Below are 60,948 nucleotides of genomic sequence, written 5' to 3'. Positions count from 1 at the left end.
TACTTCCTTTATTAGTACCGAACTAACCACCTCGTCGCTCACCGAGAGGTAGAGTTCTAAAACATCGTCCTCATCGGGCCGGGTTAAGGTCGACACGCTAGTAAGGTATTCTTTGAGCTCGTCGAATGCGAGCTGGCAATCTTGGGTCCATTCAAACCCTTTGCTCTTTATTGCCTTAAAGAACGGCAGACAACGGTCCGTTGATTTAGACATGAAATGGCTTAGGGCGGCTATGCGGCCATTCAACCTCTAAACCTCCTTCAACTTTCGGGGTGGTTTCATGTCCAAGATGGCCTTAACCTTATCTGGGTTGGCTTCAATGTTGCGCCAGTTAACGATGTATCCAAGGAACTTACCCGAGGTTACACCGAACACACACTTGTTTGGATTCAACCTCATATTAAACTTACGCAAAATTTCAAAAACAGAATGCAAGTCTCGTATTAATTCATGTGAGAATTGAGTTATGACGACCATGTCGTCCACATAGCATTCTACATTTTTGCCGATTAACGGTGCAAACAATTTATTTACAAGCCTCTGAAAGGTTGCCCCTGCGTTTTTCAACCCGAAGGGCATAACCTTGTAACAGTATAGGCCGAATTCCGTGATGAAGGCAGTCTTTTCTTCGTCTACCGGTCCATCTTGATCTGGTTATAGCCCGAATAGGCGTCCAAGAAACTTAGCAACTCATGCCCTGAGGTCGCGTCCACCAGACGATCAATTTGGGGGAGCAGGAAGCAGTCTTTCGGGCAAGCCCGATTCAGGTTGGTGTAATCGATGCACATGCGCTACTTTCCGTTGGCCTTCTTTACCAAGATGGGGTTGGCTACCCAGATCGGGTATTGGACTTCTCTTATGAAGTTCGCTGCAAGGATCTTCTCGACTTCTTCATCGACCGCTTTCCATCGTTCTGGGGCTAGGTTGCGTTTCTTCTGTCTAACGGGCCTAACTACAGGATCAGCGTTCAGTTTGTGAGTTATGAGTCAGGGGTCTATATTGGGCATTTCTGCCGTGAACCATGCAAAAATATCTAAACTTTGAAGTAAAAAACTTACCAGTTTAGATCGTAGGGGTTCCTGGATGGAAGCGCCGATCTGAAGCGTTTGAGCTGGGTCTGCTGTTGAGGTCAGGACCACGTCTGTTTCTTCCATGGGCGCGGCTCGCTCTTCGCATTGCTCCGTGGGTCGTTCCAGTTCAAGGTCATCGGCCACCTTGGTTTTCCCCTTTAGGGCGGCAACGTAGCACTTGCGGGACTCGAGCTGGTCGCCCCACGCTACTCCCACACCGAAGTCTGTTGGGAACTGCATAGCCCAGTGGTAAGTGGAGACCACCGCCCGTAGGACATGGGTGATCGGTCGACCTACTATGGCATTGTAGGGAGAGGGGGTCGCTACCACCAGGAAGTTGTGTTCGAATCTGACCACACAAGGCCATGTGCCGATCTCTATAGGTATTGTTATTTTCCCATGGGGCTGGACTTCTTCTTCGCTGAAGCCTACCAAAGGAGTGTTGGCGGGCTTCAGGTCGCTTCTCTGCAACTAGAGCTGGTCAAACACAGCTTTGAAGAGTATGTCGGCCCAGCTGCCTGAGTCGACGAGTATGCGCCTGACCTCGAAGTCATTGATTCTCAGCTTTATTATGAGCGCGTCGTCGTGGGGGTAATGGACCCCTCGCGCATCGTCTTCTGTGAAGAAAATTGGCTCTTCTATTCTCGGCCGCTTTGGGGGGTTCTGTTCCTCCTGGGTGACCTTACGAACCGATGTCCGGGCTGCTGCTGAGGTGCAACCCGCAACGATTGAACCTCCCACTATCATGTGGATGGTCCCCCGAACTGGCCTCTCCTCTGGAGGCTGCCTCTGTGGTTGTTTGGCCGGCCTGCTGCTAGACTCGGGAGCGTCTTTATTGTGCTTCCCTTGCCGACCTGCTCTATTACTATTATTATTGTTATTATTATTTTGTACAAAGTTTCTCAAATATCCGCTATGGATGAGCTCTTCTATCTCGTCGCGGAGGTTTTTACAATTCTCGGTACTGTGACCGTGGTCTTTGTGAAAGTTGCAATACAGACTTATTTCTTTCATTGGGATTGCCCCTCAGACGGGGTGGCCACTTCACGTACGGGGCGTCCTTGATCGCTATCAGAATTTTGGCCCGCTTCGCGTTCAGTCGAGTGTAATCAGCTCAATTCGGAGCAGGAGCTCGGAATAACTGACCCAACTTTGCACCCCGAGCTGTTTCCTTTTTTCTTCGGGTGTCCTCTTGACTGGAAGACTCTCCTTCTCTCTTTCTTTTTTCGGGTGTGCCCTCACCCTTCTAGTTGATCTCCTCTTCGGTGGCTATGAACTTTTCCGCAAGTTTCAAAAACTCGATTATGGTCGTGGGTTGGTTGACGACCATGTGCCACTTGAACTCTTTGTGCTTCACGCCCTTCTTGGCTGCTACAAGGCGTACGGCGGGTCCAGGCGTGGTATCTGCATACAAGCATCGTTGAATCGCTTGATATAGCTCCTGATGGACTCTCCCTCTCTTTGCACTACGTTGAAGATTCTTTCTTCAGTTCGCGGGCACCGCTTGCTGGTGACAAAGTGGGACGTGAAGGCTTGCACGAACTACGCCCAACTTCTTATCGACCCCAGTGCCAAATTCCGGTACCATGTGCGGGCTGCTCCCCTGAACGTAGTGGAGAAGGCCATGCACATGCATGACTCACTGGCTCGCGCCAGGTGCGTTTGTGACTGAAAGGCATCTACATGATCATTCGGGTCGAACGACCCATCATACTTGTCAAGAGGAGGGAGCTTGAAATCCTTGGGCATCGGGACTGCCAGGAGTTCGGAAAACAGGGGGGACGGAACTAAGAGGAGGGGGCTTTGGCTTCGGCCGAGCCTACCTCTTCTTTGTCCATGAGCTCGGGCAAATCACAGGTGACAGATCGGCAAGCTCGGTGGCGGCGTCTCTGCTTCTTGATGGGCTCGGCGCTCGTGCTGCTCACCTCCGCGCTATCTAGAATGGTTTGCGCCGGGGGTAGCCCGGTCTGCTGGTGATAGCTAAGGACAGAAGGGGCCTGCTTGGAATTTGTTGCCAGGATCTCGAATCGGTTTTCAAGGATCGGGGTTCCAAACTTCAACTGTCGAGGTGACGTTGACCTACCGAGCCAGGGTCCTCTCGACCTGTCCGCCCGCGGCGAGATCGGGGTAGCCGATCTCTCTTGTCTGCCGTGGGGGGAGGCTTGGTTTTTGGGAGATTTTGGGGGGCCTCTCCTCGGCCGGAGTGTTCACTCTGGCGGCGAAACTTGGCTTGTTGCAAGGCCATGTGTTGAGGCTGGAGCTGAGGCTGTTGAAGCTGAGGTTGGGGCAGCTGGGGGAACTGCTACTAATACTGGTACCAGGGGACCTGGTGCAACATGTGTTGTTGATAGAGCTGAAGTTGTTGGAACTGTTGCATTTGGGCCTACATGGCCTTCATGCACTGCATCAGGTCCTCCAGTTGGTTTGGACTGGCCGCTAGGGGCACGATCGAAGGTTCGGTCAACGTTGTTCCGACTGTAGTAGGGAGTGGGGTGATGACAGGTGTCATTGTGAGAGGCACATTCAAGCTGGGGATTCTGTCCGTTGAGAGGGGGATGGTGAACTGTCCGATGTAGACAGTTGGAAGTTGGGGTTGTTCCCTGGAGTTATTCATTTCCATGCTTCGTTCGACGTCACTAGAGGAAGCCATGAACGTTGGATTGTTTCAAGGAAGAAGAGGGAACTGAAAGAGTTTAGAGAGAAAGGATTTTTGAAGCGTTTCCCACAGATGGCGCCAATTTATGTAGCGCGATCTGGACACTCCTAGCTGACTGCTGACTGTCTCCTTGTTGGCAACAAGTGGCACCTGAGAAGATGAAAGGAAGGATTCCTGGGGGTTTACCCGGTGGGAATACTCCGATGCTTAAGTTAGTATCGTGTCTGGGAAGTAAAGAGAAAGCGGAGGCTAAGAGTGGAGGTCACGCTTATCACTATATTCGAGCGAGTAGAGGTTTTTTCAGAAGAAGTTTCTCCTCTGCCCCGAGGGCTTTTATAGAGGCGCTTTTGTGAGATCGGGCATAACCGCCATTGGGCCCCTGCCACATCCGTTGCTTGTTAGGGCTGCGCAGGTGGCCGTTGTGACGTGCTCCTTGCCCGGGTAAGTGACACGTCCCCTAAGTGACAGGCACGCCTCCGCCTACTGAGAGACGTGGGTGCAGACTGCCAAAAGGACAGGGACTGCGCTGTTAGTAAGGGACTTGGCGTAGTCTGATTGGTACGACCTGTTGGATAGAAGCTGAGGAATGCTCGTGCGGCTCAATCGCGAGCTACTCTTCAGCGAGCTCGGAGTACTTCAGGAGTGCCTTAGTAGAATTGGTCCTCGGGATGACTTGTCTACTTGGGAGCTCGGGTGAGCTGGTTTTCTTAGCTTGTGAGCTAAGGTTGCCTCGGAATATTCCTTTGGAGGTAGTTTGGGGAACCTGGAGCTCGCATCGTGGCGAGCTCCTCCTTTTGCGCGCTATGATGTAGCGAGCTGCTTTATGGGCCCGTTACTTAGCCGTACTGGACCGCAATGCTGAGCTGTCGCCTACGTCGAGTCAGTGTCCACGTGTCGCCGTTTCATAGATCGAGTCAAATCATCCTTCATCACATGTAAACCTATTTTTGGCTTGAAATTTAACTAGCATCAGTTCTTTGATAAAATAATGGTAGAGGTGTAAATCGGTCTAGGCCGCTCGTGGCCTGGCATGATTTTGAGCTGGCCTGGCTCGATGGTTCATGGGTTGTGCTGAGCTTGGGGTTACAGGTTGGTGGGCAGGACTGGCATGGCCTACACTATCGTGTCATGCCGCTTGTGGCCCGTGGACTGGCCTAGCCTAGGCTGCGCTCGGCCTGTCCGAAGAACTAGCCATTGGAGACCCGCCCCACAGCTAGTTTCAACTTTTTTTTTTGGGGGGGGGGGGAGGGTTATAGAAATACCCCCCAAAGCTATAAAGAACTATATAAGAGGTGTTTATGTATTTTGGCTTTGGGGGAGATAAAATAACAATAATGCCCCCAACAACTATATAACAACTAGTTTAGAGGTATTTAGGTAAAGTGATAAATGACTATAATGACCAAATACCCATCTCAACAACTAATAAACAACTACTTTTTAGGGTATTTTGGGGAATTGAATTATTTTCAATTCCTATAAATAGCCTTATCATCCACCATTCTCATCATACCACTTCCCATACTCTCTTAGTCTCTTAGTCTCATACATCATACTCTCACATATACTCTCATACTCTCTCTATTCTCCAATTCTCAACTTTATTTAAGTTTCAACAAGAAGAAGGTTCGCTCGGGTACTTCAAGTTAGTAATTTGGGAGACTTGCATGCTTCAACCGTTGGGATCAAGTTGAAATTCTGAACCGACAATTCAGGTAAGTGCAATTAAATTAATTTTTACTTTTTTTATAATTAAAAAATAGTCAGATCCTCTTCTCGCTCTCAACACCAATTCCTCAACGTAGTCAATGTCGATGATGTTGATGTCCAATCGCAATATGATAGTGTTAGCGCCGATATGGATGTTACTTCTGATATTGCCAACGTTCCCACCCTTCATATTGCTACTAGAGGTAGGGGAGAGAAAAAGAACACTAGGTTGGGGAGAGAAAAATAACACTAGATTGATTAGTTCAGTTTGGACAATATTTAAAATAGAAGAGGTTGAGGAGAAGGGAAAGAGAGTTGTTTATCAAAAATGTAGGAGTGACTTTAGCTATAATAGTAGTGGTGGTACTGGCTATTTGGGTATACATTTGAAAAGCCATTTAATAAAAGAAGAAGAAGGGAAAGAAACATCACAAGCACAAATAGTAAGTGAGATTTTTGGTACTTTTAAATATTCCCAAGAAAAAATGAGGTAAGAATTAGCAAAATATATTGTGCCATCCATTTTTATTAGCTGAAGATACTAAACTTGAAATTTTTTTACGTAGATCTATAAATCCATAATTTAAAAAAGTTTTTAGAAATACTATTAGAATAGATGCTTTAATTTTTTTATTCATATATTAATTTTTATGTTATCAAATCTTAATTCTAAAATTTCAATTACTTCTGATATTTGGACATCTAGATTTAACATAAGTTATATTTGTGTTACCATTCATTTTATTGATGAAAAATGACTTTTACATAAAAAAAAAATTTAAGTTTTAAAAAGCTTGAATGGCCAGAGTCTAGCCCATTTTTTGTTGCAAGTATTTTAAATACTTTACATATTTATGGAATTTAAAATAACTTTTTTTTATTAATTTTCATAATGCTAGTAATAATGATTCAACAATAAATATTTTGAAATTTCAATTAAAACCATTTTTAGATGGTAAATTATTTCATATTACATGCGCATGTCATATTTTAAATTTATGTATTCAAGATTCTTTAAATATGATTTTTTGTCATATTTCTAAAATTAGAAATTGTATAATATATATTTAAAGTTTTGGGGTAAGAAAACAATAATTTAAATATTAAGTCAAAGTTATGGTTTAAAATATAAACATTTTGTATTAGATGTTCAACATAGATGAAATTCTACATATTCTATGTTAGAAAATTGCATTGCTTACAAACAAATTCTTAGTGATTTTTATAGTGCAAAAATGCCACATGATCCTATACTTGAGGAAGATTGGGAAATGTCAATTTGTATAAAAGATATTTTACAAATTTTTTATGATGCAACTAATGGATTTTCAGGTGTTTATTACTCAACTAGTTGTCTTTTAGTTAATCAATTATTTATAATTAGTGAATGTTTTGCAAAATATAAGAAAAATCCATAGTTTCAAAGTAGTATTGAAATAATAGAAAATAAATTTAAATAATATTGGGAGAAAATTCCTCCCCTTTATTGCTTAGGCTCAATTTGGAAGGAGTACAAATACAAATATATACAGTACAAATCCATACAAAACAATATAAAATACATAGTTTTGCACTCTACAAATTTGTATTTTTACTCCTAATCCGAGCCTTAGTTGTAATATTAGATCATAAGATTAGGAAAGATGGTTTAGAAATTTTACTTGAATCATATTGTAAAAATATGAATATTGAAGTTGGAAATAAAATAGAAGTTAATAATTTATTATTTGAAATGTATGGTTTATATGAATCTCATGTGAGTGGGCATAAGAAATCTTGTACAGGTGAAAGTTCCACCTTTGAAACAGCTAGTTCCATTTCCAGTAGTAGAGACAAAATTTGGTCTCTACTACATAAGAGGCAGAAATGTATTATCTGTTCATCAACAAATTCATTTACTGAACTTAATTTTTATTTACAAGCAAGTATTTCTACTTTAATTGATTCCTGTGACAACGAGGGATGCGATAATTTTGATATTTTAGCATAGTAGAAATGACATGAAAAAAACTATCAAGTCCTTGTTGTCATGGCACGTGATCTACTAACCCCCTCCGATATCTACAGTTCCATCAGAGTGTTGTTTTAGTGCAGATGCTAGGGTGCCAGATGACAAGAGAAACTGTATGAATGATGAAAGTTTGGAGATGTGCAAATTCCTTAAATATTGGTTGGATGCTGAAGATAAGATTACAAGATAAAGGAGGGCATGACATTACACATGATGTTTCATTTGAAGTAGATGATGACAACCAAGGAGATGATTAGATGAAGATGCAGGAAGAGGTGGAACTTGAAAAAAATGACGAAGTCAATATTTTTTATTCTTTTGTATACTCAATATTTCATTATTTAAATTATTGTATTTTTTTTCAATTTTTAAAATTATTATAAAATTTTCAATTTTATTTATATTACTTCTTATTTTTTCAACAATGTATTTTTTATTTTCAATTTATAATTGTATTATATTTTTTATATTTTATTCCATTTTCTATATTTCATTAATCCATTATCCATTGACCATTGTATTGTTCAAATTTAAGATATAAAATTCCCATTTTTTCCAATTTGTTGTTCATTTTGCATTTTGTTAAGTATTTAAGTATTTTTTTTTAATTTTCCAATTTATTCCCAAAGCTCAAAGGAATTATTGAATTAAGAAAAAGTGAAGTGTTGTAGCAAAAAAATCAAAATATATAAAAAAAAGAAACAGTTTGACCCAATTCAGCCTAGGCCGAAGGCCCGGCCTAACACAAGCCAGGCCCACTACATGGCTCACAACCAGCCCAACCTAGGCCCGTGGCATGGACTCACACGGGCTTGGGCCATGGATCATGGTGAGATGACCCCAAAATATCTTAGGGCAGAAAAACACGGATCTATCCAGCCCAAGAATCATACTTTTCCCCACCTGATTTACACCTCTACCAAATACCACCAAAATCATAATGAAGGAATACACAAGTTCTTACGTGCTTTATGTAAGAACTGGTATAACATTAACGTGTTTACTCGTGATAAATTGGCCAGTCTTTGGCTCTTACAAAGATCAAAGATGGGATAATTGTTGAAATGTATTCAATTTTCAGTATGTAAAATGTTGAAAATTGATAAAATATAGAGAATAAATTGATTTCCAAACAAATACTTGACCGGATAAGCGCATCCACCCAGACCGAAACGCCAACGAGGCCTAATTAGGTAGAGTTCACTTTTGCGCAGGGCTAAAGCAAAAAATCATGTCCTTGATCTATTGCAGTGGCCCACCAAAAAAATCACTTCATCTATTTTAAGGTGGGGCCAAGACAGCAAATCAAAGGCTTAGGGAATCGAACTCTATAGACTGTACTGTACTGTACTGGTTTACTTAAACGCATGCCATATATAACGACTAACAACTTTCACACTTCACAGTTCACACACGCTCGCTCCCTCACGCACCAATGGCGGAACCAAACCTGAATTCTTCCATCGACCCAAACAGCGGTTTTTGCTCAGAAACTAACACCTTCTTTAGCCTCCGGCCGCCTGTGCCCCTCCCTCCGGCAAATTTACCTCTCTCCGTTTTCCATTACGTCTTCTCTCTCCTCCGAACCTCTTCTTCCCTTGAAACCGTCGCATTAATCGATTCCACCACCGGACACCGTCTTCCCTACTCCGAGTTCATCCGCCAGACTCAAAACTTAGCTACTTCTCTGCAAACCCTAATCGGCCTCTCCAAGGGCGACACGGCTTTCGTACTTTCACCTGCCTGTCTTCAAATCCCAATCCTTTACTTCTCTCTCTTCTCCATTGGCGTAGTCATCTCTCCCGCAAATCCAACCGGCACAATCCCTGAAATCTCCCGCCAAATCGAGCTATGCAAACCGGTTATCGCATTCGCCACCTCCGAAGTGGCTGACAAGCTCCCATCTCTCCGCCACCAAACCATCCTCCTCGACTCTCCCGAATTCCAGGCAATGATGACGACGAAGCTTGGGTCCCGATTCGCCCCTGTCGAGGTGGCTCAGTCAGAGCCGGCGACGATCCTTTACTCGTCTGGGACTACTGGCTCAGTCAAGGGCGTGGTGTTGACTCACCGGAATTGGATATCCATGGTGGCCGGGATTTATGCATTCCTGCCAAAGAGGGCGTCTCCTGCGGTAGTGCTTTCAATGTCACCGTATTTTCATGTTTACGGGTTTCTTCACTGTGTGAAGTCGGTTGCAGTCGGAGAGAGCGTAGTGTTGATGAAACAGTTTAATGTGCGGAGGATGACGACGGTGGTGGGGGAGTTTAAGGTCACGCATATCGCGGTGGCCCCACCGGTGGTGGTTGCCATGGTGAAAGATGAGGTTGCGATGAGAAGCCGTGATTTGAGCTCTTTGGAGGTAGTGTTCTGCGGCGGCGCTCCGCTGGCGAAAGAAGTAGGGCTGAAACTAAAGGAACGGCTTTCCAAAGTGCTGCTTGCGCAGGTAAGTCTAAAGTGTTGAAGAGAAGTTTTCTTGATCAAATTGAACGGTCCTGATTGAGATAATGAGATGACTACATTTGATTTTTAGTGATGCCACCCTTATTGAGCAGTGCTAGCATCATCACCGTCCTTCAGTCCTTCCTTGGCCATCACCGAAACCTTAACCCGTATGGGATCCGTGAGCGTGACGGCCAAACCCGTGATGGTGGCATTCATTCGTTTTAGGACTTGGGTTGGGTTGGGCCTCTTGACTCTTGAGTCTTTGCAATGCTATTGCTACACGTGCGTTTTTGACACGTGTAATATAAGATTTCATGGCTAATAAAGTAGTTTAGAATGGCAACGGCCAATGGGGCAGGCTGACATGTTCTAAACCTGCTCTAGAGGGTTTAACCTAATACCATAATCTAATACATAAAATTTATATGCTTTCCAAATGGGTTGGGAGGATTGGATTAACCTAGTACCATACTCTATCCGTACACGTACCATATGAATGTTAGAATCCCAAAACCTGTCTCTGCCTCAAAACCCGAGCGGGTAGGAGTAAGTACCACCGGGTAGGATAGAAATTGCCAACCCTACAGCTATCCCACAGGAATTGATTCAACTAGTATTAGAGTCTTGGTGTCAAAGGTTGAGGAACAACGTTGGCTTGTCTTTAATACGACCCAGGGTCTGTAAACTGTAGGCTGTAGCCAAAACTGAAGGACCTGTTCCACTGCCATTTCATAGCTTCGCTACTAGGAATCGGTAGAGTGGCATGAGAAACTTCACAACCGGGATTACTGCCACTGCTGTCATGCAGAATTACATTTTGCCACATGGTGTATACAATACTGCCTAGTGGGCACAAAAGGATTGGTCACTGAAATGCTTATGAAATGATTGGTCACTGAAATGACTTTCAAAGATAGGCACAAAAGGGTGCAGCTCTTCTGCAATTTACAGAGTCATTTTGATGACAACTAATTTCATTAACATTGCTCTGCCATCGACTTTGAAGCGAAAAAGAATCCGTAGTGGTTTGTGATCTTGGTTGCAGACCTAGGGTCTATTCCATTGCCAGGGTTCTTCCATAAAGCCGAGTTGTTTCTTTGCCTTCCAGTTTGATGAGTCTGTCAGCAACACCATCCAACCACTCCCCCCCCCCCCCCCCCCTCCAAATAAAAAAATAAAAAATAAAAATAAAAATAAATAAACTTATTTATTGAAGAAAAGAAAGAAACTGCTAGCTCATGCCTCATGGTATGCTAGACAAATGCTAGTAAAGTTTGGGAGTTTGTCCAACACTTTGCTGATGTTCTTTCGTTGACACTAGAGATCAGGGATTGCTTAAATTAGCCCCTCAGACATAATGTCAGCGTGACCAGCTGATATTAAACCATATTAGTGCTTTTTTTCAGAACTTCTTTCTAAAGCTTCTGTTAATTTTCCCTCAGCATGAACACAGACACACAGTAATATAACACCATACACAGATAGTCTAACTGCTACACAATACATATATCTTAGATATGACTTATTCAGTGATGGTATTTATCTTGTTTCTAATAGTGACACTTATTAAAAAAACAGGGGGTTTGACATCTCTAATTTTGACCTTGAGACAACAATTCCATGGAGTAAATTCTACAAGTCCAGTGTGTGTGTGTTTTAAATTATCCTACCTTGATTGGAATCATTGGATGCACTAATATTTCCCATATCTTCACTTAAATTTGGTTGGTTTATTAATAGATAAAAGTCTAAAATTAAAAGACAAATGAAATGAGAAGAAATTGATTGCATCAACATATGCTGACATAAATGTCATTCTGGTTAAATGGTGATAATACTGATAGGCATATGGATTGACTGAATCGACTGGTGGAGTCTTCCGAACAGTGAATTTGGAAGAAAACTGTCCAATAGGCTCTGCAGGACGGCTAGCAACAAACTATGAAGCCAAGATCGTTGATCCTCAAACAGGCATTGCTTTGCCACCATATATGCAAGGGGAGCTTTGGATTAGGGGGCCAACAATCATGAAGGGTAACAGTTTTCATTTTTATTTGTTCTTGATTGAATGTTGTACATGATCTTTTTAATAGAGCCAAAGAAATCCCTATTACATAGAAGTGTCCACCAGAATTCGTGGGGTGTCAAACTCTGTTGCATATATGACATGGACACATTATTCATATGGGAGAGTTCATGCAACACTGGTTAAGATTGGTGAATAAGTTCTCTATATGTACAATATGATTATAGGGTTCTTATGATTAAAGGTTGTTTCTTTTTATTCTTTATCCTTTCATTTTGAATTGATCAAAGGCCAGATCCTTACTCTTTTTACTTCAATCGTGAGATGTTTTCAATAGTGTAGTTTACATTGGTGAGTGGTGACAACAAATTAGCTGCTGCAACCATTGCCCCAGATGAATGGTTGAAACCTGGTGACCTTTATTATATATACAAATACAATAATTGTTTCCTATGCACATATTGATTTAGTGGTTAAGTTTGGTGAATAGGTGGTCTACATGTACAGTGTGATTAGGCGATTCTTCTTCTCTTTGTTTACTGTTGAAGAACTTATTTGTGGCTGCATCCTTGCTCTGTTTACTTGAAACTGTTTGCGATTGTAGTGTAGGTTACATTGGTGACAATAAAGCGACCGCTGCAACTGTGGATCCAGATGGATGGTTGAGAACTGGTGACCTTTGTTATATAGACAACAATGGTTTCCTTTACATTGTAGATCGATTAAAGGAATTAATTAAATACAAGGCTTATCAGGTAATCATTGGCAACCTGTTAAATGGTGACTTTTTTGTTTTTTGATTTCTACTACTTGTTGATGATGTGGAGGTGGCAGTGGGGGATTGGGTTAGTTGTTTTTTTCCCTTCTTTTTGGTAACTTTGGGAGTAGTAGATGTGATGCCTATAGAACACTTTGCATAAGTCAAAGAACAAGCAGAAGACAAGATAGTTAAGGAAAGCTCCTCTAACTTATCATAAAAAATGTATTGAAGTTTTCCCGTTATCATAGAAAAGAAATAGGTTATTTTATTAGTAATCTAGGCTTTGAATTGGAATACTGGCTTTTAAGATGGTAAGGTGATTAACTTACTACCAAGGTGTAGGAAGAAAAACTACTCTTTCCACTTAGGCATTAAATTTTCTGCCTGTCCTACAAAGGAAAATGAGAAAAAAAATCAAGGGATGCTCTGTCTGTCTGTCTGTCTGTCTGTCTGTCTGTCTCTTTTGATATCCTCATTGGCAAGAAAAATCAAGGAATGCTGGCATGCAACATCAGGGTACTTTGCACTTACCTCTATGCCACCATAGACATAGTGGGACCACAAAATATAGGTGACACACCTTGGCATTGCTTGCTTGCATTATTCTAGAAAACCTATCCAACCAATACTTGGATTTTAATTCAGTGTTTGTATGATTGACATCATGTAGGTTCCCCCTGCAGAGTTGGAGCATTTGCTTCAGTCACACCCAGACATCCTTGATGCAGCTGTGGTTCCGTGAGTATTGTCAACTCAATTTTAATAACATTCTGTTTGGATCCACTTCATTTTGATTTTGGTTTTACATTAGGGCATAAGTTAACCATGTAAATGGGAGACTTCCCAGGTTGCTAATAAAATATTGATATGTGGTCATTTCAAGAGATATTATTTCCAATTTTTCTTTGGTAGCATTTCATTATCATGGTATGCCAGCTAGAGTAGAGTCTGTTATTTCCAGTTGTTATGCCAGAAAAAAAGAGTTGGAAGCTCATTCTTGGAATCCTGAAATGTCCTTGTATCTTTAATTGGTGGTCTGAGTTGCCTTAATTCTAAGTTTTGAACTTTGAATTTATGCTCTTAAATGTAATGGAAAACCACAATGAAATCATTTCATTCCACATTTATATGCACCATCAGTGATTAACTAGATATAAGGTATAATTGGTCAGAAAATTCATGTAAAAAGTACCACAAGATCTTGAGATGTTACTCAGTGCAACAAGTTAAGTTGAAATAGCCTTTTGGATGCAGATATGTATAAAATTCTGCATATAATGTAAAGTATGACAATCTAATGCAACACAAAATGAAATGGCAGGTTCCCTGATGAAGAAGCTGGCCAGGTGCCCATGGCCTATGTTGTGAGGCAACCATTAAGCATTATTGATGAAAGTCAAATCATTGATTTCGTTTCTAAACAGGTAGTCTCCCTCTTAACTCTTTTTAATAAAGTGGAGTATAAATTGGATAGACCTCAGACTTGGACTCAGAACAAGGTCAAGCCCAAGTTTGCCAATCCAAATCCCACCTAAGCTAAATCTAACACAACTTGGAATGAGCACAGGTGGGATTGGTCAGGTTTGAGTGGGTTGTTTAGGTTTGGAAGTCTCTTTTTTTCTGTAGAAGGTTTGGAGGTCTCATCACTCATAATTTTACTTTTTAGCTCTTATTTTGGTTTTTGCATAAAGTTGGATACCACTACAATTATAAAACTAAAATTAAGCAATCTATGAGAAATGGTGTTTTTTTCTTTTTCTCTGATTTTTGCTTAATTAGTTATATATCATCATTTATTTTGATTCTTATATCTCATAATTACTTAAACATTATAAATAATCATTAAATTAAAGTTTATAACTTTGTTCTTAAAATCTTCCATAGTTCTCAAACACTTCCTTTTGACATGGACATAAAATCTTTTTCCACAATCTCTTGCCAAATTTCTATTTAATCAATGCATGGGCTCATGTAGAATTAGGAAAGAAGAAATGAAACTATGAAAGGTAGGGTAGGAAATGTGAAAAATAAGGGCATAATTGGTATTAAAATGTTTGGAAATTGGATCAAATAGAAAGTGAAATCTCTTTGTAAACGGTATGTAATAGACTAGATAATAATAGATGTATTATGCCCAACTGTGGAAAGATCATCTTGACAGATTTGTATTGAAAAAAAAAATGAAAATCATGTTGACAGCTGAACTTTCTAAACTTCCATTAGGAATCCAGTTACCCAAGAGACAGAAGATTCAAGTTCGACAGTTGATAACATTCATGGACATGATTTCTTAAGTCTTAAAGTTTCTTCTATCCAGTTACCCAAGAGACAGAAGATTAGAGGGCACACATATTTATTCGTGTGTCATTCTACTGCATTTACTCACTACATCAACAAGTCCTTCAAAAGTTGAACTACTAATTGTTGTGATCTTTACAGTTGGTGCTAAGATACCTCTTATTGGTTGTAGGTTGCCCCATATAAGATGGTAAGGCGAGTGTCTTTTGTTACTTCTATACCCAAGAATGCTGCAGGTAAAGTATTGAGGAAGGAGTTGATGCAGTTGACACTCCCAAAGCCAACTTCTAAGTTATAAGTTGTTAACATTTGCATCTTCTACCAGAGATGTTTTACAGCCTGAAAGGGCTATTGATAAGAGATGAGTGTTCTTGTCCTTGTTCCCATCCTAGAGATCCGTTGACAGTGCATATCACCTCTTCACTTCATCAGTTGAGTTACTATCATAAAAGGTGATAAAGAACCAATATGTACGCAGACATGGTCTGCATGTCCTTTTATTCTTGATTGTCTCATTAAGCTTCAAAAAGAGAAAAAGAATAGCTTCATTGCTTTAGTTTCTTCTGATGTGAAAATCGTGAAACACTTTTCAAAGGTGGGGTCATGGTTGTGCCATTCTGGTCTTTACAAAGTCGTTATTAGTTTTGCTTATTTGTTTATATTTTTTACTTGTTCTGGTAGGGCCATGGCTTGGTATGATGGCAAAATCTCAAGCTGATAAGCATGAAAATGCAGCTTCAGTCTAGCATTGGGTAATGGGTAATGATTTATTTATTATTTTTTGTAGTTAAGTAACATTATTATACTAACAGTCATGGATTGGTTTAGTGAATAGTATGGCTACATTACATTATTTGTCCCAAGTAGAAAGCCAGCTGGACTAGCTCGGAAGCTGGTCTACACAAGGTTCAGAGTTATTGGTATCACATACAGAATTGGGAAGGCTGTTTTAAGAGACATACCAAGATATGTTTTTAGGGAAACTAAAATCTTAGAAATACACACACTATACCTAAGGTATGAATTCATAAGAAACACATACTTTATGTGTTAGTACTTGGTAATACATGCATTCAATATATAAGACATAGTATTACATAATGATTTCACTAATAATGCAACAACAAATGACTTGACTTTCAATTTATTAAAAAGTTCAATTAGACACCTTAAATATGCTGATAAATTATAATATAATTAAATGAGCACCCAAAACTATGAAACAATTACAAATTCATATGTACAAAGATAAATTTATTTGTTTATTAATTTTCTTTGCCTAATAAAATTTTTATTTACCTTAAAAAAAAATTCATTGGTCATTACAAGTAAACTTGAGTTATTAGTAAAGAATGCATTAAATTTCCAAGGGGGACCCAGAAAATTGTAAAAGGTTGATGGATCCATGTATACACACATACACTATGCAAAACACAAGAAAGATAAATTGCTTTTTTTGTAATTTTTTTTATCTTTTTTCTCAAAAATAAAAATTTTTGTACATATATACAAGAAAATGGTTAGGTAATTGTGTGGAAAACATAAAAAAGGGTTTGCAAGCATTAGAATATGCCTTGAAGTCTGGGAACCCTCCCAAGACCTCAGATAGCTAAGGCCTAATGTTAGGTAACAGCCTTTTATTGATAAATGCGAGCCATTTACTCAGGCAATAAAAAAACATCATAGATTAAGCTAAGCGTCCAAACATGTAAATCTACAACTTGAAGGATTAAATTAGAAAGTTGTAAAAAGTTTAAGTTTTCTTGTTTTGTCGTCAAATTCCTCATATTACTTCCCCATCCTTTTAGAATTTTATGTTTTTTTTTTTTTTTAACTTAAATAAAAGGGGCTATTTAAGCTCACCCACAACTGAATGTAACATGGGCATCCTTTTAACAACTGTCTTCTAGTTTGCACTAAACCTCTGATAACCCAAAAAAAGGCATATTGCACCGTGTTGGTATTAAGTTCTGGTGGTAAAAAGGGGACCTACGAAACCTGTGGCAAAGTGATTTTGGCATGTCTTTAACCTTTTTTGGGGGGGGGGGGGGGGTTAAGATGAAAGTAGTTGTGCGAGAATTGGGATTTGCTCCTCACACAGGACACCTCACATGCACATCTCACCATGCATTGGGAATATCTCCTGTGAATAATAACGTACAAGTACAAGAGATGTTCCTAATGCATGGTGGGATGTGCCTGTGAGGTGTCCTGTGTGAAGAGCAGATTCGGTCTCGTTGTGTGATACAATTGCACCGTGTCATAGCGTATTGGTGCATAAAAACGAATACGCACTGGTACTAAGGCTGAGTTTGAAAGGAGTATAAATACAAATATGTAGAGTACAAAACCTTATAATTTGTATTTTGTATGTATTTATGCTGTACATATTTGCATTTGTACTATTTCCAAACTGAGCCTAATTGACATGGGACTAAGGAAACAATGGTTCTGAAATTTGGCAATATCCCTACCGTGCCACATAGCAACAGCGAACAACGTAAAAAATCTTAGGTCCACGCTCGGTCAGGAGTTTCAATTCCAGAAATTCAGCATCAGATGGTACCCGTAAGCAGGTTATATTGTAGTCTGGGCATCAGCTCAGTTTCTCATAAAATGTTATCTTGATGCACCAAGTCCTGTGTGATTGCTCAAATACAATATCAATCGTGAAATTCCTTCACTCTACATGTCTCTGACTGAACTCAAAGTGTTTCCACCGTCGTCCAACTGTAAACAATTGATGTTGATTCGTGAAATACAGAATTCATAAGTCCCCAACCACGAGCAGTCTGAGGTCCTGATACCTGCCCAACAACCAGACACCTATAAATTAAGTCACAAAATAAATATTAGCTTTCTTAGGGTGCAAATTGATCCCTTAAAATGCCAAAACAATTGCACAAACAAATGCCTAGACGATGACTACACAGATCAAAGTTTCCAAGGAAGGGTTGTTTGATAACCCTGAAGGAAAAGTAAAAGAAACACCAATTATTTTTGAAGTGTACATAATACATCAATTATAAAATGACATGTTCCAAGACAGAAACAATGAACAGCCAAAAGAAATTCAAGATCAGTGCAGCTGCACTAACATTGATTTTCAAATATGTACACCCACATCAACAGAGGATAAAAATCTAAAATGCAAAAATTGACAATTTCAACAAGTGTACCTGTAATGTCCGACAATCTCCTTGTTGAATAAACAGATGAGATTATAATTTAGCTGATGCAAAGGAGAGCGAACGGTCAATCAACTCCCTTCTCAAGATCTTTCCCGCAGAGGATCTTGGAATGGTATTGATGAAAGCAACTCGGCGTATCTTCTTATATGGGGCTACCTGTGGAATAAAACTAATGAAACAACATCTACAAATATGCAAATTAAATTGAGACTGCAACTAATTACTAATGTGGGTAAACGAAACTAGGTCAGAGCCTACCTTGGCCAGAGAAATGAGAGATTAAATAATCAGGGAAGAGATACTCTAAGTATTAGCATGTGAAAGGTCAATGACTGAACTTCATTTTGATGCACACATTGTGAGCATCTGTCTGATAATGGGTAGAAAACCAACTGAAGATCCAGAATAACATCTATGTACTCCTTGACATGTCTTCAACACTAGTTTATATCATATTAATCTCTTTTCTGATACAATGTACATCATAGAGAAATACTACAAATCATGCCAATCCCACGATGTTGTAAATTAAATGAATATTTGTGCATACAAAATAACTATGCATATTTCAACGTTTTTTTAGGAAATCTTGGGCTGTCAAGCATGGGAATATGGAATCGAGTCTGAGAGCAGTCACTTTGTGCAAAAAAATGCCAAAGGTTAGGACTGTATCCAGTCTACCCCTCCCAAGACCCCAGATAGCTGGGACCAACATTAGGTAATGTCCTTGGGCATTTTTTTCAACATATTTTATGATTTTTTTTTTGGATTCTACTATTTTCACACATCACATTTGTGCATGTACTTCAAAATGTAAAGGTTAGGAAGTTTCAGGATACAATAATGTCTCAGTTGTGGAAGTTAACATGCCTGTTTAGCTACAAAATCCATTATTTCAGCTTCATTAAGATTGCTTCCAGCTTTTCGTACTATAAATGCCATGGGAATCTGCCCAGATTCTTCATTGGGGTAACTGTCAAGACATGATACAAGCAGAAGAAATGGCATGAATTTGTATTATGTAAACATTATTAAAAAAAAAAAACAGACAAAGAAGCTTACATAGAGAATTCAATCTAGCATAATGGAACTGAATTTGACTGTTAGAGAATAAAACCCTATTCAGGGACCACACCTAAAAACTTAAGCTTTTAGATTGAATGGTTCCTTGAGATGGAACCAAATCCTGTTTGACCAAGAGGGTGTTTGGTTCCATTTACGTTTACCGAATAAACGTTTTGTACTTGTGTGTCTGCAAAACCAAGAAAAGCTATTAATGTGGGCGTTTATGACACATAGGCACCATTAGGCACCACATCAACAAAGTGCCAATAAACGCCTACCCGTTTTGAGGAAGTTTCATTTTGGAGCTTGCTTTGCAAAACCTATTGTACTTGTGTGTCTGAAACGGGAGTCGCACAGAAATCGATGTTTGCTTGCTTTGCAAACATCGATTCGTACGGAAACAATTAATGAGGCTTTTGCTAATGGGGCGCCAAGTGATCTAGTGTTTGATCCTGATCACCCCATTGTAATTATATTTCAGAACAAGGTATGGGTGGGCCTGTGTTTGTCTACACTTCAAGTCCAATAGGCTTTTTCTGAGGGGGTATGTTAGAGAATAAAAACCTATTCAGGGACCTTACCTAACAGCTTAAGCTTTTAGGTTGAACGGTTCCTTGAGGCAAATAGCAAAAAGATTGTGTTAAGGGTTTTCTCTGCTTGTAATCTGTACCTAATTAACTAATTGGTTTTACTCATCCATCACATTTTAAGTTTCAAGCAACAACAAGAAGCATCAGCAATATTGTTGTCTCCCTGTTAATTGACCTTCTATCTTTTGGCAGAGTACAACACCAAGTGCTCTCTCTCTCTCTCTCTCTCTCCATTTAAAGTTTTATAAGTGCTTCAGAAAGAGACATTGGACCAGAACTTGTCACTTGTAAATTGTAGTACGCCAAAGGACAAGATAAATGTACTTTGAGATAACCCAGATGAAGTGGGATTAAACATAACGAATCAGGAAAATAAGATGTAGCAAAAATATGGCCACAGATGTTGGGTGGACAAATAGCCTGCAGAGCTTCAAATTTCCATGCATGAGATGAATGGTCAACGAGGTCTGAAGAAATCTGGATTGTCTTGGCTGGGGGTCAAAATAAAACAGGTTTAGAATGGGAAGTAATAGAATCCAATCATCTGCAAAGAAAATACAACAGTCTCTCAATAATATAGCATATTGTAGAAACTTGGAAGGTTCTAGTTTGCATGTTTGTGAAGGTTGTGATGACTCAGATGTGTGTTTCAGAATGGATGAACTATACCACTAGGAAGGATTAGTAGGGGCTAGATCAATAAGAGGGGGAATCTTCATAATTGTCCTATATCTTATGGGGGGGGGGGGATTTCAGTCACATATTTGTCATAGTGAGAAGAGGCTTTTAGAATTCTCTTAAAGAGGACTGAAATGCATCCAAATAATTCATTTTTTCCCTGCATTTTTGTATAGGCATCATAATGTCACGTTTGCTGCATAGTGTAATATGTGTTCTAAGATGTACACTTTGGGCCATTACCGAATATTACTTCTGGCTATATGGGGTCTTGTATGCTTAACATTGCTCAAAATTAAAAGGAGAGAACATATAGAAATACATAATATGATAGCAAAACGTTCTATCAGGTACATACGGAATAACAGCAGCATCGGCAATTTCTGGATGGGATTGGAGTAAATGCTCCAGCTCAGCTGGGGGAACCTGCATTTTATTCCAGATTGCATAAGCTGAAGGCACAAATAATTGCCAGAGACCTCTTTTTCAACATTAGTTCAACTACCTGGTATGCCTTGTATTTTATCAGTTCCTTCAACCGATCAACGATGAAGAGATAGCCATCTGAGTCAAAATAACAAAGATCACCAGTCTTTAACCAACCTTCTGGATCCAAGGTAGAAGCAGTTGCTTCATTGTCTCCTACATAACCTGAATTTAAACACTTTGTCAATCCAATAAGTAGAGTAATGGTTTTGGAAGGAAAAACATAAAATTGCAGATATTTGGTGAGTACCAATAGTGGGGCGACAGTCAATAGTGCACACATGAAAAGTACTTCTATCAGTACTGGGTAAAACTCAACTTAAAAACCAAAGTTGACCTTGTGTTGGAATTCTTACATAAATGAGATGGTAAAGGGCGGACCTACAGTGAATCATAACAATGGAGTCCTCAAGCTCCAACTTCTCTTTTAGGGGGAAATGCATTGCAAGAGCCAATTGAACTTTCAATCTAAAGTAACATATAAATGGTATATATGGAATTGAGAAAGTGAATTTGTGAGAAATTATCTAAGAGATCCTGAATCATATGATTTTATCAGTTTATGTAGGCTTGATTAACGAGATTAGAGATAGGGGTGCAAGTTGGGCCGAGTTTATGGTCAACCCGGGCCCGACCTAAAATTTGGTCTTAAGGCCCAAGCCTGAGGTCAAGCCCAGTATTCCCAACCCGAGCCCAGCCTGGACTGTAATTTAAGGAACTCGGGTTGGGCTCGGGCCCAGGCCGGTCTTGGGTTGGTCAATGAACCCACTCTAAATTCTAAAATTATATATATATATATATATATATATATATATATGTGTGTGTGTGTGTGTGTGTGTGCGTGATTAACATATATATATACATATGTGTATAGTTGAGCTGGGTTCGGGCTACCTAAGGGCTAGGCCCGGACCTGGCCCAAAAAATAGAAAAGCCCAATTTCATGGGCCCGAGCCCAGCCCGTGTAAAATTTCAGGCTGGGCCGGTTCAAGCTTGTATTGGGCCCGCCCAAGTTGCACCCCTAATTAGAGAGGGGAATGGGGATAAATGCAAAGCCACAGATTGATGGAGATATGCATTACAGTAAAAACGTTTTAAGATAAGCAGGACCAAGGAAGAATACATTATATGAAAATTTTAGTGGAAATAGGAACAGAAAAACTGGTACAACTTCAATTGTCGATGAAGAGATCCTGAAAAGCAATTATCTGGATGATGAATAAATTTTGAAGACAATGTTTCTCATAGAACTAGAGCAAGGTGGTTGAAATGGATAAGCACATCCAGTGTGCTATATGATTGCATAAACAAATGAGGCTAAAAAGAAAGTCTCGTAAGACGGTCATATTACAAGCAATTCTACATAGAGTGTTGGGTAAACAGGAAGCAACAAGCTTAGAAAATAAGTATAAATAAGATGAGTAAGAAAACTAGAAATGCTTGTATTCATAAAGACAAAAGAGTAGTCCCAGCAGATGACAAGATGAGGGGAAGTCGACTGAAATAGTTTAACGATGTAAAAAGAAGATCAATAACAGCACTAACTAAAGACATGGCTCTTGGTGGAATTTAATGGCTGATCAGGCTTTGTGAAGCTGACAGAAAATTGTTGGGATACGGTTTTGTTGTGTTGAGTTGAGCATATTACTGACAGTATTGTTCAGATTTCCATGTTCACCTATTATGATTGTTGGATAATTCATCATCAGACTTATTCTTGCTCTGCTAAGTAGTAAAGGTTAAACAAGACTAGTTCAAACAGCCACAATCTGAAACAAGAAAGATATGTAGCAATTTACAGATGGGATCACGCGATACCTCTCATAATGGTAGGTCCTCGCAGCCACAGCTCCCCTTGTTGTCCTGGAGGCAACGCCTCCCCAGTGACAGGATCAACTATTTTGGCCTCCATGTTCTCAGTTAGGCGTCCAACAGACCCATATCGCTTGTATTCCTCCGGCCCAAACAGCCTTGCTGCCCCACCAGTTGACTCGGTCAAACCGTAACCCTAAGGAGAGAATAAAGAAAGTCCCTTACTAAAATTGCATACTGAGAGCTTCCAGGTCATTTTCATACATTGTTTAGACTATCGCTATGTGAATTTATCACATCAACGTTGATAGAGAAAAGGTCATGAAACAGACACAATGCAACACCCCGATTATAAATGCATCTAGAATCAGGCAGGTTTGACAGATACATTGCTCATGAGCTGAGCTCATCTGGTGTTTGAACTTCGAAGTGTGTTCGCTTTACAGCTTTACTTTGCTTCATCAAGGATGTGATTGATTAGAAAAGTATTCTGCCGCCTTCTCATTTTTTCAAGGTGCCACATTCAAGCGGGCCTCAACTTCAAAGAGGTGATTCAAGAATATTCTCCTGCCCGAAATTCTAACCACCCCATTGTGTTTTCTGTATAAAACGATGATGTGACAAATTCTGATATTCAAGAAATGGTCATCAGATGAATTCATACCACCATACCCTATATTATGGTGGTAATGCCCGTTTATGCACAAGAGCAGACTAGTTTTTACTTTAGGAAAGGAAAGGGATTGATTCCCCAATCACCTCTCTTCACATTTCATATTTCTTAGTCATAGGGCATCGCAGTCGATTTTTTTTTTTTAAATAAAGAGATTTTCATTTTCTCTGTAATTAACCTGCATTTTTGGATGGCTGCCAAATGTTAGGGTGACCGATTAAGTAGGAAAGCAACATTTACAAGTGACAAGTTCTGCTCCATTGTATTTAGTATTTACCCGGCCCGACCCATGATCACCCCTCCAAAGCGGGTAGGGTAGGACAGGTTTTTTTTTTTTAATTGTTGGTAATTTGGTAACAGCACAAAAGATGGAAACACGACGGAAGTGTAACGTGGGCCATGCTGGTCCGAGCCAGCCGACCACACAAGATGACAAGACAAGACACGAACCCGGGCCACTTGGGATATTGATCTGAGCAAAATCAAAGGCGAGGATTCCCGTATTGACTATACAAACCTGACAACCCGATGGAATAGAGTAGAGAGAGACGACCAGTCGACCAATAAGGCTGTGTTTGGTTTGAAGGAAAAGGTAGGGAAGCACAGCCCAAGGCAGTAGTAACATTACCTGCGTTATCTCCACATTCGGAAACCGAGCGAGAAACTTATCGGCGACCTCCTTTCCCAGTGGGGCTCCGCCACATCCCAACAACTGAAGTGAGCTCAGATCGTACTTCTTCACCACATCTGACTTCGCAAAGGCCAGCACCAGCGGCGGCGAAACCGGCATGTATGTAATTCGATATGTCTCTACCGCCCTCAGCATTCCTTCAAAGTCGAATCTCTCCATTAACACGATCGTCTCCGTCAATGCCACCGCCCTCACACACATAAAGAGCCCGAAAACATGAAACAAAGGCACCGTGATCAGCGAGATCGACGGTGCTGGGTTCTCTTCAACGGCCTCCGCCCTGATCGCATAAAATCCGGCAAGCAAGGCGATGAAGTTGCGGTGAGTCAGCAGCACGCCTTTGACTCGCCCGGTCGTCCCCGATGAGTAGAGAATCGCTGCCGAGTCGGACTGGTTGACCACGACCTCGTTGATTTTCCTTCTTCCAACCGTCGTCATCATGGAATGGAAATCAGGCGAGTCGATGAGAATGATTCGGTGGCTGAAAGCGGAAAGCTTTTGAGCGGTGGCGGAGGTGGCGAAGGCGATTGCTGGTTTGCTGAGATCGATTTGGCGGGAAATTTCGGATGTTGTGCTGGCCGGATTGGCGGGAGAGATGACAACCCCGAGGGAGAGAAGAGAGAAGTAGAGGATTGGGATTTGGAGACTTGACGGGGAGAGGATGAAGGCGACATCGCCCCTGGAGAGACCGATTGTAGAATGCAGGGAGGCGGCTAAGGCTTCGACGTGGTGGATGAATTGGGAGTAAGAGATGCGGCGGCCGGCGGAGGCGTCGATGAGGACGGTTGTGTTGTCGAGGGAGGAAGAGCTGGTGCGGAGAAGAGAGAAGACGTAGGACGCGGTGGAGAGAGGGAGATTTTCCGGAGGAAGGGGAACAGGGGGCCTCAGGCTGTGGAAAATCTTGGTTTGTGGGCAGAAGCCGCTCTTCTGAGAGATGGAGTGATGAGAGTTGGTTTCCTCCATGTAATCGTTTGTGGTTTAAAAGTTGCAGAGTTAGAACGGAAGTATCAAAAGTATGGTGGTGCTCACGAAGATGAAAGAGTGTGATTTATTTATCAGATTTACGCTCTTTGCCGAGCATTGCTTGTCCCAGTTTGAATGAATGGTTCCAATTTGAAATTAGGTAGAATTAAAACACCACCTCTATTTTTATGGATTTACTAAAATTATCATATACTTTCTTGCAAGGAAATAACTTAATCAACCTTTTATTAGATATGCAAAATGGTATATTAATTTTTATTTGAATAAATTTAATCAAAAATAAAATATCATTTTTGCCCTTATGACAAGCAAAATCATTCTGTGGTCAATCTTGTATTATTATAAAATGATAGAACAAATTCTTCTTAATAAAAGGTAGATTAATCAAATAGTTGCAAATTATGAAGGGTATTTTAGTAAACTGAGTGGCTTAAACGCCGAAACACCAAAAATTTATCATCAAGATAGGACTTAGGAGCTAACCAAAGACGGGGAGAGCAGTACCAAATATCATTGAAAATGGACAAGAATTCATAATGAGCAGAGGATGGATTCGAAGCAAGTAGGGGGGGGGGGGTTGAATTGAAGATCAAGGTAAAGCTACTTCAGGCTTCAGCTGCTGATAAATTATTAAGGAGGGTGAGCCAAACAGACCTTTAAATGATTCACTGACAGCTGATTTATCTGGATTTTGTTTATTTTTAACCGAACAACTGAGGGTAGCGGCAAGCCACGAAATCATATTTACCCGTAAGCTGTCCACATACTTCCAAATGTGAAGGAAGAATTGTCCTCGTTGGTTTTCAGGACTTCACATCAGCGCCCCACAACATCACAGAGCACATCCCAACCGTCTAATAGGAATATCTCCCGATGATAAGTACGAGAGATGATTCCAATATACCGTTGGCGTTTGTTGTGGGGCGCTGATGTGAATTCGGTTTTTAGTTACCTGAGTAAGTGCATATTCAGCAAAGAGATATGAAAGGGAGAGAGAGCTTGGCAATATCATGCAGCTAATAAGCGAAGAATTAAGTAAGTTATATAGACAAAAGAGTTTCTGATTGTAACTCTTTCTCATGATTGTATTTCTGAGCAGTTTACTTAGCTTATGTTTGGTTAGAAGGAAAAGATAGGGAAAGGTAAATTTCCCTATTCTTCCCTACTTTTTCCTTCAAAACAAACACAGCCTTAATGAGTTCTGCCAATTCTCTGTTGGTCGCATGGCACCCCTCTATCTATATTTAATAAATATCAAACCACCAGATTTTCGTGGTACCGCGAGTGGACCTCATGTAAAAAACCCTTTCTCCACACCATCCTTCATTCCTCTGAAAATCGCATGGACCTTTCACGTGCCACACGACTCACCACATTGCTTGTTAAAGAGAAAGGACAAAATGCATAATATACATTTTGGATAAAGGACATTACATTTATAAATACTAACTATGTGTTTGGTTTTATGAGTAAAGATTCCATACTTGTGTGGTTGTAAAATCGAGAAAAATAATTAAGGAGGGCATTTATGATACATAGGCATTATTAAGCACCACATCAACAAAATACCAATAAATACGTAAACTCCAAAAGGAAGTTTCCTAAAATGGGAGAAACGCACAGATTGCAAATATTTATTCATACAGATGCTTATAATAAAGTCTTTATTGATGAAACGTCTATGCAACAGTATTTATTCAATAAACGCAAATAAAACCAATCACATAGTAAGACCTCACCTCCCTTTCGACAACACCTTATTTGATGATTTCATTGGAACGAATCTGGATCACAACATTGGTGTGTTAATTATGTATTACATGAGTATGGATAAACATCTCCCCTCCACTAGTCATCCATCAAGATCCTTGCATGTGCAGTCACATGCGACTTAAAATTGTTTAAAAACCTAATTTTGCCCCTCAAAGAAATCGATTTGCTTTTTTAATCATTGCTATTGCTGAAGGATTTACCAAATCATTTTTTTTATTTCAATAAACGCCCACATATATGATTGTTTAGTTCACACAGTTTTTCAAAAATGCTTGAACCATGGGCATGCCTCGTAAATCAGTACATATATGAAAAACAGTGATGAAAATCACCTTACCAAATAGTATAGTATTTATTCACTACCTACACGACAGAAACATTTCCAAACAAAATCAAAACGCTTTTTAATTTTTTGAAGAACAGGTCTTGAAAGCATGAACGTTTTTTCTTGAAAATTGATCTCTAAAAACGCCTAAGCTTCAAAACACCATCCTAGAAATCAAGATGGTCGTGACACCTCTCCAACTAAGAGCCATGTGGTCAAATCCATGAGACCACGTACTAATGTGATTGGTCTAATGACAGTTCGGATCAGGTAGCCACAAACAAGTCGGGATTTTCGGGATTTTCTGCACTTGATGTTTGTATATGCTGAGGTGCACTTCCAATTAAATTGGAACACGTCAAAGTTCGCATGACATTGCACATCATATGTGCGATGTTAAATTTTTAATATCTTTCTTTTTACCAACCGAATAAAAAATGAAAATAGTAAAAGAGTAAAAAAGAGATGCTATGAAGTATGAATACACAATTGACATTTCGATAGATGGAAAATAAGGAAAAAACAGAGAAAACCATTACAAAGCAAACCAGGCGGACGCCGATAATGAACGATTGCATGGAGAAAATATTTATGTAAAGGGTTTATTTATTTTTGGGTAGAAATTTTATGTCAAGGTTCAATATTTCTTATTCCACAAATGAAATTTGAAGCAACAACACGCTTGTTGTTTTGACCTTGAATTTTTTTTTATATATTCGACCTTCAAAATGGAGTTATTATCGAAACTAGTTCACACAAGCATGGGTTGCTTTAGGTTTTTGTTTTTTTAATACTCGTTTTTATTAGGATTTCATATGCTTTACGAATCTGTTGAACATCTTTTGTAGCAATATCTTAATTTGTGGAGATTGGCATTTATTGGGGTGATAGATTTATGCCCATTGATAAGATTTTCTAATTTCTTCTTCTGATGTTTATGGAGAGTTGGAGACATGTGAAGAGGAGTGTATATATGGAGTCTCAAACTCTTCTTCCTTCTATCTCTGTAAAATGAAGAAAAATGGATTAGGGTTTTACGAGACAAGGGAAAAAGGCTGCAAGTAGTCATGAGTTATTGACTGTTGATCAACACTGTTAAAATTTCCCTTTTTTATTCTTTTCTTTTAGTTTTTACAATTCTTTTATTTTTTAAGTTTGAGAATTTTAATCTAACGGGCAAACTACTCCTTTTAAATGGTGCAAATTCTTGATGTGTCCCAATTTGATTCGAAATACACCCCCGCACACATGAAATGGAGTGCAGGAAATCCGAGTTTGGCACAAAATTGTAAGCACATTCAATGAACACTTAAAATCTTGTCCATTAAAATACTCTCAATCTATTATTGAAAAAGATTAAAAGCCAATTTTTGACGGTTGCTAGAATATTTACTTAGATCTGGTCCTGTCTAATGGTCCATGAAGGTCAAGCTCTGTTCAAAAGAACTACAAATACAAATATATACAGTACAAACACAATCAAACAAATACAAAATACAGACTACAGAGCTTTGCACTGTACTATTTGTAGTTTTGTACTCTTCCCAAACTGAGCCTCATGTGTATCCTGCTCTGCCCCATCCTGATTGTTCTGCACTAAAGTTTATCTTTTGTTATATAAAGTCTACCATTATATACAAAACAGGCAACTCTGGTCAAGTTTCATCAACAAGTTCTTCTTTCATTTGTTTGGGTTTGCAAGTATTTGTTTAAAGCATAAAAAAGTAATGATTATTAGAGTGAAAGTGTATTTTCTGATACTTTTGTAATCTGAGAAAAGAGCATTGTTATACCTATTTTTTTAATACAATTTTATGTTCTTTTGATGATTGACTTTTTGACAAAAGTTAATGTATTGAAGCATAAGATAGTTGCAACATTTAATGATGGGCCCACACTTTTGCGTGGATTTAAAACAAACAAGATGAATGCAAAAACAGTTTAAAATATAAATGGCATTTGCATTGCAATCAAACACAACTATAGTTTCAAAACTTATAAATTATTTGTTTCCAAAGCCTAACGAGTTTGAGATGGAGTGTCAAAAAGAATAATATGCAGTATAATAAAATGAGTGACATGTGTAATACCATTTATTACATATAACTTGGCCACTTGTAGTAGTTAATGCACGCACATGCGTAAAACAATCGAATGAATAGGTTATTCATCCTTTCTTACCTATTCTCATTTTATTTATCACGACAGTTGATCATGGTTCTCAAAATCGGGCCAGACCAGATGGTCGGATCAAAAAAATAGGAACCGGTCACTGGTTCTATTTTACCCCAGAACCATCTTTTGACCAAAAACCATTGATTTGATTAATAAACCGTTGACTTGAATGTTCAAATCGTCCAATGATTTTTGGTCAATTTTTATTTATTTTTTATTTTTTATTAAAACAGGCCATTCAATTCCAAAGGTCAAACCGTTTGACCCAGAAACCAGACCCTGAACGGTCTGTTGTCCGATTTAGTTTTAAAAACCTTGCAGTTGACATTATATGAAAAGCGAGAAGAATGAATTATTATAGATGAGACTGTTTCGAGATTTGAGAAGAGGTTTCACTCCCACAAACAGAGTATCAGAGGTGTTTGTGAATTGCGATACATATGCACGTGGCTATGCTTAATAATGTAGAGTAGTAAACGCGAGTGAATAATGAACATTGATTTTCATATCAACAGAAAATAAAACTATCGGGCCATCTGTGGAATAAAACTATTGAAACAACATCTACAAATATGCAAATTAAATTGAGACTGCAACTAATTATTAAAGTGGGTAAGCCAAACTAGGTCAGAGCCTACCTTAGCCAGAGAAATAAAAGATTAAATAATCAGGGAAGAGATGCTCTTAGCATTAACAGGTAATTAGGCTAGGAAAATTAATAAAGTTTATTAAAGTAAGCTCGTGAAATGTGACAAGTTTATCAAGATTGATTTATTATCCTACTAATTCAATAGGTAGAAACCAAAGTAAAAGAAAAAGCTTTAACCATCCAACTTAAGTTCAAACTCAGACATCTATAAAGAAATGAGATCACTGGTGAATAATTAATGTAATAAGCCTAGGAAAAAAAATTATCTAATGTGAGCTCCAAATTTGACAAGTTCAATGACTAAACTTGATTTTGATGCACACATTGTGAGCTTCTATGTCTGATGATGGGTAGAAAACCAACTGAAGCTCCAGAAATTCTATTTCTGATACAGTGTACATCATACAGAAATACTACAAATCACGCCAAATTGCCAATCTCATGATAAGTTGTAAATCAAATGAATATTTGTGCAAACAAATAACTATTCATATTTCAACATTTTCATGAAATCTTGGGCTGTCAAGCATCACAATGCAGCTTCAAGTCTGAGAGCGGCTACTTTGTGAAAAAAAAAAAAAACAAAGGGTAATGGCTTCTTGCATTTATTTCAACATGTTTTATAATCCTTTTTTCGGATTATATGAAGCTATTTTCACACACCACATTTGTACGTGCACTTTAGGAGTACAATAATCTCTCGGTTGTGGAAGCTAGCATGCCTGTTAATAATTTTTTGATTGTTTAAAATTCTAATAATATTATTAGAAATTAGTATTATTAAAACTATCATAAATTATCTAATAATACTATTAAAACTATCAATTAGTATTTTTATATTTAAATTTCTTATTTGTATTAGTGTTTATTAAGTTTGATTTTTAAGTGGAATTAAAACACCTTTTTAATATTTACTAAGCTTTGTTAATATTTATTTTTAGCGAAAGTTTAGTGGATTTTCAAATTAATAATTTTTTGATTGTTTAACCCAAGGTTTTTAAAACCGACTTGGACAATGAACCGATCAAGGGTCCGGTTCCCGTGCATCACACAGGTTTGACTGTTCGAACTAAACAGACGACTTGTTCTGGCAAAAAATAAAAATAAAAGCTAGCCAAACAATTGAATGGTTCGAATGGTTTGACCACTTGGGTCAACGGTTTTTGGGGAAATAACAATTATGGGGTAAATTGGGAACCAGTGACCTTCTAGTCCGACCATCCGGTCCAGTCCAGTTATGAAAACCATGGTTTAACCTCAACCTATTTATGTTATTTTGTTTATATTATTACTATTCTCTCTCTTTCTCTCTCTCTCTCTCTCTCTCTTTCTTAAATGTCTTTTTTAAATGTAATAATAATGCCTTTTTAAATGTAATAATAACATTCATTATGCACAATAATGTTCTCATCTCATAAGTTATCTAATAACATTATTAAAACTATCGATTAATATTTTTATATTTAAATTTCTTATTTTTATTAGTGTTTATTAAGTTTGATTTTTAAGTGGAATTGAAACACATTTTTAATATTTACTAAGTTTTGTTAATATTTATTTTTGGCAAAAGTTTAGTGAATTTTTAAATTAATAATTTTTTGATTGTTTAACCCAAGGTTTTTTAAAACCGACTTGGACACTAAACCGGTCAGGGATCTAGTTCCCTTGCATCGCACGAGTCTGGCCGTTCGAATTGAATGGATGACACGTTCTGACAAAAAAAATAATAAATAAATAAAAACCGGCCAAATTGTTGAATAGTTTGAACGGTTTAACCACCCGGGTTAGCTGTTTGTTTACCAAATCAATGGTTTTTGGGGAAATAACAATTATGGGGTAAATTGGGAATTGATCCCTTGTTTTTCTGGTTTGACCGTTCGGTCTGGTCCTGTTTTGAAAACCATGGATTAACCTCAACCTATTTATATTATTACTACTCTCTATCTATCATTCTCTTTTAAATGTAATAATAACATGCATTAAAATAAGAGTCATTGGAAAATAAAAGGCTTTTAAATATAATAATATTATCTTTTTAAATGTAATAATAAACATTCATTATGCACAATAATGATCTCATCTCATAAGTTATCTAATAATATTATTAAAACTATCAATTAATATTTTTATATTTAAATTTCTTATTTTTATTAGCAACTATTAAGTTTGATTTTTAAGTGGAATTAAAACACATTTTTAATATTTACTAAGTTTTGTTAATATTTATTTTTAGTGAAAGTTTAGTGGATTTTTAAATTAATAATCTTTTGATTGTTTAACCCAAGGTTTTAAAACCGACTTAGACAATGAACTGGTTAAGGGTCTGGTTCCCGTGCATCGCATGGGTTTGGCCGTTCGAATTGAATAGATAGCCTGTTCCTACAAAAAAATAAAAAATATAAAAAAATAAGTCGGCCAAACCGTTGAACAGTTCAACCTCTGGTTCGGTCCAGTTTTGAAAAGCATGGCTTAATCTCAACCTATTTATATTATTACTATTCTCTATTTCTCTCTCTTAAATATAATAATAACATGCATTAAAATAAGGAAGAGGCCTTGGAAAACTCAAAGGTCTCTCTCTAATAGTGTGAAACTTTATTAATCTAATCAATATAAGCAATGATTACTGTTTTATATTTTTAAAACAAAAGAAAATAAGAAAAAATGCAAAAATGAAGAAAATAGATAAATAGCTTCTCTTAGAAGAAAGACATGCTGACATGGATAAATAGCTTCTCTCACCACCACGGCTTATGGTGGTGAGCTCCTCTTCTATATATATATATATAGATAGATAGATAAATGGATAGATAGATAGATAGATAGATAGATATCTTCCTCTCTCTTGTTCTCTTGAATAAAAAAGAATACCTATTGGCCACTAGAGAATAGTTTGAACACCGCTTCTTTCAAACTGAGCAAAATTCCATGTACCGTTCAATTAAGAAGAGGAGCTCATCACCATAATCCGTGCAAGGAATAAGGCGAAGGGAGAAGAGGATGGGTTAGGGAAAAGGGAGCCAAAAAAAAATTGGGTTTATTTATGTCTAACAAGAGGAACACGGTAGAGCTAGAAAGAAGAGCTCATCTCCGTGAGCTATACAAGAAATTGAGTAGAGGGAGAAGACGGATAGGTTAGGGTTCAGGATATTGTTCGACTGGGATCGGGAAAAGAAGAGATTAAAAAATTTTTGCTTAATAACGAGGTAAATGGGGCTTATGCTCGCACATGGGAGCTTTAGGCCCATGTCATAAGACAGGTGCCCTCTTTGTGGGTCGTGGAGAGAGATGTGGGGAGGCCGAGGTGGGTGGCAAATCTGGAGCCATTTCATTGAAGTATATACAGTTCAAAAGGAAGATCATCTACAACATAAGATAATGAGCTACACAAAGAGATAATGATTATCGTGTAGAGCCTTGTCATGCAAGGGCTCTAGGTGGGCTGGCATCTATGAGACTACAATACAACCATGCCTATTTGGTGGTGATGAGAATAAATCTGACCTCTGAACTATTAAATACGTGGCCCGTTTAGGTGGACTTTCAACCTTGCCTTCAGCTTAGAACTCGTCATCTTGTCATCTTAAAGGATAAGAGCCACCTCGGTGACATATAAAATTACCTCAGGCTTCTCAACTCAATTCATACGTATAGGCATTTCTGACCTCTAAGAGGAAACCTCATTGTCAAGACGAAATCCTCTCTAGGAGAGCTCCTTCCTTATTGGCAAAACGAGCTCCCTTCTAGGAGAGCTCCACACTTCAACACTTGTCCATCAAGTGACCACCTGGCGGCACATGCAACAAGACTGTCAACACATAAAGTAAGCCTACCAGGTAGCTGGTCTCGGGCCCACTTCATATATTGGAAACATGGAGGACAAATTACCACAACATGTCACAACTATGCACCAGGTGGCCAATGCATGCTACAGTTGGCTTAATAGTAGCCCTGATTAGGCTCTAGGTGTCTCGATTGGATACCAATCGACTTGAATCAAGCCACAGGTGTCCGAGCTAAACACTATGTAGCCATACTTGAGTAACAAGTGTCTTGACAGAGCCCCAGGTGTCCTACCTGAACTCCACCAAGGCAGAGCAAACTTTAGATGTCCTAAGCTACGATAGGTGTCCTACATCTGTTTGACACGTACATACTCTGACAAGCATCTAGAATCCTATATAAAAGGTAGGTTGACATTCAATTCATATTTTATGACTCACTGAATTCTCGACCACCCTTTGGACAACTCGACATAACTTACTTGGCCATCGAAGTTACAAGCTCGGGATATCACCCTGGGCCCTCTGACCTCATTTTCCTCTTTGTAGGACACGCCCGAGCTGTCCTAGGGACTTGAGTGTTTTTTGACAGCATCAGGTGGCAAGTACAAAAAGCAACTATGTTGTGGGCAATTTGATTAGTAGTCGACAAAGTTGAGGATGTGATTATTTCCAATTCCAATAGTTCCTTTGAATCAGTTCTTGCTGACATTTGAAGAATCACAAGACCAAGTTGAGGATATATGACATTCTCATTTTTCTAGAAATTTAGACACATGGCATTTTCTGAGAAATTGTTGTTAAAGCCTACAACCCACTTCCACCATTCAGACAAGAGTCATTCTCATTTTTGAAAAGCTAGATACATGGCAATTTAAAAAAAAAAATTCTTGCTAAAGCCTATAGCCCACTACAACCATGCACACAAGTGGGCTTCTCATTTTCTAGAAAGCTAGACATGTAACATTTTTTGAGAAGTTGCTGCTAAAGCTTACAACCCACTACCACCATTCAGACACGTGGCCTCCTATTAATTCAAGAAATAGGATTCAAAACATGGGTAGTTTCACTCCTAAACATTCTCACTAGACAGTTATTTATTAGCTTAACACATGTTTATCCATAGTCTATTAAATACAAATGGTGGGATCCATTAAAAGATTACCATAAACCCATGTTTGTTTTTAAATGATTTTTTTTTTCAAAAAGAAAATACTTTATTAATTACAAACTTGATTTAACTTTTAGGAAGCAACCTAATTTAACTTTTAAAAATAAATAACTCAAAATAGATTTATTAGATAAATAGTAAATACCAAATAAAATAGGTTATTGTTTACCAATAAGGTCTCATTTAATATCTTAACTCAAATTAAAAAAAACATAAATTAATAGTGGGTTTCAAATAAAATAGGTCAGAATAAATTATCAACTACAAAGATGCAAGACCCATATTAATTTTTTTTAATTTAATTTTTGATAAATAAATAATAAACTTCAATCTAAATTATACACACATTTTAGTCACTTGGTACTTAATACGGGGTCATTCTTTAGTTTAAGAATTAAAATAGATGAGGGCCAAAAAAACTCGAATGCCACCAGCTACTATCATCTTACCTCTTGATGATTCCTCCTTTGGCCTTTGGGTGGTGGTTTTGGGGACCAGATCTGTTTGAACAAGCAATCTTGCTTCCCGCGGGTTCCAATGTGTAAAGGGTTAGAGAATTTTGGTGGTCACTATTTAGAGTTAAAATTTTGAAAAATAAGAGAGGGGAAAATTAAAATGGTAATATTTGGTTTTACAAAAAATTATATGTTATAGGGTGTCTATCATATGTGAACGGATTGTGAGTAATGCTAAGGGTAAGGGAGGATTTAATCAATTATCATAAAATTTAGGAATATTTTAACATGACTTTTTTAACAATAAAGATAGAATAAATACATTTCTTAAAACTTATGGATACTTTGATTAAATTGCCTTTATAAAAGTTTTAAGGGAAAATTCGTCCATAAACCTAATAAAAATCCCTGAACTGAATTCTAAATTTCAAGACTGTAGAATATTGTCATCTTCTTGCTATAAAGGGTGCTTTTTTTGTTTAAAAAGGATTAAAACCGAAACATAAAAGTTGTTTAATACAGGAACTAACCAACCAGATAGGAAGACTACAACGTTATAATCGAATCCCTTTAAAGCTGCATTTGACATTCCTTATTTTAAGAATTTATTTATTTTTAATTACAGTTAAAATTTAATATTCATACCATTTTAACTGAAAAAAAAAAAGAGATAAGTTTAAGGGATGCCAAATGCAGCCTAATACAACCTAAGAAGTCAATAAATGAGCAACACCTTTCAAATCATTGTATGTAAAACTAACAACAATCCGTATCAAAATAAATCATAATTGCTCTTCACACGCCAACCTTCACTTTTAGCCGCACCAAAAAGGACAAAAAAAAAAAAAAGAAAATACTGATTATGTCGTGTAATGAAAATGTCTTCCCATGAACGATAACATACAAAGCATAAAGCATAGGGGATGTCGGCATATTAATTGGTATGAATCTTTCTGGACTTCAAACTCTGATTGAAGACAGTAATGGGAAAGTGTCAGTCATAAAGAAAAGGGAATTTTGAACTGCAATCACTCACACAAATCTTTTTTTGCAGCTCCTTCTTAGTCTACTAGTAATCTCTTATAAACTACAACCTGTTTTGAATTTGGCATCAATCCATAGGCAGGATTCAGTCTATTCCTAGAAATCCTAGCTCCACCTAAGGGTGGACTGAACGATAAAAAACCAAAAAAAAAAAAGTTCTGGGAGGTGGTGTGAGAAGCATTCTCTGAAGAACAAATCCCCATTCTATCAAAACACAATAGTTCAGACAAAATATCATTGAAAATAGACCTAATTTCATAAGTAGCAGAGGAAGCCCGTTAAGGAGGCTAGAGTTGAAGATTCAGCCAAGTTGGAGTTACTAAATAGTTTAGGCTCGAATTCGATTAGGCTTAATTGAGTTTGATTCTAATTGATTTCGAACCTTGTGATAAGCTCGATTAGTTATTTGATCTCAAGCTGGATTAATAAAAAATTTGGCTTGAAAGCTCGTGAGCTTGGTTCAATTCACACATACATACATACATACATACATACATATATATTATAGAATATAAAAATATATTTTATATTTTATATAATATAAGAATATACTATATATTATAAAAAATATTATATATAATATAAAAATATATTTATTTTCAAGATTTCGAGCCAAACTCGAACTCATTGAAACCGAATCAAGCTTGAAAATATATATTTCAAGTCAAACTTGAACTCGAACTCAAACCTAATAATATTTTAGTCAAACAGAGCCAAGACATGCCAAAATTTGGCTCAACTTGGCTTGGCACAATTGCACCCCTAAGTTGGTTCATAGAATCATGGTTTTGAAATCTAGACTGGACCAAATGGTCAGAATAGTTGACCCGGCATCCGTCTAGGTAGCCGGTTCAGTTTCACCCTAAAGCAATTCTTGGGCGAAAAACTGTTGACTTAATTAATGACCCACAAACCTAGGTGGTTGAACTGTCAATCCGTCGACCCGAACAATGGTTTTGGCCATTTTCTTATTTTAATTTCTTTTTTTTTTTTAAATCAGTAATCTATTCAAACTAAAAACTGGTGGACAAAATGGTTTTCTATTCGGTCCGGGTTTTCCTTGCATAGAATCCTTGGCCTACGCAAGACGATGTTACCTACAATCAAGCTAGGTTGTTAGAAACATGGCCATCCGTATCTACATTAATTGTTAGCAAATAAACTCATGCATTGCATGGATTAAATGGAATTTTGGTTAGGTTTGGGTGTTAATTTGGACATCAGTTTGGGTCCATACTTAAGGTTAGTCTTGACTTGTATTTTAACCTGACTTATACCACTACTTTATTAAGGAGAGCCAAAGAGGGTTTGAGTGGTTTAAGAGAAAAAGGAAGAATTAGTGGGTTTGGGAAGAAGTTACAAACATTTACAGTTAAAGAGAGTTAATGATCTTATTGAAGAGAGTAATGATTAAATTAAATTAAAAAAAACAACATATTTGAGAAATAAGAGGAGATTACAAATACAAAACAAAGGAGGCCAAGAGTCCTTCACCATAATGCTCACACGAATCTCTTTTCATTTCTCACACATGGTTATTTATTTTTTTAAAATAAATTATTAAAATATAACAAGTCACAATAAAACCTTTTGCTTATGTCTTAATTTTTTCTAATAAAATTCATCATTATTCTCTTTGATAAAACCATTCCTAGCTAAAACTCTGATAGGCATTTTTTGGGTCTTAACCATAGAATCCTTTGGCAGGGATGCTTAGGCTATATTTGGTTTGAAGGAAAATATAGGGAAAGGAAGGGAAAGGTAGGAAAACCTTTACAACCATTGTATTGATTTTCTTGTCTTTCCCTTCATTTCTTTACCTTTTCCTTCAAACCAAACATAGCCTTAAGGATCATGTTAAAACAAAGGACATCTTGAACATTGTTTTCTCAAAGCAAAGGGAAAATATTTTCAGAAGGATGCTTTACAAAAAAGAAAAAAAAAAAACAAAAGAAAGAATGAAAGACTGAAGTTTCTTCTACACCCTATTACAAGAGCTGCTTTTACAATAAGCCACATTTAAATGGACTTGGGTCCATGGTACAAATAGAAATAAAAATAAAAAGGCGATTCATTTTCGAGAAAAAAAAATCCCAAACAACAAAGAATGTGTTTCCTGTGGTTTTGCTTTGAAAAAAATAATATCTTTTAAATCAAAAGTGGGGGCCAATTTGCTTGAAATCACAAGAAAAAAAAAAACCTATGCATTTTTTTTTTTACTTTAATTATTATAATTCTTCGAGTCACGAGGGAGGAACGGAATCGAATTTAAGCAGCTTCTAAAATCATTATGGAATCTATGAGAATCTTTTTTAGCTCAGTTTGATCAAAATATTATTATTAGGTTCAAGTTGGCAAACTCTATTTCTTGGTTCAAGCTTGGTTCGCTTAAATATTCTTTGAGCACAGTTCGGTATGAAAGCTTAAAATTGAATATATTTTTATATTATATATAGAATATAAAAAATATATTTATATAATATTATAAAATATATTTTTATATTTTATATATGTGTATATATGTATATATGTATGATGATAATGTCTAAATTAATCAATTAAAGATTATGGTAGGAAAAGCATCTTGAACGAGTTTAATCTATACCAAAGATAAAAAGTCAAAGGGCCCAGGGTGATATCCCGGGCTAAACACTCCAACGAGCAATTCAATAATCCGAGGAAGAAAGTTTGAGCTATTTGAGGTGTTGGGTGCAATAAGTGTGTAAAGTCATATAGTGTTAAAGGTTTATGATGAGAGGTGATTTGGCCCTCCAGTGACATATTGCCATGTGGCACTTTCGAACTGTTGCATAACACCTTGATGCCACGTAGGCAATAACATGTCTTTGCCAAAGTTGGTCGAGTTTGCCTTGGATACACCTCGCACACCTTGAGAGAGCAACTTGGTACCACCTCGGCAGGGCCAATCCGTTTGCACCTTAGTAGGATTAGGTCGATGATTTCATCAGGACCAAGCTAGAGATCTTGGCATGAGGGGTGACCTCCCACCGAGGTGCCACCAACCTAACTAAGGTCCAGTTGGGGACCTGTTCTGAATCCTTTGGGATCACGTTGCCTGACTAATGGAGCTAGATCCTATGCCGCTCACTTCGGAGGTAATGAGATAAGCTTTATTGCTTTATGCAGAAACCATTTTCGAGTGTGAAATCACCTCCGAGCATGGCAGGCAGATAAGCCACATTCTCCTAGAGATCTCGGATGCACTACGTGGGGCTCACGATTACTTGTGCCTATATAAAGGCATCCCTTCAACTAGAAAAGGTACGCACAATTTTGCTCTCAAACTTTCTAGCTCTCTTTTGCTTTCTTGCATTCTCAACACTCATCGTTGATTTAAGCATCGAAGTGCTCACTCTGGGTAAGGCATCACAAGAACTTTGATCATTTACTTACAACTCAACTAGCCAACCTTGTGAACTCGACGTCTAAACTGTCTTCCAATAGGGAACACTAGATTGCGCACCATCAATTTAAATGATACCTTTATATAGATGGGGATCACCCTATTCTTGAGATTAAACATCTTACAACACATGCTAGAAATCTTCAAGACATTTGTTGAAGGAGGTTGCCACATCTAATGTGCGTAATGGAACATTGGGCCCACCTTCTATCATGGTGAATCGGGTCAATTGACGATGGTGCCAAGTGATTCTCAAATCTAAGCCACATGTGGTCTATTTGGCATATGGAGCAAGCTGTGCTTTTTGTCGAGTTGTCACGGTCTGACAAGAGCTTAGCCTTGCCTACGCTTGGCAGGCTTATGTTAAGGGACACCATCGTCATTTTTGCCAGTAAGATTATTGGAAAATCTCATGTTATCTTCAGGCAAACCACCAAAAGCTTAACACACTCTTTGAGGAGGGGTGGTCGACCTCCTTGGGTGCCTGACCTTGGCACTCTTAGACCAACATCCCTTGTGGGGCTGCCCTGGTTAATGGCTAGCATGGCTACCGGGGTTCCTCATGGGCACGCACATGCTCATGGGGATAGTGCATGGATCGGCATTGCGCCACCGACACTCAAGGGAGGCTTGGCATGCAGGCCTGGCCTAAGCATGACCCTTCACCACGCCAGCCCCTTGCCTAAGCTGAATGAGCTATCCCATTGCCCATAGTGCACGGGTGTGTTCCGGCCCAGCAATTGCCTATCATCATTCGCACAACAGGTGCCTACATTATCGGCATATAGGAGCCCCTCTCATTGGCACCAAGTTGCCTCTCATCATGGCCATCCCCCTTTAGCATGTAAGTGGCGCCTCCCATGGACCGGCTAGACCCAGTAGAAAGCCCCAGCAATGCGAACTGAGGTCATGATCCAGTGCTACTGAACTTGGTGGAGCCATCTCATTGGGAAACTCCTAGCCTCGCATCACACAAAGGCTTGTCCTGGCCTCCCTTGGCCCGGACACTGCATGGGTTTCTTCCATTGCAGATCTACCCCCGTGATAGTTGGTATTAGAGAAAATGCACACAGAGCCAGTTAAAGCAGTCATCTCAACAAGTAGCACATTGTAGGGTGCGGTCCCTCGGCACTTCCACTTGGGTACAAGCAAGAAAGCATATACATCAGGCCTAGCAAGAGGCCATTCATTTGTGTCCCCATTCTAATGACCCCAAAGTAGCGCCCTGTGGGGGCAGACGCATTGGGCATTGTGCTCATGTGAGGGCAGATGCATGAGCCATTTCTTGGAAGGCATATTGTGGTGGTTTGAGTGGGGGAGTGCCATGCTAAGGTAGGGATAATAGTCTGAAATTGGTTGGGTTTCGACGGTTGGTCAAGGAATACCACTGAAGTGGTAGTTTTGCACACAAATGGGTCCTCGGTTAAAGCCACAATATTGGAATGATAGGAATGTGGGTACACTGGCCGTTGGAGCATGGTGGCCCTACACTAGCAATGCATCGGAGGACATGCTCAGCTCAACAAGGCAGAACATTCGCAGCAACAACAATACATCACACAGGCGAGTGCATGTTCGACAACATTATGGGAAAAAGTTGCCACACTCGCGCATAACTCGGTCAGATCTCCTTGAGACAACAACACATTGGGGCCCCTTGGAGTGAAGATGTAACCTGAACTGGCGAGGTGAAGTGTAGTTTCGAGGGCCAAAAGAGCATAAACCATGGCTAGGTTTGAGTAACTCGAACACAGCGATGTGAAGTCTGCAGGCCAACATGGTGAAAAGGTACACCCAGGACACACGCGAACAACAGGAGTAGGCATATCACATCGTGTTCGGTAGCACCACCGGAAAGGTACCAAGAAGGTGGTCGAGCCTTGAGGTAAAGATGATACATCGAGCGGACCTCCGCGAAGCACACACATCCAATTTTTTCGATGGCCCTTCTTTCACACAGTTCAACGGCATAGCCATCGCGCGGTTTGAGTAACTCAACACTGGGGGTGAATTCCGACCCCATAAATGGACACCAACATAGACGAGACCCAGGTTGGCTAGGCGAGCTCAGGAACTGGCACACAAGTGGATGGCACGAGACATAGATGCCCATTCACAAAGGAGCCATTGTCGAGGACGACAATGGATTGAGTGGGGGAGCCTGTCATGGTTTGACACAGGCTTAGCCTTGCCTACGCTTGGCAGGCTTACGTTAAGGGACATCACCGTCATTTTGGCTAATAAGATTATTGGGAAATCTCATGTTATCTTCAGGCAAACCACTAAAAGCTTAATGTACTCTTTGAGGAGGGGTGGTCGACCTCCTTGGGTGCCTAACCTTGGCACTCTTAGACCAACATCCCTTGTGGGGTGGCCCAGGTTAATGGCTAACATGGCTACCAGGGTTCCTCATGGGCACGCACATGCTCATGAGGACAGTGCATGAATAGGCACTGCATAACCGATACTCGAGGGGGGCTTGGCATGCGGGCCTGGCTTAAGCATAACCGTTCACCACGCCAGCCCCTTGCCTAAGCTGAATGAGCTATCCCATTGCCCATAGTGCACGGGTGTGTTCCGGCCCAGCAATTGCCTATCATCATTCGCACAACAGGTGCCTACATTATCGGCATATAGGAGCCCCTCTCATTGGCACCAAGTTGCCTCTCATCATGGCCATCCCCCTTTAGCATGTAAGTGGCGCCTCCCATGGACCGGCTAGAGCTAGTAGAAAGCCCCAGCAATGCGAACTGAGGTCATGATCCAGTGCTACTGAACTTGGTGGAGCCATCTCATTGGGAAACTCCTAGCCTCGCATCACACAAAGGCTTGTCCTGGCCTCCCTTGACCCGGACACTGCATGGGTTTCTTCCGTTGCAGATCTACCCCCGTGATAGTTGGTATTAGAGAAAATGCACACAGAGCCAGTTAAAGCAGTCATCTCAACAAGTAACACATTGTATGGTGCGGTCCCTCGGCACTTCCACTTGGGTACAAGCAAGAAAGCATATACATCAGGCCTAGCAAGAGGCCATTCATTTGTGTCTCCAATGACCCCAAAGTAGCGCCCTGTGGGGGCAGACACATTGGGCGTTGTGCTCATGTGAGGGTAGATGCATGAGCCATTTCTTGGAAGGCATATTGTGGTGGTTTGAGTGGGGGAGTGCCATGCTTCATCACGAACATCAGTTGCTGTTCATTTTGGTGAGTTGTGGGCAGTGCGCCTACATCTTGGTTTCATGACAGATGAGCCATTGTTTCATAACATTGTCTGAGGCACTACTAAGGTAGGGATAATAGTCTGAAATTGGTTGGGTTTCGACGGTTGGTCAAGGAATACCACTGAAGTGGTAGTTTTGCACACAAATGGGTCCTTGGTTAAAGCCACAATATTGGAATGATAGGAATGTGGGTACACTGGCTGTTGGAGCATGGTGGCCCTACACTAGCAATGCATCGGAGGACATGCTCAGCTCAACAACAAGGCATAACATTTGCAGCAACAACAACACATCACACAGGCGAGTGCATGTTCGACAACATTATGGGAAAAAGTTGCCACACTCGCGCATAACTCGGTCAGATCTCCTTGAGACAACAACACATTGGGGCCCCTTGGAGTGAAGATGTAACCTGAACTGGCGAGGTGAAGTGTAGTTTCGAGGGCCAAAAGAGCATAAACCATGGCTAGGTTTGAGTAACTCGAACACAGCGATGTGAAGTCTGCAGGCCAACATGGTGAAAAGGTACACCCAGGACACACGCGAACAACAGGAGTAGGCATATCACATCGTGTTCGGTAGCACCACCGGAAAGGTACCAAGAAGGTGGTCGAGCCTTGAGGTAAAGATGATACATCGAGCGGACCTCCGCGAAGCACACACATCCAATTTTTTCGATGGCCCTTCTTTCACACAGTTCAACGGCATAGCCATCGCGCGGTTTGAGTAACTCAACACTGGGGGTGAATTCCGACCCCATAAATGGACACCAACATAGACGAGACCCAGGTTGGCTAGGCGAGCTCAGGAACTGGCACACAAGTGGATGGCACGAGACATAGATGCCCATTCACAAAGGAGCCATTGTCGAGGACGACAATGGATTGAGTGGGGGAGCCTGTCATGGTTTGACACAGGCTTAGCCTTGCCTACGCTTGGCAGGCTTACGTTAAGGGACATCATCGTCATTTTGGCTAATAAGATTATTGGGAAATCTCATGTTATCTTCAGGCAAACCACTAAAAGCTTAATGTACTCTTTGAGGAGGGGTGGTCGACCTCCTTGGGTGCCTAACCTTGGCACTCTTAGACCAACATCCCTTGCGGGGCGGCCCAGGTTAATGGCTAACATGGCTACCAGGGTTCCTCATGGGCACGCACATGCTCATGAGGACAGTGCATGAATAGGCACTGCATAACCGATACTCGAGGGGGGCTTGGCATGCGGGCCTGGCTTAAGCATAACCCTTCACCACGCCAGCCCCTTGCCTAAGCTGAATGAGCTATCCCATTGCCCATAGTGCACGGGTGTGTTCCGGCCCAGCAATTGCCTATCATCATTCGCACAACAGGTGCCTACATTATCGGCATATAGGAGCCCCTCTCATTGGCACCAAGTTGCCTCTCATCATGGCCATCCCCCTTTAGCATGTAAGTGGCGCCTCCCATGGACCGGCTAGAGCTAGTAGAAAGCCCCAGCAATGCGAACTGAGGTCATGATCCAGTGCTACTGAACTTGGTGGAGCCATCTCATTGGGAAACTCCTAGCCTCGCATCACACAAAGGCTTGTCCTGGCCTCCCTTGGCCCGGACACTGCATGGGTTTCTTCCGTTGCAGATCTACCCCCGTGATAGTTGGTATTAGAGAAAATGCACACAGAGCCAGTTAAAGCAGTCATCTCAACAAGTAACACATTGTATGGTGCGGTCCCTCGGCACTTCCACTTGGGTACAAGCAAGAAAGCATATACATCAGGCCTAGCAAGAGGCCATTCATTTGTGTCTCCAATGACCCCAAAGTAGCGCCCTGTGGGGGCAGACACATTGGGCGTTGTGCTCATGTGAGGGCAGATGCATGAGCCATTTCTTGGAAGGCATATTGTGGTGGTTTGAGTGGGGGAGTGCCATGCTTCATCACGGACATCAGTTGCTGTTCATTTTGGTGAGTTGTGGGCAGTGCGCCTACATCTTGGTTTCATGACAGATGAGCCATTGTTTCATAACATTGTCTAAGGCACTACTAAGGTAGGGATAATAGTCTGAAATTGGTTGGGTTTCGACGGTTGGTCAAGGAATACCACTGAAGTGGTAGTTTTGCACACAAATGGGTCCTTGGTTAAAGCCACAATATTGGAATGATAGGAATGTGGGTACACTGGCTGTTGGAGCATGGTGGCCCTACACTAGCAATGCATCGGAGGACATGCTCAGCTCAACAACAAGGCATAACATTTGCAGCAACAACAACACATCACACAGGCAAGTGCATGTTCGACAACATTATGGGAAAAAGTTGCCACACTCGCGCATAACTCGGTCAGATCTCCTTGAGACAACAACACATTGGGGCCCCTTGGAGTGAAGATGTAACCTGAACTGGCGAGGTGAAGTGTAGTTTCGAGGGCCAAAAGAGCATAAACCATGGCTAGGTTTGAGTAACTCGAACACAGCGATGTGAAGTTTGCAGGCCAACATGGTGAAAAGGTACACCCAGGACACACGCGAACAACAGGAGTAGGCATATCACATCGTGTTCGGTAGCACCACCGAAAAGGTACCAAGAAGGTGGTCGAGCCTTGAGGTAAAGATGATACATCGAGCGGACCTCTGCGAAGCACACACATCCAATTTTTTCGATGGCCCTTCTTTCACACAGTTCAACGGCATAGCCATCGCACGGTTTGAGTAACTCAACATTGGGGGTGAATTCCGACCCCATAAATGGACACCAACATAGACGAGACCCAGGTTGGCTAGGCGAGCTCAGGAACTGGCACACAAGTGGATGGCACGAGACACAGACGCCCATTCACAAAGGAGCCATTGTCGAGGACGACAATGGATTGAGTGGGGGAGCCTGTCATGGTCTGACACAGGCTTAGCCTTGCCTACGCTTGGCAGGCTTACGTTAAGGGACATCACCGTCATTTTTGCCAATAAGATTATTGGGAAATCTCATGTTATCTTCAGGCAAACCACTAAAAGCTTAATGTACTCTTTGAGGAGGGGTGGTCGACCTCCTTGGGTGCCTAACCTTGGCACTCTTAGACCAACATCCCTTGCGGGGCGGCCCAGGTTAATGGCTAGCATGGCTACCAGGGTTCCTCATGGGCACGCACATGCTCATGAGGACAGTGCATGAACAGGCACTGCATAACCGATACTCGAGGGAGGCTTGGCATGCGGGCCTGACTTAAGCATAACCCTTCACCACGCTAGCCCCTTGCCTAAGTTGAATGAACTATCCCGTTTCCCATAGCGCATAGGTGTGTTCCGGCCCAGCGGTTGCCTATCATCATTGGCACAACAGGTGCCTACATCATCGACATATAGGATCCCCTCTCACCGGCGCCAAGTCGCCTCTCATCATGGTCATCCCCTTTTAGCACGTAAGTGGCGTCTCCCATGGACTGGCCAGAGCCAGTAGATCGACCATGCAAACTGAGATCATGATCCAGTGATACTGAACTTTGTGGAGCCATCTCATCAGGCAACTCCTAGCATCGCATCACACAAAGGCTTATCTTGGCCTTCCTTGGCTCGAATACCGCACGGGTTTCTTTCGCTGCAAATCTACCCTCGTGACAGAGTTGTATTCTCGTAAACAACGTAAAGGTGCTTCAAGTGCTTACGTCAAGGTGGTAGAGGGATGGCTGAGGTGAACAAGGTCCAAGGTGCTAAATTTGCTCTGATGGCTCCCACATGTGAAGATTTTGGAGAATGGCCCATATCCCAAATGGAAGAGATCGTGAACTTGCTCCGATGTATGTATATTTTAATCAAATCAGGTCCGTGATGGAATTCGAATAATTAATTGAGCTTATCTTAAGATAAGGCTGTATTTGTTTTATGTCATATATGTTAATCAAATCAGGTTCGTGGACTTTGAAACCTAACTTTTTATTGGAAGAGATTGAATTCGAATAATTAATTGAGCTTATCTTAAGATTAAGGCTGTATTGGTTTGCGGTGTAAAACGTCACTACCAGTTCAGTTTCGTGGAGTGTGGATGCAGTATAAAATGTTATCAGCAGATAAGTTTTGTCGACGTGGAAGTTTGGTTTGCATCGTAAAACGATGTAAAAACCTACATTTATAAAAGCAATGTTGTATAACACATGGATAGTCACATTTTTCAATGTTCACTTTTCCAACGGTTTGACGTGAAACTCCATGGATAGGGTTTTACATTAATGAGATTTACATTCCAAACAAACACAGCCTAAAGCTCAAATCAAACTTAATCAAACTCGAACCTCACTTTATATTTGATTGAAACTCGATTGAATTGCAGCATATATAGATATATATACTTTTACCTGCACATGAAATAATAGAACATAACACAGTGGCTTCAGCTCTCAAATCAATGGCATTGGACGAATTTTATTATATTCAGGAATCGATAACAACTGCTGAATAAGAGACATGAAAATATTAATGGCAATATGGGTAGGGTAGGAATACCGAATACATAAACTCATACCACTAAAAGTAAAACTCATCAGCCTTCACATTCTATAATATTAACTCATTCCATGTATCATTCCTTCATGTAATAATATAAATTATAATGCGAAGTGTTATTTTTTTAATGATGGGTGTGGGGTGCCCGAACCCGAACGTACGAGAATCTCTTTGCCTTGCTTAAGCGTGTCGACCATGGCTGTGGTCCTTGGCCTGCTGTATCACTTGGTTCTGGACTGGCTTTCTGGAGAAGTAGAGGTGAACCCCTGGATCATGGCTGGCGAAGGAGCTATTGAAGAGAATGGAGTTATTGACACCCTGTACGTTACTATTGATGAAGGCAGATATGGGTAGGCTCTGTGCTGATGATTTCGGCACTGCTTTGTCCTTTCTCTTCATCTTCCCTTCCTCGTCGCTACTGCTGCGTTCCGACTGTGATTGATCGCCATGGCTTGTGGATCCAAGGCGGTGGGGATTCCTTATGTATAGGTCCTGCTGCTTCCTGTTGGAATAACCGAGTTCCATGACAGCGCCCTTGTTCTCACCTGTAAGTGTTATCACCTTCATACCCACTTCCTCAGAACTCCTCTCCGTCTTCTTACGAGCATCCTTCTCTTTGTCCTTGCTATTTACGTCTTTCACGCCGTTGCCTCCTCCCTCCTTCCCGTTCTGGGCTGAGGTTGGCTTACCCTCTCCAGCATTGTTAATCCCCGGCATTGTCCTACGTTCTTGAACAAGCACATTCTTCTGCTCAGCCACCACTACAGGCTTTGGCTCGGGTTCCGGCTCGGGCTTTAGTTGGGGTGACGGCAATAACAGAGGAGACGGGGGAGGTGCCGAAGGTTTGGGTTTGGGGGACTGCGGTGGGGTTTGTTCGGAAGGCTTGATGATCTTAGGAGATTTATTGGATGGGGAAGGGTGCATTTGAGTAACGGCTTCGGGTTTCGGGGACGTCGGCAGAGAGGAAGACGATGTTTTGGTTATCGCTGGAGGAGGAAGAGGTTGCCGCGAAGCAGAGGATGTATCGATCACTGGAGAGGTTGGCAGCGAAGAAGTGGCCGATGTTGACGTTTTGGGTTTAGGAGATGGAGACAACGAAGAAGACCGCGGTAAGGCTGTGGCCTTTGGAGATGATGTCGCTACGGCTACCTGCTGTGTTGGAGGAGCGAGAGCGACAGTAGGTGGAGCGGGTTCCCGTGGTTGAGGCTGGGGCTCAGGTTGTGGCTGGGTTGTAGGTGGAGCTGCTGGTTCCCGTGGCTGAGGCTGAGGCTCAGGTTGTGGCTGGGTTGTAGGTGGAGTTGCTGGTTCCCGTGGTTGAGGCTGAGGCTCAGGTTGTGGTTGGGTTGCAGGTGGAGGAAGCCTAATGGCCTGGAGTGATGCTGTGCGGACGAGAGTAGGCCTTGTCTGGATTGCCGGAGGCTGAGGAGGGGGTGGGGGTGGAGGTTCCGTCGTCCGAATTTGGGAAAGCAGACGGAACAAGGGACGAGAGGGAGCAGGCTGCTGGTTTTCCATGATCACGAGGCTGTAGCCTGTAGCTAGCTGGGATACAGTATAGACTACAAATCCAAATAAAAATCGATGATAGAAAAATCTCCAAGTTTGCCTTATTTATAGTGAGCAGTGACTAGTAACAGGAGTACTAATTAAGGAAGAGAGCAAGCTAGCGACAGAGTGAGAAAAAGAAAAGAAAAGAAAAGAAAAGAAAAGGAATGCATCAGATTCCGAAACGGAGACAGCTCGAACCTACACGTCAGAAAGTGAACATCTCAGGCGCTCGATCGATCGCTCTTGTCAATTGTGATGACATTTCATGAATCAACAAGAATAAAGAAAAAGAAAAGCTAATTAAGCCGTTGCTGTCTTGGATGTTCGATCACCATGAATCTGACTTTGCTTGCTCCACCTCGATTCTGTTTTCCTTGCTTCTCCCGCTTCTTCGTTGTTTGCCTTGCTTCAGGGGCCTTCCCCCTCTCTCACTCATCCGAATGAAGACTGTACAAAGTGCTCCACTGTAAAGTAAGAAGAAACTAGAAAAGAGAAAAAAAAAAACAAAAAAGAAGAAATGAACACGTTTCCTGCATGAACTCCGAAATTAAAGCTTTTTTTTTACCGAAGAACATTTCATGCAGCAGTCGGACGTGCTTTTAATTTTCCGTTTCTTCTGCATCACTCAGCCGCAGCTGTTCTTCCATTTTCGCCATCAGAAAAGCAACCTATGTATATATATCTGAAACTTTGATTTCCCAGATGAACCAAAATCCTCTTATCTATCGTACTTAATTTGGATAGATGGCTCATTAATAGTGATGAAGTACATGTTTTAGGGTGATAGAACCTCAAAGATACTAATGGAAGGATCTCTGCTGTTACCAAAAGAATGCATGGTTGAATGAATGGCTTTATTACTCTCCGGCCTCGTCGGACTGGTTCAAAAGTATTTTGATCATGGAGAGGGAGAGAGAGAGAGAGAGAGAGAGAGAGAGAGAGAGAGAGAGAGAGAGAGAGAGAGAGAGAGAGAGAGAAAGAGGAACATTTGGGTGGTATTAAGATACCATTTTGATGGATATGACATATCTTCATTTTCAGCAACCACTCCATTTTAACAAAGTCAATGAAAATGGGCAAAAATATCATCCTACAGAGGGAGAATATGCCAAAGAAGAAAGAAAGAAACGAAGAAGGAGCTAAGTGCCGGACCCTTGGAGTTATTGGAGGGAGGGTCCATGGAATTTAGTCAATAATCTCCTCATATTTACTTATATAATAAAACACTGTCAACTTTTATGAGCCCTAAAGTAATCAGACTGCAGGATCTAGCATAATTGGGTGATCTTGACAACCTTTCCAATTAGAACATTAATTTGTTTTAAGCTAGTTGTTCTGTGTGCTCTTACTTCTTAGAAAATCTACATACTTTCAAATAAATGAAAAAACAAGAAGGAAAAGGTATTCCATATATGTAGCAAAAAATTCAATAACAAAGATACATGTCTAACATAAATGTACTGACATTGTAGCTGGCTTGGTTTAACAACATGGAACGTGTATGAAGTGTTTAGGTGATTGAACAGTGTGCAAATGGCCAAGAAACACCTCATGCTGTTTGGAAAACAAACCAATAGGGGTCCCGATTTCGAGCTATATCTCCAAAACTTAAAAGATTTTGTGCTAAGTTGCACATTGGCCAACGAGAATTCATCAAAATTTATGGGTTATTCTATTTTTTCAGGTTTTGTATTTGGTACCCCCTAAACCTGTTCATGGGTCGGGATGGGCCGAGTTTTGTCTTTTTATAAACAGAAAACTAGTAGGCCTGGCCTGACCATCGGGCCTAGATCTTGACCCCGAGCCCAAAGCCTGATTTTGATAGATATTTTATAACAATATTAATAACATAATATTTTATACACTTAACATATGTAATACTTTATTTTGCTATTAATTTTATTATTATATAATATATATTAAGTATTATTAACATATATTTTATATTTCTGTTATATATTTAATATATTGGACCACGCTCGAATTCGGGCTAGGTTTTGTTTGGGAGAGCCCGAGCCCAGCCCGAAAAATAATTGGGCCTATTTTTCAGGCCCAAGCCTGAGCCTAAGCTCGTGGGCTTAAAATTTTGTCAAGCCTTATTTAAGACGGGCCGGGTCAGGCCAGCCCTCGGGCTACCCAGCCCATGAACAGGTCTAGCTGCCACATAGGTGTTTTTAAATGCTATGTCAGCATACTATTGCTAACAACAGTAGAAGAAAGGGAAAAAAGAAACCCGAAAGGCATTTTTCTCATACCACACATTTCCCAATTTCCAAGACATGGTCCAAGAACATCATGCATATTCCAAAAAAAATGGATTTCAGATGTGATGCCAGTTTTTCAAAGAAACAACATTAATGCCAAATACCTACTAAATAAAAAAAAAACTGTGAATTTTGATAAATTCTGATTGGTTAGTGATGGGATGCATGCATGGCAATTGACAAGAGAATATAAATTGGGATAGTAAAGGTGTGAACAAGTATGAGCCGACATAGAAGAGAGACAATACTACTAACTACTAACTAGCTAAGCATGCACTAAAGAACCAAATATATAACATACGACTAGGGTGATCCGGAAGACACCATGTATTCCATGCAATAAGAAAACGACATTAAGAGAACTAATGCAGTGATAACTTTTTCAAAGCATCGAACAAGTGAAAATCATACGATTCAAAAGGATGATATTCATTGATTCATTATGTCTCGATACTTTGACCCAATATAATGAATGAGGGTATCGGTAGAAAACATCAGCTCTCCACAGATATGACGTTTGTTTTCAAGCCAATCAGCTGCTTGACTCCACTTTCTCTCCATGTGTGATTATCGCACTATGGTACCATTCTGTTTTTAGGGGTGCAAATCAGGCGGGTTGGATCAAAGTTTATGATTAACTCGAGCCCGACCTTAAAACATATATATCGGATTGGATCCTCTTGGATCGGTTAGGGGGTGATCTGAATTCGATCCATTTTTTTATAAGATTCTATTATTCAATCCGATCTAAAGATCTGAAATGGGGATATCCGAATCTAACAAAATAGAATCATACATCATATCAGATCAGATTACAATCCGGTCCATTTGCACCCCTAACTTTCATCAAACCTAAATATAATTAGGGTCGGTTGTTAATGGACCGGTTTTGGGTTAAATCAAAATCAAATTGTAGGGATTGGACTGACCAATAACACATTGAATTGAATCAATCTAAATTAAAACCAAATTGATTGGACTGGGCCATCCAAAATTAAATTGGACCGGTCCAAAATATTCATTGGAGTAGATTGGACTTGGTCCATCTGTAATTAACTCAAACTGGACCAGATTGGATTGTACAAAAATCTGTCCAATTGACACCACCTAAAATTGAGCATTTCCCCCTAATTGTGCGGCAATCCATACAAGGCTTTGACATCTCAAGGGATTGATTTTTTTTGATAATCTGTAAATTGCTATCTTGAGTGATATGAGGTTTCTTAATACCAGCTATATAGGTGTCTGTTGATGTGAATGGTTATATTTTCTAGGAAAAATTCCCGATCAATACCCTCTACTTTGGCTCGAGTGACAATTTGGTCTCCGAACTTTAAAATGCGACAATCTAGTACCTGAACTTTCAAAATGTGACAATCCATTATCTGTCGTTAACCAGTCCGTTAATTAGCCATTAAATGACATTTGAAAAGTCAAAAATGCCATTGAAATGCCATTTAGTTCTTTTTATCAACCATCCAAACATTGATAAAAAACTGAAATGTCCCAAATCCTAGCCTCTTCTATTCAAAAAAGTCGGTGACTGTTTAGAAGAATCTATAATTTAGGACTGTTCATTTTATTGTCAATGTTTGGATAGTTGATAAAGAGAATTAGGGTACAGAATAATCTAGAATTCGGGTATTGGATTGTCACATTTTGAAAGTTTGGGTACTGAATTGTTGCATTTTAAAGTTAGGGAACCAAATTATCCCTCGAGCCAAAGTAGAGGGTATTGATAAGGAATTTTCCCTATTTTCTAAAAGGAATTGCAATGTCAGCAAAAGGAATGTATTTTTATTGATGTAACAGATGTTTTTGTTTTAGAAAACAAAACTATTCACATTGACAAACACTCCCTAACTAGTTAATTTAAACATACTTTTCCATTTGATATTTGCAAATATGTGAATAAATTTCATATCTAGACATGCCTTTATTCACTAGGCTCAGTTTGGTTGTAATGCAAATTTCATTTGCATTTAGCATAACTGCACCAAAGTGCAAATAGGTTGAATTTAATTTTAATTTAATTTTGTTTTAAATTAAATTATGTGGTCTTCAAAAATAATCCTATGCACATCTGGTGATAAGTCCGGATGAGGTCACCATACACATCCAACCGTGCATTGGGAATACCTTTCATACTTGTCATGTTTCCCAATGCACCGTTGAATGTGCATGGGGGGTGTTTGTCTTCTTCATTAGAACTTTGGGCTATGCAATCGATGGGATAAATGGGGGAAGGAAATCCGACTGGTGAAGAGAATAATTTCGGAGGAATACTCGATGTATTATCACAGCTTATCAATGACTTAAATGCAGGTTACAAGATAACTCCATCGGTTAAGATAGAGACACAAGATAACTCTATTGTCTGAGATAGAGTTCGAGATATACAAAAACTCCAAGAGGATAAACCTTATCTAGGTGGATTATTGCATGGGTTACGTGAGAGCTCGGGTAACGCTAACACGCCCCCTCAAGCAATGCCGTGCTTGTGATCAGGAAGAGCTTGTCACGTAAGAATGTAAAGCGCTGAACATGGAGGGGTTTGGTGAAGATATTAGTTGTCTGATCAATGGTGGTGGGAAAACGACTTCAAGGAGGTGAGGCTGAACCTTGTCCCGAACAAAATGAAAATCTAGCTCAACATGTTTGCTACGGGAATGATGAATGAAATTAGAGGTTAAGTAAGTTGCACCGGTATTGCAAGAGACCTGTACTTTGCTTCCGTACTTGATCTGGATATTGTGGAGTGTTTCTTGGAGGGCCTGGAGATGAGATTAGGCCCATAGTAGATACAATATCCTCCATGAGAGCGTCGATCATCTAAGCACCCGACCCAATCTGAGTCACTGTAGCCATGAAGTTGAGTGGAGCGAGAATGGAGAAGTGGAGACCCAGGGTGTGGGTGTGCTTAATGTACCGTAAGATATGCTTTACAGCAGCCCAATGATTAACAGTGGACTTGGACATGTATTGAGCAACCTTGTTTATCGAGAAAGCCAAATCTGGACGAATCACAGTTTAGTACCTTGTGAATAAGTACATAAATCCACACCACACCATAGTCCACAGTTGTTCTGAACTATGAATAGATTGTGCGGACCATACCAGTCCACACCCATGGTGGCATTATGTAGGTATGGTCCACACTACACTTTTTTATTCCATATATCTCATATACATTTTTTTGGATATCTATCAGTAAATCCTAAATGTCTAATTTTTGCATTTTATATGGTAAATAAATTGAAAATAATGCAACAATATGTAGACAACAAATGCATTTTTTAAATAATTAAAAATAATATTTTAAATATTAAAAATTTAAAAATTAATATTTTAAATATTATTTTATTGATAAAAATATTAACAAATTAATATTTAAATAATAAAAAAAGAGTTGAGAAGGAGAACCATCGGACTTGTGCTAGAATTAACATTAAAATTTATTATTTTATTGATAAAATATTAAAAATTAAAAATTATTAAAAGGTTAAATAAAATAAGAGTAATTGGGCCAATACAACGCATGTGCATTACACTGAAACATTCCCAAAACTGTCCATACCATGATGTTGACCATCCACGAGAAAATATTGTTAACGATAAATTGTGGTGTGGTCCATCCCTTTCCACGCTATTTTGTGGATGGTCCCACTCTCGTCATTGCCAAGCCCATTGATAATGAAATCAAATTCCAAATTCGTCCTCACAAAGCCATCCTCACATAAAAACGCTTCCAATGCACGGTTGAAGTCTGAATTCAAAGAAACCATCTACAATTCCTCTCCTGTCTGGCTCCTCCTCCCAGGCTCCACCATTGTCTCTGCCTCTCCAACTCTGGCTCACGCTCTCTTCAGTCTCTAATTCAGTTTATCGTCGTTCTCGCTCTAAAGATCTGGAATTGTCGAAGTGGACGTGAGAAAACTGAAATAAGGAGAAGATTTGAGGTAGTGATCTCTATTTTAAGTGTTTAACATACATGAACATCTAGCACATCATAAGTAGTACTTCATTCTTTTTCCTATTTAAAGTACCTATGGCATGGCATCTTTGTACATGCAAGGCATAGGGAATTGCGGATTTCGACCACGGGTTTTTGGGCAAAACGGTCCAATCATCTTATTCGAATGGACAACCTGTTCTGATTAAAAAATAAATAAAAATAAAAATAAAAATAAAAATAAAAATAGCCAAAAACCGTTGTCCATGTCTATGGGTCAAGCACCCGGGTCAACAGATCACTAACCATGTCAACGGATTTTGGCCCAAAAAGGTCTAGGGTGAAACAGAACCGGTTGGCTGATAGGTTCCTAGGTCAACTGGTCCAACAATCCAGTCCGGTTTTCAAAACATGCTTAAAATGCACAAGGCGTCACCATTCCGTGACATGGACTTTTCACCATGAACTGATCCTATCTCTTTGGCCAACCCTTCAGTAGCAAGATATTTCTGGCCTGTTGGCATTTGGCAACCTCCGCACATCCATGGTTCTGAACCCTGAATCCTGTCCTTTTATCCATGACAATGCTTTCTATTAAAAACTTTCATCATGAATACAATTATCTTTTTGGCCAATCTACCTATGCACAACTTAAACGCCTTTGTATCTATTTCCTCCCATAATCGTTCATAAATCTACACAAGGTCCAAATACAAAATTCAATCAAGTGATGCTTTGAACAGAATCAAAGCATGGCCGTAATCCCAACATGGAAAAGATAATGAATAAAATACGAATTTCTGCAACCTCTTTTAACAATGTATATCCTAATAAGACCAATATTAACTTGGTTATCAACATCATTGCCTTGATCATCATTTAGCATTCTTTTATGCTCCTTTTGTGGGCTTTACGTTCATATCAGAGTAATCTCCAAAATATGTGTTGCCATTTAAGTTCACATTACAAGTTGAATTTCTGAGGGACAGTATCGAAGTCATCAAAATCAAATCTCTGCCGCTCCCTCCCAGCCTGAACACAAGCAAGATTTGATTAACAGCAAGGAATGTAAATCATTACAGAATTGGCAAGGAAAGAAAATTCATGATGGGGCATACCTTCGCCAGGTAAGCAGGATCACATGAAATGAGTTCATCTACAGCACTCAGCTTCTTGGACAATGTCATTATCCTGAGAACACAGTAGAGTCATTGATCCCTTCAGCTCATAGGCATACTTAAGTCCAGTTCTCTTCTGATTATATTGATTTGTCAAAGAGATTTAACGGATGGCATCCACTGAGTGCACATGTACAAAATACAATATAAAGGAAAATAGTTGTTGCATACTGAGCTACAACATCCCAGAACATATGATTTCAGTGTACTGCTTAAACAGAAGATTCATGAGCCAGCTTGCTAATGCTTGTAGGATTGAATACCTCTGAATTGACGAGTCGATATGCTCTATCATCTCACATGTCTTATATTGCTCAGGATCCTCATGGAAGCTGACCATCCCATCTTTCTGGTTGATTGTTGCAAATATCTCACCATCTTGGATCTGAGGAATGAGAGCAAGAAATCATACTCAACAGAAAGGCCCCAAAATAAATGACAAGACAGCATGGAACAAAGTTCAGAACTTACCATCCGGAGAACATGCATCTCTGCTTCCTTGGGGGTATTCAGTTGCACTGTGTTGGCAATATCTTGAAGTGAAAGAGTCAAGTATGTCTGTGTTAATCTCTGGATATTTCTCTTATATAGAGAAGATACAACCTGCTTCACCAAGCCAAGATTGTTGTCCTGGAAGAAAAATCAAGCTTTTTAGATGAAGATTTCCAACGGTAAGATCTGTGGTTTTGAGGAAAACAGTTGCCTTTCTGTTCGCAGAACACCAGAAACTTTCCAATGGAATGTCACTAAATGTAATGGAAGGTTACAACTCTCCTGAATTGTCTCCACAAGGATCTCATAATTCAATGTTCAAAGGACTTACAAAATATATACAATAGAGTAAAATAGAAGAGGACTCACAGATTCAAATTTCTCCTTGTTTATCTCGATACAGCTCTCTAACTCTGAAATTTTACCACTGCTATAACTATTTGCCAAGTCAACGTAAGGCTGCAACAGGATTTGAATGTATAGTATAATTTATCAAATTTCCATGATGCTGCAAATATAGATAACAGGGTGTATATATGCACACTAATAAGTTCAAGAAAATACAAAATTACACATTGTACATGGGAAGGGCCACCTAATATGTGTGGAAAGGAGAAATTCCTATTAAAAATGGATGTAATACAAGTCATACAAAGCACTGATACAGCCTACCAAATTGGTAAGGCTAAGGCCTAAAAATCATCTAGCCTAACAACATAACCATCCAATAAAGATTACTGGGCATAAAGTTGATAGGAATTCATAAACAAGAAAACACTAGGCAGTTAGGACCACTGAAATCGTAATCAGACTGGCCAATCAAAAGTTAACACAATATAGGATCACCCATGTATATGACCATTGTAGGTGCCAACATAGACCAGTCAACCACATGTCAAGTTGGGATTATTAGTTCACATGAACTTGGGTAATGCACCAAAAAATTAAAGATTAGCCTCTTGGTTCCAAACTTCCAACGTGAAACTTGGTGGTCAATACTGAACTCAAATATATACAGTATATGTCATAACCATCTTGGTTCAAAATTCAAATCCCTCATAGTATATAGGTATTAATGTGTCTATGTATCTCATATCACAATAGCACCAATGTAACGATAAAAGATGGATTGGAACTCAGCCTAGACTAAAATTCCATCAGGACTAGTCCCATATGGAAACGACATTTGCTCCTTCTATCTGGAGCCACAACAAACATCACAATAGCAAAGCTGCAATATGATCCTTGTGAACAGAGTGACCCCAAGAATTATATTTGTGCTGCCAAATGCAAAAATGATCTTTCATGAAAAGGAAGCTTGCAATAAACTAATATGCATGCATGCAGTGGAAACTATGTAGCCTGGAACAACAATATAAAACTTAGATAAATAAGCAGCATGTAGAAAATGCCAGACTTTTTTGAATGCAGATTTCCTGCACTGAATCATTGAGTAGAAGCAGGTAGAAACAAAGTTGAGCCCATTTCAAATAAACATGAAAACAGGTAGTATTGTTTAGGTGAATATTATTTCTAAACTAAGGGCAGAAAATCCACAAAAGGTTTCCTAAACGTAAAATAATAATTTCATGACTTAGCCCATACATTTTATGAGAAAGGATCGCAATTAGATATTTCATATACACTTCTCTATGGTAGGATCTACAAAATCCAACTAAAAAACTAATACATTTCTATTTGTATGCCTCCGTATGTCCTTATTTGCATCAACCAGCATGGTGATCAGACAGTGGCAGTCCAGCCTGCTAGAGACAGATGACCAACACAACAATAAGAGGAAAGTCAAGCACAGAAGATTAGCCTACCAATATGCCTAAGTCTAAAATTGTTTAAGACTTTAAGCCGATCAGCATGATGGTGAAACATTAGAAGTCCTATCTTTAGAAGTTATGGAAGAATGTTATGCATATTAACTTGCAACAGAGCTGAAGGAATTGCATCAAGCATGTAGGAAATACTCCACTAGACCAACTATACAAAAGAATAACATCAAGATTGCAAAAGAATGTAGAGGAGAGGATATAAATGAGATTTGCCAAAGAAAGAAAAAGTTCACATCTGAGGAGACATTTTGTTGGTTTTCAGACTTACCTGACAAAAGTTCTTTAGACTCCTTTGTGCAACTGAAGAAGTATACTTTGGTAGAGTAGTTGAAAACTGTGACAGGAAGCTATGAAACTTAATGAAAGAGATTATTTGACTAATAATGCTGAAGAAAGTTGAAACAACACTAATCAGTCAATAGATGTGCAGGAAAATCAAATTTTGTCAATGCAGGGTATCAGACCAACAAACAAACAGATCAATGGTAGTGATATTATAAAGGAAGGAGAAAACTATTTGTCAAGTTTTTCGTCCTTTTCCATGTTGACTTTAATTTGGATATCAAATGGGTTCAATAAACAAATATGAAATGATGAACACACCAAGAATATAATTAAGTAAATCTTAATTCAAGCTAAGATTGAAGGTGGATAACAGAAGCATTAGCAAACCTGCCCATTAAGAATGAGGGAAACCAAACAGTATTTTTTGTAAGCTTCAATAGCTATAGCATTTGTAGTTGGCATTGGTGCAGTAACAACCTACAACCAAAAAAGAACACAGGTAATTGAATTTGTTAAATTAAGTAAACTGGAAGTTAGCCAATTTGACTGGAAATCATTTACATACATTGTGCAAAAGCTCCATGGCTTTGCGGAATTGCTTTTGGCCTATGCATATCATCCCCCTATCATTATATCAAATATAAAATACTGTTAGCAGCAAAAATTATAGGGTAAAGCCACAAAAGCCTGCAGTCATAGATAAAACAATGAAATAAAATTCAACCACAGGAGTGATCATTTCTGCCCATGTGGCTTGTCTTAGATTGCCCCCCCAAGCCTGGATAAAGGAAGGTTGTGTCAGGTTGGCAGCCAGCATTAAAACTTTCGCAGGGGCTCTGCCTATCTCTACCAATGAGAACATGGACTCTCTGAAATAATCCCCCCCTCCCCCCTTTCACTCTTTTTCTTCTGCATTGATCTTTTGGTCACTCAGAACTTAAGAGAAAGCCTACATAACAATTCCTTTTTTCCCCTCCGTTTTGCTAGTAAGAAGGCACTATTCAGCTGAAAATCACCATGTGGGAAGAAGCTTGAGCCATTGAGATAAGGCTATAAGAGTATCACAATGTTACATCCAATCTGGTTTATCATATCCACTTCCAAAATCTGAACTTGCCATGAGTTATAAGTTTACATCAGTGATTTGTTGTTTAATTGGTTAATTTGCTAATTTGCTTTTAGTTTGCAATTGCTCTATGCTCTATTAATACTTATTTCATTAAAAATGTGCTTGGGATATTGATATAGATTTTGAATGACATTCTCTTAAAGATATGAAGATTTTCAATGTTTTGGCATGAAATTTATTGCTATCTAGAAAAGATAATTGTTTTCTTTTTTTTTTTCAATACAGATGCTCATTATGCCACATAAAAACTAAGGAGTTAACATAAGATCTAGAATCTTTTCTATTAAAAAAATCAAAAACCATTGCCTAGGCCTTGTTGCCTAGCTTTGTTTTGACAATTGACACCTTTACAACTATGTCTTGAGCCTTTCCTTGAGGGGCTCAAGTTGAGTCTCATATGCCTAATGAAACTCTGATACAGCGTATACAACTCTATATGACAGAGATGCCAAAGATAATGATGTTTTGGTTGGTACAGAAAAAAAGGTTGAAAATCATTGAAAATGAGAAGCTTTAAAAGTATATGAACTATTCTACTTTCCCCTTATTACCTGAAACCAGAAACCCTTTGTCGTTACAAAAATCTTCCTATGGTCCTCCAAATGCATCAATATATCCTAAAAGATGC

At 39.5% G+C, this 60,948-nt stretch overlaps 4 protein-coding genes across 6 annotated transcripts in view; 1 reads left to right on the top strand and 3 right to left on the bottom strand.

The window, feature by feature from the left end:
- Positions 1–8,841: 8,841 nt before the first annotated feature.
- LOC148862547 (4-coumarate--CoA ligase-like 9) lies at positions 8,842–15,607 on the top strand. Of its 2 annotated transcripts, none has more exons than XM_088979079.1 (6): positions 8,842–9,893; positions 11,737–11,926; positions 12,528–12,673; positions 13,349–13,416; positions 14,000–14,102; positions 15,149–15,607. In XM_088979079.1, exons 1-6 carry the CDS (start codon positions 8,883–8,885, stop codon positions 15,272–15,274), a joined length of 1,644 nt encoding a protein of 547 aa, XP_088835205.1. In that variant the 5' UTR covers positions 8,842–8,882; the 3' UTR covers positions 15,275–15,607. The 2 variants fall into 2 exon arrangements, with proteins under 2 accessions (XP_088835205.1, XP_088835206.1); XM_088979080.1 differs by having other exon boundaries at positions 8,855–9,893; positions 14,902–15,607.
- A 1,676-nt stretch (positions 15,608–17,283) lies between these two features.
- On the bottom strand, positions 17,284–25,345 carry LOC148862546 (AMP-dependent synthetase and ligase family protein). 2 transcript variants are annotated; one of them, XM_088979078.1, is made up of 7 exons: positions 24,100–25,345; positions 22,805–22,994; positions 21,006–21,151; positions 20,859–20,926; positions 19,034–19,140; positions 18,156–18,319; positions 17,284–17,802 (listed from the first exon to the last, which is right to left on the bottom strand). In XM_088979078.1, exons 1-6 carry the CDS (start codon positions 25,123–25,125, stop codon positions 18,198–18,200), a joined length of 1,659 nt encoding a protein of 552 aa, XP_088835204.1. In that variant the 5' UTR covers positions 25,126–25,345; the 3' UTR covers positions 17,284–17,802; positions 18,156–18,197. The 2 variants fall into 2 exon arrangements, with proteins under 2 accessions (XP_088835204.1, XP_088835203.1); XM_088979077.1 differs by having other exon boundaries at positions 17,284–17,783.
- A 22,172-nt stretch (positions 25,346–47,517) lies between these two features.
- LOC148862545 (uncharacterized) lies at positions 47,518–49,852 on the bottom strand. Its single transcript, XM_088975451.1, has one exon. It carries the CDS (start codon positions 49,141–49,143, stop codon positions 47,812–47,814), a length of 1,332 nt encoding a protein of 443 aa, XP_088831577.1. The 5' UTR covers positions 49,144–49,852; the 3' UTR covers positions 47,518–47,811.
- Positions 49,853–56,035: 6,183 nt separating this feature from the next.
- Positions 56,036–60,948, bottom strand: part of COP13 (Proteasome component (PCI) domain protein) — an 8,893-nt gene continuing 3,980 nt past the window's right edge. Inside the window, exons 4-11 of the mRNA XM_088979076.1 lie at positions 59,757–59,814; positions 59,579–59,668; positions 59,175–59,240; positions 57,432–57,521; positions 57,042–57,200; positions 56,834–56,955; positions 56,511–56,583; positions 56,036–56,424 (exon numbers count right to left, since the gene is read on the bottom strand). Coding sequence (XP_088835202.1) covers positions 56,356–56,424; positions 56,511–56,583; positions 56,834–56,955; positions 57,042–57,200; positions 57,432–57,521; positions 59,175–59,240; positions 59,579–59,668; positions 59,757–59,814 — 727 coding nt within the window. The 3' untranslated portion in view covers positions 56,036–56,355. The remainder of the gene's footprint in view (positions 56,425–56,510; positions 56,584–56,833; positions 56,956–57,041; positions 57,201–57,431; positions 57,522–59,174; positions 59,241–59,578; positions 59,669–59,756; positions 59,815–60,948) is intronic.

This window comes from Nelumbo lutea, chromosome 3, assembly GCF_056320005.1.
Source record: "Nelumbo lutea isolate HS-2025 chromosome 3, American lotus-T2T, whole genome shotgun sequence".
In the NCBI taxonomy this organism is placed as follows: Eukaryota; Viridiplantae; Streptophyta; class Magnoliopsida; order Proteales; family Nelumbonaceae; genus Nelumbo; species Nelumbo lutea.
This window is presented reverse-complemented; position numbering and strand designations above follow the sequence as displayed.

What these genes read in the sequence shown, in the direction of transcription:
- LOC148862545 (XM_088975451.1), bottom strand. Translation starts at nt 49,143, where the DNA reads ATGGAAAACCAGCAGCCTGCTCCCTCTCGTCCCTTGTTCCGTCTGCTT.
- LOC148862547 (XM_088979079.1), top strand. Translation starts at nt 8,883, where the DNA reads ATGGCGGAACCAAACCTGAATTCTTCCATCGACCCAAACAGCGGTTTT. An exon ending in CCAAAGTGCTGCTTGCGCAG is followed by an intron (nt 9,894 to 11,736) that starts GTAAGTCTAAAG and finishes TAATACTGATAG; the next exon opens with GCATATGGATTGACTGAATC. An exon ending in TTAAATACAAGGCTTATCAG is followed by an intron (nt 12,674 to 13,348) that starts GTAATCATTGGC and finishes GACATCATGTAG; the next exon opens with GTTCCCCCTGCAGAGTTGGA.
- LOC148862546 (XM_088979078.1), bottom strand. Translation starts at nt 25,125, where the DNA reads ATGGAGGAAACCAACTCTCATCACTCCATCTCTCAGAAGAGCGGCTTC. An exon ending in AGGACCTACCATTATGAGAG is followed by an intron (nt 21,152 to 22,804) that starts GTATCGCGTGAT and finishes GTTTAAATTCAG; the next exon opens with GTTATGTAGGAGACAATGAA. An exon ending in TTTTGTAGCTAAACAGGCAT is followed by an intron (nt 18,320 to 19,033) that starts GTTAACTTCCAC and finishes TTCCACAGGTAG; the next exon opens with CCCCATATAAGAAGATACGC.